At 35.1% G+C, this 65,923-nt stretch overlaps 6 protein-coding genes across 14 annotated transcripts; 2 read left to right on the top strand and 4 right to left on the bottom strand.

The window, feature by feature from the left end:
- The first annotated feature begins 5,613 nt into the window (after positions 1-5,613).
- On the top strand, positions 5,614-15,377 carry LOC110820748 (serine/threonine-protein phosphatase PP-X isozyme 2). Its single transcript, XM_088218658.1, has 8 exons — positions 5,614-5,899; positions 12,817-12,969; positions 13,437-13,499; positions 13,577-13,662; positions 14,143-14,218; positions 14,299-14,567; positions 14,675-14,753; positions 15,123-15,377. Exons 1-8 carry the CDS (start codon positions 5,759-5,761, stop codon positions 15,171-15,173), a joined length of 918 nt encoding a protein of 305 aa, XP_088074784.1. The 5' UTR covers positions 5,614-5,758; the 3' UTR covers positions 15,174-15,377.
- A 1,010-nt stretch (positions 15,378-16,387) lies between these two features.
- On the bottom strand, positions 16,388-22,282 carry LOC110820749 (transcription initiation factor TFIID subunit 6-like). Of its 6 annotated transcripts, none has more exons than XM_088218654.1 (13): positions 22,011-22,282; positions 21,644-21,818; positions 21,186-21,275; positions 20,703-20,804; positions 20,513-20,621; positions 20,127-20,221; positions 19,903-20,040; positions 19,718-19,813; positions 19,162-19,286; positions 18,032-18,164; positions 17,613-17,738; positions 17,424-17,541; positions 16,388-16,901 (listed from the first exon to the last, which is right to left on the bottom strand). In XM_088218654.1, exons 2-13 carry the CDS (start codon positions 21,767-21,769, stop codon positions 16,537-16,539), a joined length of 1,623 nt encoding a protein of 540 aa, XP_088074780.1. In that variant the 5' UTR covers positions 21,770-21,818; positions 22,011-22,282; the 3' UTR covers positions 16,388-16,536. The 6 variants fall into 6 exon arrangements, with proteins under 6 accessions (XP_088074780.1, XP_088074778.1, XP_088074781.1 ...); XM_088218652.1 differs by having other exon boundaries at positions 21,644-21,828; positions 22,030-22,282; XM_088218655.1 differs by having other exon boundaries at positions 22,030-22,282.
- A 937-nt stretch (positions 22,283-23,219) lies between these two features.
- Positions 23,220-26,855, bottom strand: LOC110820796 (syntaxin-52-like). Of its 2 annotated transcripts, XM_088218651.1 has the most exons (7): positions 26,668-26,855; positions 26,171-26,233; positions 25,649-25,870; positions 24,420-24,625; positions 24,230-24,330; positions 24,093-24,137; positions 23,220-23,620 (listed from the first exon to the last, which is right to left on the bottom strand). In XM_088218651.1, exons 3-7 carry the CDS (start codon positions 25,864-25,866, stop codon positions 23,489-23,491), a joined length of 702 nt encoding a protein of 233 aa, XP_088074777.1. In that variant the 5' UTR covers positions 25,867-25,870; positions 26,171-26,233; positions 26,668-26,855; the 3' UTR covers positions 23,220-23,488. The 2 variants fall into 2 exon arrangements, with proteins under 2 accessions (XP_088074777.1, XP_021906077.1); XM_022050385.2 differs by lacking the exon at positions 26,171-26,233.
- A 491-nt stretch (positions 26,856-27,346) lies between these two features.
- On the top strand, positions 27,347-35,694 carry LOC110820670 (glyoxylate/hydroxypyruvate reductase HPR3-like). Of its 3 annotated transcripts, XR_015818656.1 has the most exons (3): positions 27,347-27,831; positions 33,883-34,468; positions 34,910-35,694. XR_015818656.1 is itself a non-coding variant. In XM_088218649.1 (2 exons), exons 1-2 carry the CDS (start codon positions 27,397-27,399, stop codon positions 34,405-34,407), a joined length of 960 nt encoding a protein of 319 aa, XP_088074775.1. In that variant the 5' UTR covers positions 27,347-27,396; the 3' UTR covers positions 34,408-34,580. The 3 variants fall into 3 exon arrangements, 2 of the variants coding, with proteins under 2 accessions (XP_088074775.1, XP_088074776.1); XM_088218649.1 differs by lacking the exon at positions 34,910-35,694 and having other exon boundaries at positions 33,883-34,580; XM_088218650.1 differs by lacking the exons at positions 27,347-27,831; positions 34,910-35,694 and adding an exon at positions 29,137-32,625 and having other exon boundaries at positions 33,883-34,580.
- Positions 35,695-39,728: 4,034 nt separating this feature from the next.
- EXT-LIKE (hydroxyproline-rich glycoprotein family protein) lies at positions 39,729-46,323 on the bottom strand. The gene is made up of 6 exons (XM_022056668.2): positions 46,138-46,323; positions 45,833-45,933; positions 45,053-45,162; positions 44,358-44,433; positions 44,005-44,145; positions 39,729-40,739 (listed from the first exon to the last, which is right to left on the bottom strand). The coding sequence occupies exons 1-6, from the start codon at positions 46,229-46,231 to the stop codon at positions 39,894-39,896; spliced, it is 1,368 nt and encodes a 455-aa protein (XP_021912360.2). The 5' UTR covers positions 46,232-46,323; the 3' UTR covers positions 39,729-39,893.
- A 4,373-nt stretch (positions 46,324-50,696) lies between these two features.
- On the bottom strand, positions 50,697-56,418 carry LOC110826073 (65-kDa microtubule-associated protein 1-like). Its single transcript, XM_088218648.1, has 11 exons — positions 56,261-56,418; positions 55,258-55,343; positions 55,054-55,147; positions 54,763-54,966; positions 54,365-54,613; positions 54,049-54,264; positions 53,282-53,437; positions 52,886-53,197; positions 52,267-52,354; positions 51,333-51,481; positions 50,697-51,202 (listed from the first exon to the last, which is right to left on the bottom strand). The coding sequence occupies exons 3-11, from the start codon at positions 55,123-55,125 to the stop codon at positions 50,897-50,899; spliced, it is 1,752 nt and encodes a 583-aa protein (XP_088074774.1). The 5' UTR covers positions 55,126-55,147; positions 55,258-55,343; positions 56,261-56,418; the 3' UTR covers positions 50,697-50,896.
- Positions 56,419-65,923: the final 9,505 nt, after the last annotated feature.

Below are 65,923 nucleotides of genomic sequence, written 5' to 3'. Positions count from 1 at the left end.
CATCGCACTTCCTGGCTATCAGAATAATAGATCTCCTGGACAAATTAGCTAAAATTTATATTCGAGAGATAGTCAGACTGCATGGAGTTTCGGTGACAATGGTATCAAACAGGGACCTCAGGTTTACCTCTAGATTTTGGACAAGCCTTCAACAAATAATGAAAATGAAATTATCTTTTAGTACAACATTCCACCCTCAGACAGATGGACAATTAGAACGAACTGTTCGAACATTGGAGGATATGCTCAGGGCTTGTGTCCTAGATTTTGGAGGACACTAGGATGATCACATACCCCTAGTAGAGTTTGTCTACAATAACAGTTATCAGACAAGTATTGATATGATTCCGTATGAAAAATTATATGGTCGACCTTACAGGTCACCAATCTATTGGGATGAAGTAGGTGATAAAAAATTAATTGGCCTAGAATATTGTAGATGAGACTATAGTGAAGATTGCCAAAATTAGAAAAAATATTCAAACGACCCATAGTAGACAGAAGAGTCATGTACACACCGAATGAGAGATTTGGAATTTAAGACCGGTGATCGAATTTTTCTTAAGGTCACTCCTTTTAAGGGTATCACCAAGTTTGGAAATAAAGAAAAGTTGAATCCTCGGTTCATCGAACCATTTGAAATTTTAGATAGAGTTGAGATATTCGCCTATATTAGCATTGCCTCCAGAACTATTCAGAGTCTATAATATATTCCATGTGTCAATGTTGCGTAAGTATAGCTCTGACCCCTCACATATTTTGTTTTACAAGCCACTTTCACTTCAGGAGGATTTATCTTATGAAGAGGTACTTGTTAGCATTTTAGACGAAAGAATAGAATGCTTTACAACATAAAAATTCCCTTTATCAATGTTCTATGACAAAATCACTCGTAGGACGAGGCCACCCAAGAGTTGGTATCAAACTTTAGGGCTAGATATCCTTAATTATTTAACTATGAGGCAATAATTTGAGAGACTAAATTTTCTTTAGGGGAGATTTGTAACCCCCGGAGTACAATAATTAAGCTCGTGATGTTGAATTTTAATGGTCTTCTAATAATAAAATAAAAGAGTTTTTAATTTTTATTTATGTTTATTATTTTTATTGAGAATTATGCATTTTGAACGTTTTTTAAATAATTTTCAGAAGTCATGGCCAAATTGTAAATAAAGGGATGATAGGTTTGAAAGAAATATGAAAAAGGGGCAATTTTGCAAATTAAAAAAACGAGCCACTTAGGACCATTGTGTCAGTAGCACGGTGAATCAGGACACGCTGCGTGGCAGACACGCTGACACGAGCTCCACATGAGCAATCTGCGTGCCAGGGCGATCGAGCAGTTCGTGTTCACTTTCACACGCACGAACAACCCAAATCTATTATCCGAATAGGCCCAGATCAGACAGCTTCTGTCACCCCATGCAGACCCAAATAAACGACCCAGATTGACTTTCCAAATAAGCTCGATCAAACGGCCATCAGCACACCATGTTTCCTATAATGGATGATCGAGATTAGAAGGAAAAAGATATTTAAACCTCTCTTCAGACAAATCTTGACCCTAGTCGACACACACTAAATTGGAGAATAAGAAGAGAGGTGGCTAGAAGGAGACCCAACCGTCGGAAGAATGCCGACACCACCGTGCCGAAACGTCGAAAACACTTCGGTAGGCCGAAAATTCTTTTTGTTCTCTTTGTTTCTCCGCCTTTAGCTGTATAACTTATTTTTATTATAGGGGAACCGAGAGCAACCGTGAACCGCGAGGAAGGAATAGTGGAGCTCAGCTGAGCTGTCGCACTAGAGGATTGAAACCACTAGTAAGCTTATGTTCTTCCCCTCCTTTCACTGGGAAACATCTTTTAACCATGATTTAAATAGATTTTTACAGAGAACCGGCTAAAAATGGCTTGATCGAGAGGAAGAACTACCAGATAAAGAGGGCTAGACGATGAAGCACGATAGCGCCGCCGCGCTGGAACCCCAACTTGACCCCCCGATGAGATTTTTTTTATCCTTTTTGCCATTTTTCATGTATTTTCACGCTATTTTGACATACATTTCGGTCTTAGCAGAAAAATCTAAGAAATTCAAGAACCGAGGACCGTAGTGAAAAAGACAGCATTTTGGATATCGACCTAGGGTAAGAATCTCTCACCCATTTTTTCTGTTATGATTAAATTGAAGTGAAACTAATAATAAACGAAAATTTTAGATAATTGACAGTCTTTTAATTAATTAAGTACATGTTGCTAATGGAGCAAATAACCAATCAGTTTATGCATGTTTTGAGTTTTGATTGCATTAATTATTTCTTCAATCGTTTAGTATGCTTATCTATTTACTATTTTGCTTACTTTAATTAATTCACTTTAAATATATGGTTAACGTGATAAGGTTTCTTAATTTATAGTGTCATGTCATTCTATTATGTGTATAATATATTTATATCCGCATAATGCATGATTATTTCACGTATGTACTCTAAAATATGAATTCTGTACTCATGTGTTGTTTGTGATACAGATATATGTGCCTTTTAAAGATAGATAGTAAATAAAAAAAAAAGATATGCGTGAATTAATGGTGTTGAATGAAAAGGGCTTACCAGGTGTCATGAAAAATAATGTACGAACTTGGTGCATATAGTGAATCCTACCATGGACGTTATCTCAGTCGTACAAGGCTGAGAAGTCTCATACCGAACGGAGTTAAAAATTTTTAAAGTACGTTCATATCGGATAGAGTATTGAAGCGGTTGTATTGTGGCGCCTATTATCAGACGGGGTATGAGGACGATCGTTTAATTATAGAGAAAAAGTTTGTATTCATGTATAGTGGGGATCCTTATGGATCCTCAATGACAACGGTACGAAAGGTAAAATGATATGAATGAATATGATAAGGAACCTAATTTTAGGAAATAGCGTAGAGTTAATTGTTATATGTCTTTTAGAGTGCATTTTATAGATTGCTATTTTGATTCTTACCTTAATAAATGACATCTAGAAAGTTACAGGTGAGTTGAGAAAATGTTAACGTTTTCGAAAATATTAACATTTTCAGTGAAACAAATAATGAATGCACTAACATTTGAGTTTCATTGATAATGAACTTCATTTATTGTTTTATATTTTTTTCAACTATTTGATTTTTCGTATTAGTGGTAAGACGTTGATATTATTATTGAGCTAGTGTAGCTCACTCATTTATTATTAACCATTTCAGATCAGAATGACCAATACCGGATGCTGAACAACAAGAAACTAGTTAAAATATTGTCTCTTCCACTTCGTCAGTTTCGAGTATAAATTAATCATATTTATTTTTCTTTTATATATTTTTTTTCATTTAAGTTTCAAGGGCATTCCTGTTATTTTATTAGATATTTTAAGTAACCTATTCAATAAATGTAATCTTAAACTTTATTTGTTTCTACTAAATTATAAATTTCAGTATTGTTTATTTGATTACTAGTGAGTTATACGCTCAGAATCCCTAATAGAGATTTGAGTTTTTACAAATATATATTAATTTTATAAGTAATATAATAAATTCTTATTTATAAATAATTATTAAGATAAAATTCTTATTTAGTTTTTCAAATTTTTTAATGAAAAAAAACATCTTTAAACACTACTTCTTACTGTGTTATAAATAAATAGTAGTAAATTAATTAAAAAATTATAAGAATTCGCATTTGATTTGACCTTTTTATGTGTTTTTTTAAAATAATAATATAAGTTATTTTGATATATCTTGTTTGTTTTTCTTTCAACTAAAATATTCTTATTAAAAAAAATACAAAATTCATGTCCATGTTTTATTCGTATTCATTTTATCATAATTCAAACTTATTAGTATTGTCTTCAAAACAATCATTATTCACTAAAACATTCTATTTATTTTTAATAGTTTATAAATTTCATGAGTTCATTAGTTTTCGTAAGAGTGTTAATATCGTATAAAATATTTGTTTAAGCTATAGCATATGTTTCTTTAAATGAATTGTACTCGAATGTTATTATTTTATAATATTTAATTGAACTGAAATCTAACACAATATAAAAAATCAAACTAAGATACTCAAGTATTTAGTAGATAGAGATTCATTACCGGTTATATATTTATATTCTATATGCTATTGCATACATAAATAAAATAATACTAAAGAATTTAATGTTTACTATTTTAATATTTTAGCATGTACTAAGGATCACAAACTCAATAGTGATTTTCAATTAAGACTCATGCCTACTTTGATTTTCCAAGATGTATGGGATGGGGATGATGTCGTATTTATTCGGACGTTAAAATATATACTCAAACAAAAAAAAAAAAAATTGTATATGTATTTTGAATCCCATTTGATTTATTGACTACTTTTTTATTCTAATATTTTTAAATAAATGTTGTAGTATTAAAAGTATTAACATAAAGTTGATACGAGTTAGCGGTTTGATAATTTTATATAGTACAATATATACTTAAAATTATATATATATGTGAATCTTATTGACTTTTATGATATTTTTACGTGTGATTAGAGAAAAAATTATTTATATTTAAATTTTGTTTAAAAAGTTTAGATTAGATTTTAGAACACATAATTTATTATTAAAAATATGTAAGTAAATTTATTTTAAAAACATTTTTTACTTATCGTAATATTTTTTATGAGTTCTAAATGTGAACTTTAAATATAGTTATTTAGAATGCTACATTTTATTTACATGTTATAGAAGGTAAACAATTTTTTTTTTATAGGAAAGTGTGATACATATAATATATTTATAAAGATTATGAAATATCTCATAATTTGAATAATAATAATAATAATAATAATAAAAATATTAAATTATTTATCAAAATTGATAATGAAAAAGTATGAACGTGTGGTATATTGAGATCCAAGCTTCATAGATTTTAAAATAGTTAATAATGAAATCAAGAAAGATATTGATAAGCAAATCATATATATTTACATTATTTTAAAAAATATATAAATATAGTATAAAATAAATAATATGTTTAACATTTAAGTTTAATAGCAAAAATTTAAGTATTAACGAGAATTTAAACAACAAATGAAATATATCATAATTTAAAATTAATACTTTAAACTCGTAAGGTTTTTAATTTAAAATTTATATTTTTGCATCCACTTACAAAATATCTCTTCAACTTAATTTTAAACATTGCTTTTTAAGCATGTGTCATCATAAATATAATACATATATAAATGTTTAAGTACTATAATATATTTCTTTGTATTTTTATGTTAAGTATTATCTTTTATTTTATATAATTTTATGTTATATATATTTTTTATTAAATTTTTAATAAAATATAAAATAATTCTTAAATTAAATATTTTATTGATTCTAAAAAGCAAAATAATTTATACACAATACAAAGGTAAATAATTAAAATATAATATATCTTTGCATATTACATAGAAGAGTGGGCTGAATTTTCGAAGATTTTGTATGGATCCGGGGTCAAAATATAAAATACAAAAAGTTTAGGATGAAATCAAATTACACCAAAGTAAAGGGGCAGTATAGCAGAACGGAAAACCAGAAAGAACCCCAAATCCAGAAACAAAAAATCAGCAACACTGGACACTCCTACGGCTGCTGCTTAAAAAGGTTGCAGACTCCTGCAGATTCACAGATTTGAGATTTGGAGGAAGAAAAAGAAAATAGATTAAGTTTTGTTTGGCTAGCGAGAAAAAGAGGGGAGACAGCGAGATATGTCTGACCTCGACAGGCAAATAGAGCAGCTGAAAAAATGCGAGCCGTTGAAGGAGTCAGAGGTGAAGGCCCTATGCCTTAAAGCCATGGAGATCCTCGTCGAAGAGAGCAACGTCCAGCGGGTCGACGCCCCTGTTACTGTGAGTCTTTCGTTTTGGTGTTATTCATTTTTTCGTGAATGTAATGAGTTTTTGATTTACTGAAAGTAAAACTTGTACTGTATGTCCTCTTAGGGTTAGTTGTGATTTTATTTTTCCCTTCTTAGCAACTGGTTTGCCATTCGATTTCACATGTGTATGTGTTACGTTGATATAATTTTTTTCCCTTTTGTTTTTTGTGGATGTAAGAATGATAGGACATAGTGAAAGTTCTGAAATGAAGTAAGAAATGATAAGCTGAGATTAATCCTGAATTTTGAGGTGATTGTGGATCAAAATATCTCTTTGAGTTATTATTATGTTGGGGTTTAATTAGCTAACAAGTAGATATATTGAAGATAAATAGACAGTTTGAGCTTAGACACTCACTTGCAGAATTATGGGATTTGAACAGGATTTTCTTGTGGTGGTATTGACTTAAATTTTCTTAGGGGTTGATTATGTGCATTTATCATCTAGAAATAGTATTTTTGGTAAAGTATAAACTTTCTAAATTTTCATACTAACTTCATGCTAGGAGTATTTAGGTCATTGATGATGTCTATTTATAAAAGAATTACAAGAGAGAATCCACCTTGAGGTTGAACTCTTTTAAAAAAAAATTGAAAATTGTTACAAAATTAACAGAAAATAAATATATTCTACCATTCTCTCCATTCGAGCCCAACATATTTAGAATGGGCATATTGAACTAAATTAGAAGCCATGTGAGCCGCACGAATATTGTCACGCCAAAAAGTAGGCTTAGTCTCCAAGGGAATATGTAGTTTGTGAAGTAAATTTTTGGTCCAAGTTAAATAAGCCATAGCATAACTACATGATACTCTACTTCAGCACTAGGACATGAAATAGTGAGTTTTTTTTCGGCACTCCATCAAATCAAGTTGGATCCTGAAAATTGCAGTACCTAGTTGTAGAGAGTCGGGTGTCTGGACTTGACACCAATCAACATGACAGTAGCCAATAAGCATATAAGAAGAGTTCGAGTGTTACTGAAGCCCATGATTGATAATAATTTGAACATATCTTAGATTGCATTTAACTGCTTGAAGACGATCCTCTCGGAGACCATGCATATGTTAACATACTTGATTGATAGCAAAACAAAGATCGCAGTTAGTAAAAGCGAGATACTGTAATGCCCTACCAAGCTGCGACTGAGAGTAGGATCAGAAACATGAGGATTATAATCTTTGAGCAGTTGATACGAAGTTGACATAATTAGGATTTCTTTGCAATTTTCAAGACCACTTCATTGCAATAATTCCTAAGCATATTTGGACTGGTTTAGCAAAAGGACTTCTTCATTGTGATTGACTTTGATACCAGAAATAGTGGAAAGTACCAAGGTAATCTATAGCAAATTTATTTTTGAGCTTTGACAAGAATCTGCAGTTAAATACATGTAATTGATAAACAACTGATATGCTGGCTGAATAGTCTCTTAAAGGGTGTTTCATAGGAAATCGCAAAGGATGACAATTGGTTCAACGAATAAGCAAAATGTGTGCAATGCATCAACCCAAAAATCGGTGGTAGCCTAAATTAACATAGAAAGGACTGTTCCAATTAAAGTTCGACACATACTTTCTGCTTTCCTTTTTTTTTCAGGAGTACATGGGCGAGAAAATCGCTTGTGCAAGCCATGTTGAGATGCAAAATTTGAAAATTTCTTATTTAGAAGTTGACCACCTCCATCATATTGAAAACTCTTGATTTTGATATTGAATTTAATGAGAACGAAGTTATAAAATTGAGAAAGTTTTAGAGACTTGAGATTTTTTGTTTTAAAGGAAAGGCTCAAAAATAATGAGTGAATTCATCCAGAAAGATAACATCATAATGGGAGCACGAAAAAGAAAGGATAGGAGATGTCCAAACATCATTTTGCATTATTGGAAATGAATTTAGTACATTAACATGAGAAGTAAGAAAATGATTGTCTAATATTTTTTTCAGAGTCCAAGCTGAACAAGAAGGACTCTAGATATATATCCTAAAGGGGGTGCTGTTGGTAACGCCTTTATTTTTTCTAATATGGAGGCACTGCAAAGACTAAACTACTGATGCCACAAGTCTTTCCTAGTAGAAGATGCAAAGTATGCAGAGTTGGTAGAAGCTCGGTTGGAGGAGCCCAAGATAGTGAGGTTGCAAGGGGAGTATCTCCTGAGCAATTGCAATGGAAGAGTGGAGTCTATGCGCTAGACTCTTAATAAAACATCAAATGATGTGAACCCAATAGAACAATTATTATCTCGGGAGAATTGTTTAATAGGAACTAAATTTGCTTTCACGAAATACAACAAGAACATTATTTAAAGATAGTGACTTGAAGGAAGTATTGACAGATGTAAGAAGTGAACCATCTCCAACATACTTTTTGAGAATCATAATAATAGGAGGAAGAAAGAAGATTACCGGACTGTGTAGTCATGTGAAACATGGCACTGGTGTTTGGAAGCCAAAAATTATTTAGTTTTTCGTTAAGATTAAAAGCAGTAAAGGATCATTGGATATTTGCCATGGAAGGAGAAAAATGAAAAGCTATAGAATGAGTTAGCAAAAGACAGTTGTTTCCCATGTGATGAAGCTGAAGACTGAATAGCATTGTTGAGAAGGATGGACTATAGATGCAATAGGTGTAGAACCAAGTAACCTTATGTTGGTAGAGGCTGGCAAGGAATACCGAGTAGAGAGTTGGTTTTGAGGGCGTGGATTAGAGCCTCCATGAGAATTGTTTTGGTGGCCTTTGTCCATGTCTTGAACCTTTTTTGGAATTGAGTTTATTAGGGTTTGAGTTTGAGGAAGATTTGGTGGTGCTGTTTTGTGAGGAGGTGGAAAAAGTATAAAATGCAACTTATGAGTCAGTTGTGGTGGTTAGTTCTTGGTGTTTGGTGAGACACATTTCTTGCAAATAAAGAGCAGTCTGTAGTTCAACAAATTATGGGAAAGGTTTGTGTGAACTTAAACTAAGGACTCTGTTTTCATGGTCGATAGGTAAAATTTCTAGGATTTTCAGCACAAGATCCATAACGACTTATGGAGATAAAGGAATCATATGAGGTTTTAAGTTTTTTGAGGTAACCATCTACAGAGAAGTTATTTTTCTGGGTGTTATAGACTTAGATTTCAGATGGAATAGTTGGGCATGTGCTTTATCATGAAAAAATTTCTTATCTTGCCTGGTTGGCGGTTAATGTCCTATTAGGTTTAAGTAGACTACATAGGAGATCGGAAGAAATAGTGCCTGAGTCTAAGAAAGGACTAAACAATTCACTTGTTTCCATAGAAGAGCATCTGAGTTATCCTTACTTGCTTTATTAGTATTAGTTAAAGGAGGAAAGACGTTTGTGCCATCCATGTGGTCAAGCACACCATAATATTGAAAGATATGAATGAATAAAGATTTCCATATAAGAAAGTTATTAAAGTTAAGGATTTCACTGGTATAATTTCTTATGTTGGAAATACCGAAGGAAGGGTTAGAATTTTTTGAGGGAATAGAGGACAAGGAAGCAAAATATACGATAATATTGATGGTGGAGCTTATTTTGGAAGAAACTTTACTACCATGTAAACTTTCGGAATAGCTGATAATGATGAAAGAAACTCGGAGCTTATGCAAACTAAGGAAATCTGCTTCTCCCCAATATTGTTTTGAGACTTGGTTCTAGAATAGAAAGACTCAAGAAGTAGCAAAAATATGACTATTCTTGCATTCTACTACTCTGCTTTGTTGTGGAGTGTGGATGGATAATGGTTCATGAATAATTTCTTTTTGATTAGAAAAAGAGGAAAGTGTGTAATCAATAAAGTCTTTTGCATTGTCAATGCGAAACCTTTTCATGTAGGTTCCAAATTGGATTTTCATCATATCGCAAAATTGGGATATTATGTGGTTGACATTAGATTTGGATTTAAGTAAGAAAAGCCATGTGATTCTAGTGGAATCTTTAGTGAATTGAATGAACCGTTGAGCTCCAATAATATTAGGAATGTGAGATGATCCCCAAATGTCACTATAAATCAATGAAAAAGAAAATATACTTCTTTTATTGCTAATAAAAAATAGTACACGTTTATGTTTGATAAATTCATATAGATTTCCATCAAAGGATTTATAAATTAAAAAGAAAACATAACTTTCAAAATGGAAAAGGATGAGTATCCAAATCATTTGTGGTAGAGCTAAAACTTGGGCGTAGCAGTAATAGTGACAGAAAGAGATATCCTAGGTGCATCCAAGTAGTACAACCCGTTTTTGACTTCAGCATGCCCAAGCATATTCTCTAAGTTCCAGTTCTGATTACAGTGAAGGAAAAAAGTTATTTCGGAGTCTAAATCCTGTGATATTAGTATTTAAAAAAAAAAAAAAAGAAAATCCTGATTGAAAATTTAGTGACTGATGAAACCAATACAAAGTTTATAAGCATGTAACATATTCTCAGAACTAGGATAGAACTAAAGTTAATGTTGCCATTGCCTATAATGATGTTTAGAGACTCATCAACAGTGACAATATTCCTACTACTTGGATATGAAACATATGTGTGAAAGTATTTGGAAGTATTTGTATATGATCGGTGACCTTTGAGTTTACAATCCATAAATTTTCAAACGGTTTATTTCAAGTATTTAAACCATGTGAGAAAGAAAACATACCTGAGTGCGTCGCTAAATCTGTACTTGTTGGTTTCTAAAGGTCCTCAAGTCTACTTTTGAGCTGTTCAATTTCAGCCGTGAATTCACAAGATCAGTGGGTTTCTCCTCTCCCTGTTGATGGGCCACATGAGCTTGTCTGTGAGACTTCCGTGAAGTTTTCTTGTATCCCTTTTTTTTGCTTGAGGTATTGGGCTTTCCATAAAGTTTCCAATATTTGTTCTTTGTGTATCTTGGCTTCTTGCGAAAAGTACACCAAAAATTATCCTTGTTTTCTCCTCTAAAAGCTGAGTTTTCAGTGTGACTCAGTTCTTTTGCCTGTTGGCACGGCTTGGAGCCTTTGAGATCAGAGCCGAGCTGTCATTGGGTTGGGGTTCTGACATGATCTCTCTCTTATTCTCGTTTGCAGTTATAGTAGAAATTACCTCATAGTGATGAAAAATTTTCTTTTCTCAAGATTTGGACCTTGACTTGATCGACCTCCAGATTGAGTCTTGCAATAAATTGGTAATTCACACAAACTGCTTCCGGTGGGCTCTATCCTTGCTGCAGTCCACAATAAGGCAGCAGTACTATTCTAATTCCTGCTACCAAATTTTCAACAAGTTAGAATACTTAGTGACTTACCTGTTTCCCTATTTTGTGGACCATGTCTTGACCATCAAATCATATAATTGGATTTTAACTCTAGAATAGGTATCTCTAAGTGCATCCTGGACCTCTTTTGTTGTAGGCAGAAACATTACTGTGTTGCTTGTTTCGGGTGGTGTAGAATTCCAAAGCCACGTCATTGTCAACGAGTGTTCTTCATCCTAGATAAAATTGGGTCTTCAGGTTTTGATCTGATAGTAAGAAGGTGGTGAGTTTTCCTTTTCCCTTTAAGGATGGTCTGAATAAGTTGTGACCAACTCAAATATTTCTTTGTTTTGAAGTGGTAAACAGCTGGATTGGCTGAAATTCGTCATTACTTTGTGCTGGATTTCCCATGTGAGAATTTGTGCCAGTAATTTGGGTTGTTACCTCCGACATGATTTAGATTTTTAGGGCAATAAAGGCTGAATAATGAAGGGAAACACAGGTGCAGCCGGTGCGCTTGTGGCTGAGCAGGGAAGAGTAGCAATGGCACACAAGGTGGTGCGTGGCTGATCTTGGACAGGGTCTAGTCAGATAGAGTGGTGAGCACAAGGTGGATCTGGCGGGATAGCTGGTGGCTTCAGGGAGCAGTAGCTGGAAGGGGGTGCGCGACTGGATGGCTGGCAGTTGCAGGGAGCAGCAACTAGGTGATTTGCAGCTGCTGTGCAACACTGAAATGGGGCTGAGAGATCTGGGGCCGGCTGTGAAAGCCGGTCTTGGTGCTGGTGGCTCAATTTTGTGGTAGTTAGTGGCTGGGTTGTAGTGGCCGGCAAACGAAGGCTGGCTCCTCAAGGTTTTGTGTCTTATTTTGCAATGAAGGTCAATTAGGGTTTATGAAGGAGATCTTGGGTTTTTTTCTTCCTCGAGTTTTTGATGTCATCTTAAGAAAGGTTGAATTTGTATTTTATGGAATTTTATGGGCTTATACATATAGGTTTTCTAAAATAGAAAAGAAAATAAACAATTAATTATATCCAGTGCATTTTACCTTAATGACCTTTAACCTAATTCTCTTAATTACGTGAGATACATTCTGTGACAATTTATGTGATACCTATCTTTACTCCATGGACTAACATAAAACCTGTAGTGCCTCATGTTAACATCAGGAGGGAAAATTTTGAGCTTGATGAGTTCAGCATATTAATGAAAGCATACTTGAAAGAATCTACATTTAGCATTTCTCTTAGAATTGATTGGTTCATTAGATCTTACCAATGAAGGTCGTACTCTATTTATGGATGGTTATGGCAATTTATTTTTAAAAAATGGATGGTTATGGCAATGCATTGAATCCATGGGAAGAAAAGGAATGAAACTTAATGTCCTGTTACAGAATGATTATTTCCACTGTCTCGTTATACCAAATCTTCATTTGTTACTTGCCTCTTTCTGTTAATTATGTATCTCATGTGAGGTATATTTTGCATATCTGCTCTATATGATGAGAATAAATATAAAACGTTGCTAGGGGTATGGTAAAAGCCCATAGAAGAAATACATTTTATTTTAGATTCTGATGCTGATCTATTTCCATGTCAAGATTATTGATATTTCTTGCTGGTTCCGTGTTTTTGTTTTGCTCCTTTTGGTGGATGTATGCATAGATTTGTGGTGACATCCATGGCCAGTTTTATGACATGAAAGAACTTTTCAAAGTAGGAGGTGATTGCCCAAAGACTAATTACTTGTTCCTTGGAGATTTTGTGGACCGAGGATTTTATTCTGTTGAAACGTTCCTGCTTCTACTAGCCCTCAAGGTAATTGCCATCCATACTTATCTTGAAATATATCTGCTCTGTTATTTCATGTCTATAACTATTTCTGAAGTCCTGGAGAAGATTATATTTCTCCCTAAGAGAGACACTATTGACGAAGTTTTTCTAGTAGTAGTTTACATTTTACTCTTGTATCCCTCTGATAGTTTTTCACTCATTCAAAATCGTACACATCCTGGACTGACATAGCTTTGCTTTGCATTTGGTACTGTTATAATATGTTGCCCCTGAAAATGTCTACCGACATAGTTTATTGACCTTTTGGGTCAGTTCAGCATCTTCTTCTGGGCTGTTTTGCCCTGCTTGATTTCCAGCTGATATTTTATGGGCATCTGTGGTTTAGGAATATGTGATAATATCCATCTGTATTCCAATGTTTATTCATTCATGGGGATCATTATATTGGAGTCCTAAAAACTTCAGCTAATAATCATAATTTGCTCTATCAGGTGAGATATCCAGACCGGATAACACTCATTAGGGGAAACCATGAGAGCCGGCAGATTACACAGGTTCAACTAGTCTCTGCAATTGAGGTGTTTCAATATGTCATCTGTGCAGAATATTTATAAGTTGTTTATCTTAACAGGTATATGGATTCTATGATGAGTGCCTACGTAAATATGGCTCTGTGAATGTCTGGAGATATTGTACAGATATATTCGATTATTTGAGGTGATTTTTATGATTCTTAAAAAAAAACTTTTACTATGCATTTCTTTCTCCATATTTGTTTACCTGATACTTGTATCCCTGAAGGACTTGCTCTTCTATGCCTTTTTTTTTTACATTTATTTTACATACGTTAAATGTCAAATTTTTAGCAGTTCCCTTTTATAACTCTCGTTTATGCAGCTATTGAGCATTCTGCTCTTGAGCCATGTTAGCCGATTTAATAGGTGATAGGTTTTTATTCTGCATTGGTATGTGCTGAAATCAGGAGCACTAAAATTTTCATTCTTTATATTCTGAGTCAGGATCAACAACATTCTCCCATTTAAGTGATTACTAAATTTTTCATTCACCCTCTTCAAGTTGGTCTTCTTAGTTCTTCATCACATTGCCTTAGTTTCTTTCTGAATTAGTTGCTATCAGATCTGCTCAGAATTTATGTTCTGCCACTCACAGCCTTTAAAATTGGTGCTTGGTTTTTAGTCTTTCAGCTCTCATTGAGAACAGAATTTTTAGTGTCCATGGTGGTCTCTCTCCAGCAATATCAACTTTAGATCAGGTCAAAGCACTCATCCTAGCTGTTTGGTGATTTCTTGAAAGTTTTTATGTTGGATGCTACTGACAGGATCCTGTTACCAGATCCGAACCATTGATCGAAAGCAGGAAGTGCCTCACGACGGTGCCATGTGTGACCTCCTATGGTCTGATCCTGAAGATATTGTGGATGGTTGGGGCTTGAGCCCGCGTGGTGCTGGTTTCCTTTTTGGCGGTAGTGTTGTCACTTCTTTCAACCATTCAAACAACATTGACTACATATGTCGCGCCCATCAATTGGTTATGGAAGGGTATAAGTGGATGTTCAATAACCAGATAGTTACTGTCTGGTCGGCCCCGAATTACTGTTATAGGTAAATTAGCAAAACCAAAATTTTATACTCTCTCTCTCTCTCTCTCTCTCTCTCTCTCTCTCTATCCTTCCTGCAGTCCCACAGCTTCATTATTTGATGTGTTTCAGATGCGGCAATGTAGCTGCTATCCTTGAGCTGGATGAGAATCTCAATAAGCAGTTCCGTGTATTTGATGCAGCACCACAGGTATGAACTCATAGCTTATAGGCCATTGCAACTGTGATACTTTAGTGACATGGCAAGAAGAGCCCTTGTCTTTTGCTGCTCTAGCTGTCTGCATTTTAAAAGCAGAGTAGTCTTTATTGTCCATGCCTCCTGTCGGTTAATAACTGTTTCTTAATATAGCGTTTGGTAGAATTGAAGTACAATACATGTGACTTTATACATGACTAATAATATGTACTTAGGTTAAGAAAATTTTGTCTTAAATTTTGTAAGTTACAACTTTGTCTAGCACCAAAATACATAATAGCGGACAGTATTATGGTGACTTGTAAACATGCGCTTACTTTCAGTACATGCTGCAGTTGCACTGAGAAATTGTATTTGATGCAGGATTCAAGAGGAACTCCTGCGAAGAAACCTGCACCCGATTATTTTTTGTAGACGAATTTTCATATTCTTACAGTTTATCACACCCTTCAGGCTGGAACCGATGAACAGGATACACAGAGTCAGCATGGTGAAGATGGTCTGCTGTGATGGTGAAAGGATCAATAGGTAGACTGCTCAAAGATCTACTCCTGGAATGAAAAAAGGAGATCTGTACTTTAACCATGTTTTAATGAATTTGGAGTCTTTGTTTGCCTACCATCATTTACCTTTTGTCCATGTTTGCTTGTAATAGTGACATGTATTGAAGGTGTTGCTATGTGCCATATAGAAAATTAATCTTTTGTCCGCTTAGAGGAGCAGGATGCAGTAAAATGATGATTTTTTTAGGGTAGATTATTAAATTAGTCACCGTGATTTAAAATTTTTCATAATTTAATTTTTAATTACAATTTGATTGTTTTAAAGATTTAGTTCTTTTTTTTTTATTTTATAATAAAAAAATTAAAATAGTTAGATTATACTTAGATATTTTAAAATTTAAAAAATATTTAAACATGTTATAATTATAGAAAATAGAAGAAAATTAAATGTTTTAAATAAATAGACCAAATTAAATACTAAATATCATAAAAATTTATTAAAAATTAAATTGTAATCGGTGTTAAAAGAATTAATTTAATAATTTTTATCTTTTTTATTATATTATTTTGAATATTTGTTTATGGGAAAGCACTGGTGACTCGAGCAAGGAAGGACACTGGTACTACCAGTGATCAGTAAAATACAATGTTAGTTCAAGTCCCAATGATGGCTGCCCAGGAATTTGGCAAAGATGGCTTTAGTATTATGTTTCATACTAAAGGCTTGAATTTTTTCCAACTTTCTTTGTTAGTGGACTTCAAAAGTACAAGGAAGTTACCGAGGTTCCTTTGGATATTGCATCTTCAAGGGATCAAATTTGTTGATAAACAAGTCTTAATATCTTAAATTCAGCTTGAAGGTTAACATTCTTAGGACAACAGTAAGAGCTTCTCTTATTATTATTATTATTGTCATTTATAAATTTTTTAGTTTCAGCACAAATGATTTGTGTTTAACAAAGAAGGAAGGTAATCTGAAAAACATAAATTTAGCCAAAATGATGTCTGATGGATAGATTAAAAAATCCCTTTAGACACCAACTTTGTATTTTTTATTGGAATTCTTGGCTTTTAAAACAATAATAATCTCACTCACTCATTCAAGAAAGATAACAAGGGGCACTCTAAAATCAAGAAGTAACATATATTGAATACATAATTTTACTGTTTGTTGCAAAGCAGAATATACAAAGATAACATAACGATAAAACTAATGGTTAAAAAGCATTAAAAAGGTCTTAATACATCATTTACACTATTTTTGCCCCGCTATGTTACAAGAAGAATGACAATTCAGGCTTGGGAGTGAATATAAACATTCTTTCACCAAAACATTCAAACAAGGAACCCGACAGGTTTCCTACATCAACGTCATCCTTCCATGCCTGAGCTAGAACAGCTGATGCCCTCGAAACCCGAGCACCTGTGTCCCTTCCGCTCATGTTTTCATTGGGTAGTTGCTGAGATACTGAAGATACAGCTACATTAGGAGCACCCCCAGAAGAGGGAAATCCACCTTTTCCCCCATGAATGTCAACCAACATGGAGTTCACTGGCATCACACCCATTGTGCTGTCTGTGGCCATCTTCTTGAGTGGTGGCTGCTGGATTAAGTTATCCATACCTGCTTTGCGTTTATCTTTCATCGGAAACCCGGGTAACAACAAGGGAATGCAGGGAAAATTAAGAGTGTTAGCAACTGCCAAAATGAAATTTAGAACATAACATAAGGATAGTGTAACAATAGGGTAAAAGATCAGTTCACAGCCCGTGGTTTGATCTTATTGCAATTAAGAATCTACACTACTTTTGTCATTTTACCTGAAGTTCTTATATCTCTAGACTATTATCTTATAACTATATTGTTTAACCATAACATATAATCATGTTCAAAATCCAAACATGTGCAAATATACTAAAGTTTTTGTACAATGACAAAAAATCAAACCACAAAGCACTGAATTGTCATAAAAAATTAACAAGAATGGAGCAGCAATAAAAGCCAAACCACAATGATTTTTTATTGTTGAATGTAAAAAGCCAAACCACAATGATTGAACCTATGTCATTAATGACATGCTGCACGAGCAACTAGCATCTATAAACATAAAAGCAGATGTTCATAAGTACTGAGATGCAACAAGTTATAAAGAAAGTATACTTTGCATCATATTTGCAAATTTTTCTTTGCTCTTCATGATAGCACGCGTTGGAGGAGAAAGCAAACCACGTAATGTTTTATGCCGAAGCCGATCATACATGCATAGACCAGCAGCACCCTGGAGGTTATATACTCGTTAGTTCCATAAAGCAGCAAAAATACGTATGTAGTTAGAAAAATAAAGTTCACCATCAAGGCCCCATAAACACGCCAAGCTTCACATCTCTTCGTCTCATTTTTTTGTTTCTCAAGGACCATGTCAGGTTCAAGAAGTTGCAAATATGGCTCAAGATTGGGAAGTATAAGAAGACGAACCTGGCCAGAATCAAAAGCGTGACATTTAGTTAAGAATCACAAAGACCATTTTCTATTCCCATTAAAAAAGAAAAAAAGACACTTTCTGGCACGAGAGGAAGTTATGAAAACACAACAAAACAATCACGAAAATAACTACAGCTCAATGCAGAACATACTTAACGATTGACTACAGTTTTCCTTTATATCATACTTTGTATAAGAGTTTTAGATAGTTATTTACTGATCTATACTGCTATTAAATTCCATGTAACAGTTAATTTGCTGGCAAAAACACTTAGAACTGAATATACCACATTGGGACCAAGAGCAGCCAACCCTTGAATTGCACCATAATGTTGAGGCAGTGTCTTTGTGGGGTCCAAGAATGCATGGAGCAGTGTCCTTGTCACACGTGGTTGTAAATTATGATAAACATGACCATATCTGCAAAATTTTCACAAGAAATACAACCAGAAGAGCACAAGAAAGTTTAGCACATAGGTTATCGGAAATAAGGAGAGAGAAAAAAGAAGCATCATAGACGAGGGCCACAAGGGGGTACTATCTATGTATAAAATCAAACAAAATATCTGTAGGTTCCCCAAGATCTCTGTAAAGAAGATAATGACTTTTAAGCAACATATTTAAAATCTGGAACCAATGATCTCCAGAGCCAGCAAAATTAAATATAACCCCTTCGAAGACTCTCATTTTCGTTCCTCTAGAAAATAATCCAAAAATAGCACGAGGAATAATGGTACTGAATTCAGGCTGCTCTTCTATTTGAATGCCACCTAGATGCAAGCAACTGACCTTGAAATGAATCTGCTTGTCACCCACTTGATCTCCAATAAACTTAGACCCAAACCCTATATCCTTCTTCCCTCCAAGCACCATAAAAGGAGATCGTTCAGCGATTATTTATCACACAAACACATCAGGCACCCATTGGCAATAAAGCAGTCCCTCTTCTGCAGGTTATTGACGCAAAGAATATGGGCCCCCAAAGGCCTCCCAAACAAATAAGGCCACATGGGAGGAAGCTCTGCTTTTCCAAATAAGCTTCCATGGACAACTGGCCAGAATCTGGTGTTGAGCAAAGTAGTAATATTTAACTGAAAAGACACTGATCTTGGCTTTACTTCAAGTGTAACCTACTTATGGAGTATCTAAGAATGGAAGAAGGTCCAACAAGGCCATGATATGATCATCTCAATGTCTACACTAATTATGCACCATGTGTGATTACATTTACATCTGCAAAACTCGTTCTACAACAAATGTATCAATTTTCAAACAGTACAAGGCACCAACCATGTGCTTTGAGAGTGGGAGTGACATATTGAAGGAAATCTCCAAATGCATTTCTGCCTTGGTGATGGTCCAAAAGTTACATTTAAGAGAGAGCTCTACCATAAAATAAAGAAAAATGAAATCTCACCTCTTGCATATTGAAGACACAATGTTAGCTGTGAAGTCTCTAAGGTCCCAATGATTGTCGGATAATCTGTTTCCCAGTCGTTTTGCAACAAGGCAAGTAATAATAGAAGGCATCAATTGATGTAGCTGAAAGAACGGAAACAAGTTAGAAGACAGATGACAAAAAAAAAAAGAACTTTGAATCTGCACATAAAAGCTTACATTCTTCTCCATACAGGTGCGTTAGCAAATGGAAATTCTTGGCATCCCATTTTACAAATTGTTTCTTTAAGCACTTTATGCATTATTAATTTAACTAGGGAAGGATTTTTAGAAACAAACATAGAAAGGAATTATAACTAGAAAACCATGCAAACTTAGCATCTTCCTTCTCCTTTTCAATGAAACTTTATGTGGCATCCTCAATGGTTTTGAATCATAATTGCAAATGTATGGTAGATGACTAATGATCCATCTGACATATTTTCGATTTTAAGGCTGACAGGAAATTGTTACAGTTCAACAAAAAAAGAAGAACTTTTGTTAACACCAATATATTGATGCTTGACTTGACTTACATAAGGTTCTATATGCATGTCTGGATTTTGAAGAAGACTTCTAGCAACACGCATCAAAGCAAAGAGTAGAAAATAATTACTCAAATTCCGAGCAACCTGCAGTAAATGAAGTGAAAGATCAGCTGAAAATTGGAAATGCAAATTTACAATCTAAAAACTGATAACATTTGAAATACAAATACTACCTCATCAGCAATGAAGTATATAAAATAAGGAACCAATGGATGGAGTCCTGAATCAGTTGCCAAACTTGCTAATGCTTGTTTAAAGAGGATGGAATTAGATCTATTCAGAGTTAGCTCTGTGATTTTGTCAAAGTAAAGCTGCAAAATTAACACAGAAAATCCTTCTCTTTGTCCTCAGAATGGAAATAAAAAGGAGAAGAAATACATATAGAATCTGAATATACCTGAAGCTCCCTGGAGAGTACATGCTTAACAGGTAGTTTAACATCAACAGGAAGCCCATCTTCCTTGTAATCAGATCTCTTCCCATCAGAGTTAGCTGCAAGTGCAGCAAACAAAGCATTATATCATCCACCATGAGTAAATCAGTAGTTTGACAGATTTGAGTATCACAAAAAGCCTAAAGGGTAAAAAAAATCAAAGGTCATCAGAATGACACATTTTCTATCACAATCAACAGCCATATGCAAGACCATCTAATTCTAAGTATATTTGAGTCTGACAAAACATTGAATAAGTATGGGCCGGCTTGAGCCCCAGAATTTTCTGCTGTCATTTATGAACCAATTCATCAGAAACCAAAAAAGTTAAATGCCAATTCACATGATACCTTCAACTGGAACATTTTCTGTGATTGAAGGCTGAACACCTTCAATTGCCAGCCAATGGACAGAAACTGATGTATCGATAGGTGCTTTTGGCAATGGCGCCTCAATCACCTGCATATGTTACATCAGGAGGTAAAGCCACTTTAATGACATAAAAAACTAACATGGAACTCTAACATCAGTTTTCCATACATCTTTGAATTCCACATCCGTGTCATTGATGTAGAACAAATCCTTATGCCCAGCAGCTTTCTTGAATCGCAGAGGACCACGAGAGGTAAAACCATATATTGGCTGCAGCACAACAGAAAAACAGCCATAAGCAAAGGATATTGAATGATGAAACCAAAAATAACTAACTTGCTGATTTCCCCAGGTATTTCTGGTTTTATCAGCGGCCTCTACAGACTAACACAAAAATGACCCACAATTCACACATGTGCACAGGTGAAGAGAACAATAGAAACAAAGAGCACCAAGGCGCATGATAACATCATATACGTAGCACAAGATCATCAATAAATGGTTTGACATAGATGCTTAAAAGTAAGAACAAGCAAAAGAAAACATTGAAAGAGACATATCAATCATCTGTTTGTATACTGGAAAATAAGTTATATAGACATCTCTCCAACAATTGGTTAGTAAAGAAGGAATGATATCAAAACCACTCACCTCCACATTTCTCAAATTAAGAGCACTATCTACATCTTCTGCTGTCAAAGTTGTTCTCCTGGAGTGACGCATGCATTTAATAGCTTCCTGCTAATTCAACACCAGTAAAAATTTTAGTCTCCTCTCAGTCCCAACAGCCTTGCAAATGACTATTCTAAGCTAACATCTCCATCCCTAATGCCCTGGTATACTCCCTTCATTTTGTAACCCAAAGTATATAGCACACCAAGTAAAATCCTCGACTCTCACTTCTGCAACCACAAGTCAGTCATTCTATTTCTAAATTTGGCAATTACATTCACATGCATTTAGACCAACAGTAACTTCTCCATGGCAGACACCACAACTAATCATCACTAGATTTTTAGCCATAATAAGCTCCTTCTGCGTACTTACATTCATTTACATACACGCACTCGCCCACACATAAAACAGTAACTTGATAGAAAGTCTTAGACCTGCATAATTTCGCGAACCCGATACTCCACATCAGGGGCGAGAGCTAGCGCAACATCTGGAGAGAAATTGGTGATTCCGATACTCTGCGCAATTACCTCTATTGCCTCTTTAGCCACTATGCTCATTGTTCTCCTTTCTTTATGTTTTCACTTCAACTTGAACTTCATTAATATACTGCAACCAACTATCTCCAAAGAATGAAAACGCCAGCCTAAGTTACTACAAACAATTTGAAGCAAAAATTTTCAATTCTATTCAAACAAAAATCCGAAAGAACACAATTTACTAACATCAAAATTTATAATAAATATGCATAGATATGGTGTAAAATAATATGAAAATTGAGAAATATTGGCGATCGCATGCCTGAAAAAAAGTTTTCAACCTGAATTTAGGGTTAACCGTAAACAACATTCAACCAAGATTCTAAAACAAAAGAACCGCTGGGCCCGGTCACGATCGCATTACTTGGGCTTCTTTTGGGCTGAGATTAGCCGATCATCTGTGTTAATTCGGATAATTAGGCTTCAAAACAAGCCCAAAAAATGAAACCAGAAAGGGGGGAAATTTCAGATTAACAAACTTTTCAGGAGATGATTGTTATGTTCCTCTTTCTGCAAGGGATTATGATTTTGAATGGAATTATGGGTTCTTTGGTTTGGTGTGCATACCTTACTTGATTAGTAATATATATATATATATATTTACATAATATATGTACTTTTGCTCATATATATACATGTCAAATCTATTTACTGATATAACAACTACTAATTGATATAAATGTTAGTTTGAATTCACGTAAATAATTTCCAGTTCATACTTCTCTCTCTTCTTTATGTTTTAACGGATCAAAGTGTTAAATTGAATATACAAGTGATATTATACTTACACACAAACTAATTAAAAATTATCACGTCTTATTAATAATATTATGCTTAACGACATTAACCGCTGATTAAGGAGATATTAAATTAATTTTTTTAAAAAAAAAATAATAATTTAACCGAAAGTATAAGGTTTGGGGAGATTAATAATTGGGCAATTAATTTAATCTACTTCGCAGAAATATAATTTGTAAAAAGGGGTTATAATTAAATTTTGTATATTTTCATAATTAAACATTATTTTTATACAATACCATAATTTTTTTTTTTTTTTTTTTTTTTACTGAAAACACGCACAGCAAAATAAGTTTTAACTGTGGGGCTGATATGTCATTCTCATTGATATTTTTGAAAATAATACACCATATTTTACAAAATTGAGATATCTAATATTTATTTATTTTGTATTATTATAAACAGTTTATCATCCCTCAAAAAGAATATACAGGCTACACCATAGTTGAAAATTCACTACTAATTACAAGCCATGATTTATACCACACCAGTTACTTATTTATTATTAGGTTGTCACAATCTAATGACAAAAATTGTGCAAGTCAAAGGAGTTCGATCCAGATTCAAGTGTCGGAAGACAAGGCGATCGAATCTTCCCCAAAGCCGCAAAAACTCCTCGTTTCTAAAGTTTGAGGACATCTTACACAGTGAAGAAGAAACAGACGAGAGAAAATAATACTTCAAGTACAGTACTTACTGTACCACGACACTTAAAATTACTCATCATAACAATTTACAGGAGTTGTTTAAACACCTCAGAAAATCCTTCACTTCATACAAGACGGTGTGTAAAGAAAACAAGCCAGCCAAATGAGTACTTCCGAACATGGTACCAACAATCGAAAACCATTAACACAGACACAAACACACACATGAAAACAACAAGAGAAGCTTCTCGCTGCCTTTTGTTTGTTCTTGTTGTTCTCATCATTGTTGTTGGAATTACAAATATTTGATCAAAAGCCATATCACAACAATCAGACCCACAATCCCAATAACGGATAAGAGCATGCACATGCAGGAGCAACCACCTTTGGTGCGCTTGTTCAAAATTGCCAGGTTCTTCTGAACTCGCTGTCACAGAAAAAAACCAAAGGATAATTACTGAGCTGCAATGATTGATTTCATTCAGGGCAAAATTTAAGGAACCTATGGCAGTTTATTTGGATAACTGGTAAATAAATAAAGCAAGTCGCCAAGCATTTACAAATTTCTAACATATATTTTTGTTTACCTAATATTATTTTAATATTAGATCATCCTGAGTATACTTCTGGAGCATAATGGTTCATTCTTATATTCCTTCAAAGACAGATGGTTTTTTATTCCAGTCAGGTAATTTCTAGTCCTTTTTATTCACCAAGCATAAGATAACCACAGCATAATGCTTAATTCTTATATTCCTTCAAAGACAGATGGTCTTTTATTCCAGTCAGGTAATTTCTAGTCCATTTTATTCACCAAGTATAAGATAATCACAGCATTCTTCTACGCAGAATGAATACTAGCAAATATGCTTCTCAGTATGAGAGATATTAAGAATTACCCGTAGGCGCGAATCAGTAACATCCACATGTTGGTCTAAGTTATCCTGTAAAGTGGGAGTGGAAGCTTAAAGTTAATAAAAAAAGGAACAATGTGAAAAATAGAAACAAACAAGAGAACCAATATGGAAAACCATACAATAAGCCTTGTGTGCAGGTCAAGTTCCTCATTGACTGCCAACGCAATATGCTTGGTACTTATTACTGTCTCCTCCAGCTTCTCAAGGCCCTCATCTTGCTCTGTTCACAGAATAATGCCCAATGATGGCACAGCTAAAAACAAGAAACAATCATAATAAGAGAAATGTTAAGAAGCTATAACAACTTGCCCCTCATAATATGCCTCTGAAGACCAACAAGGCCTTGGTTGTCCAAGCCAGTTGTTCTGCTCATGACATCTTCTGATTTCTGTTCTGGTCCAAGCAAGCTGTCTCTGTTAGCAAACCCTGACATGTTCAACGTGGAAGCCATTTGATTTGTTTTTGACTTCAAATTAGCAAGCATGTCTTTGCGACGGTTCATCTCTTTCTCTGAACTGAGTAGAAAAATAGGGAGCATTTAACAAACACCATGCAGTAACAGTAACCAGATTCATCATATGTATCAAGCCATCAAATCATATTAAAACAGCATCTTGAACAGGAAAACTAACAACATTTTTCTTTACAGCAAAATCCAGAAATCAAAGATTCCATGATGCAGAAAGATCTTGCACCAAGAACTTACAGGAAACGAACTTTCAATTTATGAAACAAGCTTAAAAAACTTTATCAAACATGATAGAATTCTTAGAATATAGATATTAAGGAGACAAAAACAAGATTTGAAGAGGAATAGGAGAAAATTAAGAGATAAACTTATATATCCCATGCTGCTCTCTGTCAATTCTTCCCTTTTCCCCACACCATGTATCCACATATATAGTTCAATGATGCCAAAGAATGAACAAGAAACTTTGTGATCAATTGTACTCATCACAATTTGCACAGGTTTAGTTTCCTTTCTTCTTAACCAAGTAAATCCAAATGCTTTCAAGGGGAAAAGAAGTACCAGACCCTGATGTGTCCTTCTATAACCAACTGGAGTATTGATATTACATCATTTAAAGTTTTTGTTTGGCATAGGCATCTACTATAGAAAAGCGGAATCTCATGAGGCAAACAATGCAAACAATCAAGATAAGTCTTTAGTACATCTCATGCACGTAAAAAAAAGACACTAACTCATTCATAAATAAAAAAGGAAAAAAATAATGGGTTAAAAAACAAATTGCAGGATCAAAGATGAACCACAATAGACGCAGAATTGCAGCTAGAAGCCATAGAAGCTTTGTTCTTATCAAGCCAGCATCTCATTAAAAATAGAGCTCCTTGGAACACCAACATGCCATAACTCAGCGTGTATAAACTTAAATAAACGGACAACAATAATGAATACAAAGATACCAGAAGCCCTTGAGAATATCACATGCATAATCTTAAAATAACAGGAAAATTGCTTAATCCAGTATCAGATACCCTTTAGTATGCACTATGCAATTCAGTTTAAGGTTCCTTACATGGGCTGCTTTCCTGGAAGCTTAGATAGAAGAGACTGCAGACTGTCTAATCTAGTTCCAAGAATGGTAATCTTCCTCCGTATTGCAGATGCATGCCGCTGACTGCCAGGTTCTGATGCAGGAAAAGAACCCCGTTCTGATATCATGCCATTGATATCATCTGCGAGTTTTACTGCTTCATGGTACTCTTTCATCCATGAATCTGAAGAAGACGCCATTAACCTATAAAATACTTCAAACGTCAAACCCAATCAAACCTGATTGGAAACTCGAAATGGCATTGACATGTAAACTCAAACTGGTTAGATAAAGTCAAAATCAAGTTTCGCTAAAGAACAAAACAGATTGTTTCAGAGCTCAGTTAATGTAAAATTCCCAAGTCTGGAACAATTATTTTTATTATAAGGAAAATAGTCACGTGTCAAGATCAATTAAAACAATTTAAGAAGACTGTTACTATCCATCCAACATCATAAATGATGAGAAAGAAAGAAGCAAGTCTTAAAAGAGAGGAAGCATTACAAAGCCCTGCCAACCCCCGCCCCCAGCCGCCCATAGATACATTCTCCGTTCTCCGCATTCCAGCTTCAGTTGTGAAGTGAAACCAAAACAAAATGTCATGACAGAGACCTCAAAAGACCAAAACAAATTAACCAAAGCAAACCTAAATTCTCACTCGATTGCGAAAAAATTTTAACCTAGGTTACTAAATACCTTCAACTACACAGCTTAGCAAACAGAAATCACGAAAAGATAAAAAAATCTTCCCTCCAAGCAACGATGATTGAATATCCTCGCAGTAAATTCAAGAAATCGCTAGTTTAAACCCCAAAATTTTTTCAAGAATCCCCAAAAGTAACAAAATCAAATAGCAAACCACACAGGACAACAACCAATTACAACAAATTAAAAGATGGGATCAGCGAAAGAGGGATCAACTGAGTATAATCCCTTTGGTCGTCAATTGAGATCAAACTAACATTGAAAATTGAAATTACAAAGAAAAGGAGATCACTTACTCGTAGATTTTGGAAATCCGGATTGCAAACGAGGTTTTTGCAGAAGAAAAATCAGGATTAAATTTAGGGTTGGAGGGTCAAAAAGAAAGTGGATTTAATGGGCAAAAAGACAACGCAACCATCAACACGCATTGCAGGGCAGCTCCTGTCCGGTCGCGTCGTCCTTTCCAATTCAATTAGTTTTGATTACAGCATTATTTATTGTTACCGTGCATTTGTATATGATTCGAATAGGCCTTCTAGAAGGTTCACTTTTGGACTGTGCCTGTCGTTTTGCTGGTAAACGTATGTTGTAAATAAAAATTTATCATAGTAAATGTTTTTAATTAAAATATACACATTACAATTATCTATCAATTTATTTTATTTAATAAATATTATAAAACTATTTTATTTAAATTAAATATAAAAATTATGTGCAGTTGGACATAACTTAATTTGATATAACTATTGTAATAAATACATTAACTAATAAAAAATATACGAGATTAATTAGTAAATAATTAATTTACTATATTTAAATATAAGATATTTAAAAATTAATTATTTAAATATTTTTAAATATAACCAATTAACTAGTATTACGTGTTATTAATTTAATTTCATTACGTGTTATATAAACTATCTATTTAGCTTATATTATTTTTATTTAAATATATATGTACGCACACGCGCGCGCGCATATACATACATAAGTATGTACTGAAAGCAAGTTACGGCGACAAAGCCATGGAAGAGCAAAATCCAGGACCGGAACTGCCGTTAGTCTATGTTAATTGCATATCCTTCTTCTTCATCTTCAAGGATGCTTTGCAGAAGCACTTCCGCTTGCTCGACCCGAACGATTCAACTCAATCCTTACTCATCCCTCATGCGCGCGCTATCGTCTGTATAGGACCTTCGCCCCTGACCTCTGAAACCCTCTCGCTGTTACCTTCCCTGGAACTCGTTGTGTGTTCCACCGCTGGCATTGATCATATTGACTTGGAGGAGTGCAAGCGTCGGTCCGTGGCGATTACCAACACCGGACCCGCGTTTGCCGACGACGGCGCCGATTATGCTATTGGCTTGCTTATCGACGTGCTCCGCCGGTTATCAGCCGGTGACCGGTATGTTCGAGCCGGCTTGTGGTCTAAAAATGGGAATTATCCACTTGGTTACAAGGTTGGTTTCCTTTGGTTTGAATTTCAATTTCTGGATTTCTTCTCCCGGTGAATAGGTAATTAGAGTAATAGATAGGTATCAATTGTGGATTTTAGAATAAAGTTTACCTGTCCCGAACAGAGCCTAAGAATTTTGTAATTGCAATTCTGGTTCATGGATGTTAAATTAGAAGATTGTTGTGATTTGTTATGGATAGAATTACTAGTCTCATAGATTGATAATGGATGATTGTTTGGAACCAGATGTGGCTTTATGCCTGTATCAAAATTTAGCGAACTTCTTCTAGTTGCTAAAACTGAAATTAACTGCTTAGAATCCAGCGACTAATCTCAAGTGCTTTCCTGGAAACTAGTTTGATCCACTTAGATTGGATATTAATTTGCTAATAAAACCTAATTAATCTAATCATGTAGTTCTTTCTTCCTGATATATGGAATAGACACGAGGACAAAATCAGTGTGTGTAAAATTAGGTGGATTCACAATCTGATTTCATTAGTTTTTGCATGGTGAAACTCGCAAATTGAGCGTATGCAAAGTTTTTTAGTTCAATGTTTGCTTACTAATTGGACCAAGTCATTTTCCTAGGTTTCAGCTCTTGATTTTGATAGCCATGATGAATTGAAGAATCCTTAACTCTCATCTCTCCATAGTGCATGGTATCATAATATTTAGTTGATATAAAAGCACAGATTGTCCATTCAAAGTGGATGCAATGGTAAAGGGGATATTGTTCTGGAAGTAGGAAAACTTATTTGAAATATACTGCTCTGGTTATAATTAAGGACAGGACATGCTATAGATTGAAGATTGAGTGACTATGAAGGCTTCGAATTATGATAGAAATTAGGAGCTTTGTGTGTGTTTTTTTGGCTTATAGATAGGATTCAAGTATCCCACAACTCCTATATTATTCTTTCTTGTAATATGCAATGATGTGATTATTACTGATAATCCTAGAAGATCCCAACGTATACCAGTCAAGAATCTGAAATATATGGATTAAAAGAATCAGTCCCAAGCTGTAAACAACTCACAGAAGAACCGGTCGACAGAATCTGCTTTCCACCACTATCCAGTTAGTTGCTTGATTTTCTGTATTTTTGCTTGATTTCCTGTATCTCTTCTTATCTGCACTTGTAGGGTTAGGAACGGTTGTGTCTCTGCTTGGTTATTTAAATTCCAGCAAACTCATGAATAAAGCAGATCATATTCAATTAAGTTACCAGTGGTATTTTCTCACCTTATAAGAAAGCTTGATTTGCGACTGTTTTGACTGGTTAACAATTGATATAAGAGCAGGTCAAATAATTTCCAAACAAAGTGACGACAATGACCTCCAACAAGGAACAGATTGAACAACTTGAAGTGGGTTTGGGAGGCTTACAGGACAGCATGAGTCGCTTCGAAATTGGCATGACCGACAAAATGCGGTTGATCGAAGAGGACCTACAACGACTCACTGACACCATGTTGTCCAATTGCGAAGGGTCTGCCAGCCACACCCTCAGCCGACTTGGAGCAAACCGACCATATAGAGAAGAAGAAAATGAACGGCCCGAAACTGGACCACAGGGGTTTTACTCCAGGTTTGCGAAATTATATTTCCCCACTTATGCCGGTGATGATCCTATTGAGTGGTTTAACAGAGTCTATCAATTTTTTGAGTTTCAAGGCACCGCCGACTACCATAAAGTCGCCTTGGCCTCCTTCCACCTTGAAGGGGAAGCTAACCAATGGTAGCAATGGTTGAAGCGGGCTTACCGGGAGGAGGGCCGAGTGGTGATGTGGGCCGGATTTACCGAAGAGTTGTGGGCTCGGTTTGGGCCTACTGACTGCGAGGATTTTAACGAAGCCTGTCCAAAATCCGGCAATTGGGTTCACTCAGAGACTATCAGAAGCAGTCTGAAAATTTTGGGTAATCGGGTCCAAGGCTGGACCCAAAAAGCCCTTGTCAGAATTTTATTGGTTGGCTCAAGCCCGAGATAGCGGATGGTATCCAAATGTTTAAACCTAGGACCTTGAAGAACGCTATCGGGTTGGCCAGGATGAGAGAAGAGCAATTGGGCTGGCAGCGGCGGACCTTGTGGGTTTGTGTAACCCGAACCCGGCCCCAACAACCGGTCTACCCCAGATTTTACCAGCTGACGGAATTCAGCCAAAACGACTGTCCTGGGATGAGGTCCAGCAACGACGCGCCCAAGGCTTGTGTTTCCATTGTGATGAGCGGTACACAGCCGGCCACCGTTGTCGCAGGCCACAGCTCCTGATTTGGAAGGAAGTACAGAGGACGACGAACAAAGGGAGGAAGTCAAGCCCGAAATTTTCCTCCACGCCCTCATGGGGTGGACTGTGAGCCATACACTGCGAATCGCTGCCACCATCCATAAACAGAGCATGGTGGCCCTCATTGACAGAGGATCTGCTCACAACTTTATAAGCGAGCGGTTGGCAGATGGGCTGTGATTACCCGTGATCCAGACTAAGCCCTTTTCCGTCCGGGTTACCAACGGTCACCCACTGCAATGCCAGGGGAGATTTGAGCATGTTCCCATCAATCTCCGGGGTATTTCTTTTTCCTTAACTTTGTATGCTTTACCAGTAATGGGACTTGATTTGGTGGTAGGCATCCAATGGTTGGAGCAACTGGGCACTGGATTGTGTGATTGGAAACAAAAGAAGATGGAATTTACCTGGGGTGGCCAGGTACGATGCCTGCAAGGGGTCGATGCCCCGATTCTTCAGTCAACCTCCTTAAAAGCCATTACCAAGGTGATCAGGCAGCAACCATTCGGTCTAGCCGTCTGTTTGAACCATCATCCTGATAGCACTGATAAAGTAGAGCCAGAAATTCAACGATTGCTGAATGAATTCAGTGACATTTTTCAAGAACCACATCAACTTCCCCCTGCCAGAGAAGTGGAGCACCAAATTATCCTTAAGGAAGGCACCGAACCCGTGAATGTGAGACCCTACAGGTACATCTATTTTCAAAAATCTGATATTGAAAAACAGGTGCAAGAAATGCTGAGAATGAGGTTGATCAAACCCAGTATCAGTCCCTTCTCATCACCGGTCTTACTTACAAAAAAAAGGATGGAACTTGGCAGTTTTGCATAGACTATCGGGTTCTTAATTCAGTAACCGTCAAAGACAGGTTTCTAATTTCAACCGTTGATGATATGCTTGATGATCTCCATGGGGCCTCTTATTTCACTAAACTGGATTTTACATCAGAGTACCACCAAGTCCGAGTTCATCCTGCAGACGCACACAAAACCGCCTCCTGCACTCACAACAGTCACTACGAATAAATGGTGATGTCGTTCGGCCTATGCAACACTCTGTCCACCTTCCAGGCCATCATGAACTCAATTTTCAGGCCGTATATATGCCAATTCATCCTGGTATTTTTCGATAATATTTTGGTCTATTGCCCCATCTGGTCATTGCATCTGGAACATGTCAAACTGACATTTGGAATCTTAAGGCAACAACAATTTTTTGTTAAACAGAAGAAATACGTTTTCGGTAAACAAGACTTGGAGTACCTTGGGCATATTATCACACCAAAGGGTGTCAAGGTTGATAAGGAAACAATAAGAGTAATGCTGAACTGGCATAGACCGACCAATATTACAGAGCTTCGGGGGTTCTTGGAGTTAATCGGATATTACTGAAAATCTGTGCAAGGGTATGGGATGATAGCACGGCCACTCACAAGCTAGCTAAAAAAGGAAAATTTCTGTTGGAACACAGAAGCAAAGGCTGCCTTTGCAGCTCTCAAACAAGCCATGATGACCACCCCGACTTTAGCACTAACAAATTTTAAGGGACCATTCACAATCAACACAGATGCTTTGGGGGAGGGAATTGGTGCAGTCTTAACACAACAAGGCAAACTGGTCGTCTACATGAACCGGACACTTGGCGTCTCAAAAGAATCTTGGTCCACCTATGCCAAATAAATGCTTGCAATTGTGATAGCATAACAAACCTGGCGTCCCTACTTGTTGGGCAGGAAATTTAATGTACAAACCGACCACTGCAGCCTTAAGCATCTATTGAGTCAACATATCACTACTCCGAAACAAGAAAAATGGGTTTTAAAGTTATTTGGCTACGATTATGCAATCACTTACAGACCAGGCAAGGAAAACGTCGCTGCTGATGCTCTATCAAGACAGGTCAGTGGCCCATCTCTTGACACTTTATTTATATGTAAAAATCAGGTTTGGGAAGATATTAAAACAGAAACACAGCAGCAGCCCCACATGCAAAAACTGAAGAAATCAACATTACAAAATCCAGACAACCCGTACAGCCTGCGGGATGGATTGGTGCTCTACAAAAATCGGGTAGGCTACCACCACCCAAGTCACCACTCATCCAACAGCTGCTGCAGGCCTTTCACGATTCGCCAATTGGTGGACAGTCCAGAGTACTCTGAACATACAAAAGGTTAGCTCAACAATTCCATTGGCCGGCTATGCGCAAAACCGTCCAGGAGCATGTCTCCACCTACGTGACTTGCCAAAAGGTTAAATCAGAAACACTTGCTCCGGCTGGTTTGTTGCAACCCCTTCCAATTCCCTGTCAGGTATGGGATGATATAACAATGGATTTCATAAAGGGTTTGCCGCTATCTCAAGGGAATGACACTATTTTGGTGATCGTTGACCGATTAAGCAAATCTGCCCATTTTCTGGCTTTATCTCATCCATACGCGGCTCGGACAATTGCTGATAAATTCGTAGAGGCCGCCGTCAAGTTTCATGGGATGCCAAGAATCATAGTAAGTGATCGGGACCTGGTTTTCATTAGTCATTTATGGCAAGAATTCTTTAAGATGTCAGGAACCCAATTAAAAATGAGTTCCGCCTATCATCTATAAATGAACGGGCAGTCAGAGGTTGTTAATTGCTGCCTCGAATAATATCTCCTGTGCTTAGCACACCAACGACCGAATAAATGGCATTCCCTTCTGTCTTGGGCTTAATTTTGGTATAACACCACGTTCCATTCCTCCATTATAACACCATTCCAAGCCCTCTATGGACGCTTACCTCCGACCATCCCACATTACCAGCTTGGATTAACACCAGTGGCCGAAGTAGACCAGCAACTAACAACCAGAAATGAGATTCTACAACAGCTTAAAATCAATCTGCAGGCAGCTAATAACCGCATGCAACAAACAGCAAATTCCAAACAGCACCAAGTTGAATTTGCAGAAGGTGACTGGGTATTTCTGAAACTCCAGCCATACCACCAACAGACAGTGTTCAAATGGGCCCTTTAAAAATTGGTCTGCCACTTCTATGGGCCTTACCAGATCGAAAAACGAATCGGGGCAATTGCCTATCGACTCAAATTGCCCAAAGGATCACGCATCCACCTGGTCTTTCATGTCTCCCTCCTCAAGAAGCAACTGAGGGATGCAGTCACTGCCTCTGAAAACTTACCAGCCACCAACCACGAAGGTCTCATCCTCCTCATTCTAGAAGCTATACAGGACACCAGGTGGGTAAAAAAGGGCTCCAAATTCATTGAAGAATGCCTGGTTAAATAGAAGCATCTTCCGCCTGAGGATGCCACTTGGGAAATTGCCACCGATCTGCACGAAAGATTTGTCAACCTTAATGTTGAGGACAAGTTTTTGCAAAAAAGGGGAGGTATTGATAAGCCTAGAAGATCCCAAGGTATACCAGTCAAGAATCCAAAATATATGGATTAAAAGAATCAGTCCCAAGCTGCAAACAACCCACGGAATGACCGGTCAACAGAATTTGTTTCCAACCACTATCCAGTTAATTGCTTGATTTTTTTTGTATTTTTGCTTGATTTCCTATATCTCTTCTTATCTGCACTTGTAGGATTAGGAACGGTTGTGTTTCTGCTTGTGTATTTAAATTCCAGCAAACTCATGAATAAAGCAGATCATATTCAATTAAGTTACTAGTGGTATTTTCTCACCTTAGAAGAAAGCTTGATTTGCAACTGTTCTGACTGGGACCTAACAATTACTTGTATAAAATGGTGATTATTACAGATAACAGGCAGAAGAGTTGGGATAGTGGGGCTTGGCAACATTGGTTATGAAGTTGCTAAAAGGCTTTTGGGATTTGACTGCAGTATTGCCTACTATTCAAGAAGGAAAAGGCCGGATCTTTCATACGAGTACTATACAAATGTTCGTGACCTTGCATCAAGTAGTGATGTTCTCATCCTTTGTTGTGCACTTACGAATGAGACCCACCACATCATTGACAAAGATGTTATGAAGGCATTGGGAAAAGAAGGGGTGATAATTAATATTGGCCGAGGTGCAGTTATCGATGAGAAGGAGCTGGTGAAGCTTTTGATGCAAGGGGAGATTGGTGGTGCAGGTCTTGATGTGTTTGAAAATGAACCAGATGTTCCGAAAGAGCTATTTGGATTGGACAACGTCGTGCTGTCTCCACATCGAGCTGTTCTGACCCCAGAATCTTTCGCAGCAGTTGCAGAACTTGTTATAGAAAACTTGAAGTCATTCTTCTCAAACAAACCTTTGCTGTCACCTGTCCAGCTTGAATGATCCCTCCATGTTCTTCTCATTTTTATTATACTATAAATCCAACCAATAGCCTATGAAGGAGGTCAGTGGCTGAATTCTAGATTATCATTACTTTCAAATTCAATGTGTCAAAAGCGATGTAACAGCACATAGATCAAAATACAATCCATATTAGTTTATATATTTTTGAACAATTTTTTTATATCATACGTACAAATGCAAAATTGGAAATCAACACTTCAAGATAAGAACAAAAGAAGACCAGAGTAAGTTTACGTCTATGAACATATAGCAGATATACATGCACAAATACATGTATCCATATATTAACAGACGTATATGAATTAATTTGTGTATGTATTTATGTATGTATATGTGTATATCTTCAAGTGATAATTACTGGGTCTTGACGATCAGTTTCCTCCTGGGAATGAAATAAGATGATATCAGATTCTTCTGGCAGTCTAAAACTCACCTTCTTCTTTCCTTTCTCATCACTTTTCCTTCTTCCTCTTTTTCTCAGCGAAGAAGAAGAAGAAGAAGAAGAAGAACAGTAACCCTGATCCTCCATTTCTTCTCCATGATCCACCTTCAACAATCTCTCCCTCGACAAGCTCCCTCTTGCAGGGCCAACATTAACGATGGAGCCATGATCACATGCATACTCACCCACAAAAGATGGGTGCACCCTGTTTGAGAAATTTGCCAGACAATGATAATAACCTCCATTGATATTATTATTATTATTATTCTTTGGGAGTACTTGAGGTGCAGGTGAAGCTTGAAGCCACTCTTCAAGAGTCCTCTCCTTGGAACCCGCCATGGCCGTCACCTTTTTTACGACCACAGCTTGGTCATCTTGTTGTTCCTTCTTTATCATCGTCATAGTCAAGCATGAAGTGGGCTTGATGGAATAATTAGTTGCAGAGCTGACATGGTTTCTATGATGATCATGATCTGATGATGACTTTTTCAGCAATCTTTGAGAACTTGATTGGCCGAAACACCAGAAACATAAAACACCCATATGGATTCTGGATACGAAATGGAATGAGTATGATTTTGTTCAATCACAAAAGTGGAATGGATATATATGGTTGTACTTATAGGTTATTGTATATAGAGGATATATACAGGATGCTTTTAGCGGGTTCTCCTAGACAAGATACATTGTCATGAATATTCTGAGGTCTATGTGCAAGCTTAGTTATTATCAGTATCCAATCTGAATCTTTGTATATTAATATATAAATACTTCATATATACATATAATATATATATATATACATACATAAGCAATTATTGGGATTTGCGCTGTAGAGAGAGAGAGAATTCATTTAGTATCATTGTTGTATTGAAATGGATCAATCAAAATAAATATATATAATTTTCATATAGAAAACCATATTATATATATATATATATATATAAACTAAAAGGCTGGACCCCGTTCAATCTTATCAATAGTATTTTACCCTTAAATAACATAAAATACCTAAAAATAAGATTATTAAATTATTCTTTTAACTCTTCTAATACCATAAAGCAGTTTTGCTTGTAATTTCAGACTGAACCTAATATTTCGAGGAAAAATATCATGTTACAAAATTCAACTTTATGGAAGAATATTAATTAGATCTCACATAAGTTATAATTTTTAAATTAATTAATTAATTAAAATTAAAATTAAAATTTTATTTTTGTAGTTAAAAATTTTAAATAAATAACTATTATATTTATTATTGAAATTATTTTTTTGTTTAAAAATTATATAGTGTATAATTTGTAATCAAGTAAAATTAAATTCTATTTTTATATTTTAAAATTTTAAATAGATAATTATTATTTATATTATCAAATTAATTTTTTATATTTTAAATTTTAAGTTAATAATATTAATATTTTATCTTTGTATAGTATATATATTAATAATTAATTTTTTATTTCAAAAACATTAAAAAAAATATCATGTGGTATTTTTCAATATTCCTTTTATATATGGTTTGATGTATGTACATACAAGGAATATGGGGAATTAACACGTGTCAATTTTTATCTTTAGAATAATTTTATATTTACAATGATAATATATATATATAACAATTATCTTTAGAACATAGAAATGATTTTAAAATATATTAAAGACACTAATATGATATCTTTTGCTTTTCTGCGATATCTGGTGTTCTTTCCTCTTAGTTATTAATTTATTTAATGTAATAATATTGTACTCGTTATCTATTTATTTAATGTAATAAGATATAATAGTTATCAAATTAAATATTTTTAAAATAACAATAGAAATTCAGTATTATTTTTATGTCTATATGATTTATTTGTGGTTTGTTATAAACTCATAAATATACATCTCAGTCACATATTTGTTCTACAAAATATAATCTTCTATATTTTTGTTTAAAAATTATTTATTTTCGTATAATTTTATTCATATAAAATATATTTATATTATATTTTATATAATTATAAAAATTATATAACACATGACAAGAATCTAGTTTATAATAAAAATAATAACTCAGTTAACAAGTCTGAGCTCTTGCCTTATCCAACTATATAGAGGGACAAATTCTAATCTTAGTAAATTAGGAAAGTAGGTGGTAAAGCCAAGACCAGCTTTTACAAAGTTGTTCGATGCAAACAAAAACAAAATAGGCAACAATTTTACCTTCAATATTCATCGACTAAAACACCTTGTCGCCTATTTACTCACGAATTATAAAATCTGATCAAAAGAAAAAAAAAAACTAATGAATTAATAATTCAACATATATTACTTTAATTTTTGGGCACAAAGCTAAAGAAAAAGATCAGTAATTCAACTTCAGTGGAAATTTTGAATAGCATTTATAGGCATACTCTAGTTCTAACAAAGTTTGATTGATAATTACAATATTTTCTGTAATATCCGGTTCTAAAATTTAGTCCGGAATTAATTTTAAATTTTAAAAAATATATAAAAATATAATTTTAAAATTAATAAATTTTTATTTAATATAAAATTATGAGAAAAAATAGGTTGATGATGAAATTGAAAATAATTTTAGAAAAAAATAGTGAAAATTTGAATTCAGATGGTATTTTTAAAAGAAAAATCAAAAATTGGGGTCAGAATGTAATTTTAAAAAATTATGTTACGTAGGACCGCCCAGCCAGCAGTCTCGACGAATTGGAGCGCGTAGCGTGGCAAGACACGCTGACTCGGTGTCACGCGAGAGGTCACGCTGGCGATCCGCATGTCCCGCGATCGAATAGTCAGGAAGTGTTCCCACGCGTGCGGACAGTTTGGATTTATTCCCTCCTCAAGCGCAATCGGACAGTGGCGATTGAACACGATGAACGGTCTAGATTCGTTCCATCTTTAAATGTGATCGTACGGTCGAGATCAAATCACGATGAACGATACATATTCATTTTTATTTTAAATGCGATTGGACGGTCGAGATCAAATCGCGATGAACGGTCTAGATTGACGCAAAACAGGTATAAATATTTCACATCACACTGAATTCAAACCCTAGCCACTAGTCTTTCACCGGAGAAGGGAGTTGCCCACCACTCGCCACCACGCCAAAGCCACTTCCGACCGCCAAAAAAGTTAAAAAAAAAAATTATCTACTCGAAATTTGATTCCGAGCACTCCCATGGCCAATTTGGAGCAAAAGGAACGGCAAATGAGTCGAAAATCGCGGGTAAATCCTGGCAGCGCTGCCACAGACAAAATCCGAAACGTCATTCGATGAACCCCTTTCTGATTCTTGTTTCGTGTAATTTTTTCACTACTGTGATCATCGTTCTATTTTCTACAAGTTAACAAAAAAAATGTCTAGTCGCGAAGGTGTCGGCGGAGCTGCCGCATCGAAAATTTCTACAATCGGTAAGTTTCTGTTTTTTGACTTTTTTTCGACTAACCGAGAACCCCTAACGTGTTTTCTTACAGGAATTGGTATAAAACTGACAAAAACAGGCCAAAATCAGCCGAAAATGGCTAGGCTGAGGCAATCACCGCCGCGGGCGGTGGTGCCGTCACTGGAGCATGGTGGTGCCGTCATGTTGAACCCAAATATCGCCAATAGGTGTAATAGAAAGTTCAGTATTTCATACACCGATTCGAGTAAAAATCTCTTACCTTATTCCCCGTTATAGAATTGAAATCTAATTATACATAATATGATATTTTGTCTAATTTAGAAAACTTCAATAATTAATTAAATGTTACTAATGGAGCCAGAACCGGTTGTTTATTACTGTTTGTCTTGTTTTAACTTATTGTTTAATATTACAGTTTTAAATGCATGATAATACACTGAAATTGGTAAGATGATTCAGTTGTGTTTACTTGATGCATGTATTGTTTGTCTTGTATGATTTACAATTAAATTGTGAAATTGAAAATTAAAATGTAAACGAGAAATTAATTGGTTAAATGAATGAGTGAATGGTTATCTTACTGGATATTCTGGGAGATGGTGGACGGACCGGGTACATAGGGAACCTTACGGTGAACGATGTCTCATGCCGACAGGACATGAGAATGGCCCGATTTACCATCATACCGGATGGAGTATTGAGGATGATACTTTTGGCGCTCATACTGGACAGAATATGGGAACAGTCTGATTCATCTTCCTATCGGATAAAGTATTGAGGGATAATACTTTTAGCGCTCATACTTGACGGGATCTAGAGATGGTCGATTAGTTGATAAGTTTTGTTATGGGTTCACGCGTAATGGGATATCCCTATGAACCCCCAATGATACCAGTAAGTAAATAGAAAAAAAGAATTTGTTATTCTGGTCACTTGAATATGAGATTATGATGTTGTTTGTGTTATTGACTATACAGGATGATTTTTGAAAATTTCGTTACGATAAGTATGTAATAAATGATTTTATTTATAATAAATGAATTTACTTAAGTTAAGAGCTCTATTGGTTATTTTTATAATTTTTACCAACTTTCATTTTTGTATCGGTGAGTAGTGTGATATTTTTACTGAACTAGTGTAGTTCACCTTTTTATTAATCATTTCAGATCAAAAAAACCAAAATTCAGATCCCGATCAACAAAAAAATTGTAAATAGTTCAAAACTCGAACTTCTTTCAAAGGTTAATAAATGTCCTCCTAAGATGCTCTAATATTATTGTTTACTTTTTATTTATTTATTTAATTTTTTACTTGTTTTTTTAGAATGGTCATTCTCATAACTCTATTATATATTTTAAATTATTGTGTAATAAATATAAACTCTTATTATATTATTTCACATTCACATTTAATTTATAATTTATTTTTTTTTTTTAAGTTCCAATCCACTACACTTTCAATAACTCAATTCATTCACATCAATAGGTGAATATGGTTAAAAACATCAACGTCTGCACAGACAAATGTTTAACATTAACCTTTACAAACCAAACAACAGAGAAGCTAGAACCCAAAACGTAAAACCAGAATGGCGAATCGATCCAGCTCCAAAGTACAACTCAGTCACTGGCAGATGGATTTGTCAGTAATTCAAGTGATTTCTTTAAGTAGTCCACTGCAACAAAAACGTCATCAAATGCCAGGGCTCCAACTGCAAATCTTGCAGCCTTATGTGCTTCCGCAATTTTCTCAGGAGGCGGTTGGTAATTGCTGTCATATTGGTATTTTTGAGCTGGACTAGATCCAGGATCTGAGACAGTTCCATTCCGACTTCCTGTAGAATATTGGGATGTTGATGAAAAGCTTGTCGATTGAGGAGCTGACTGGGAAGGATAAGAAGTATCAGAGCTTTTATAGTAAGAAGGATAATGTGAGGGAGCGGCAGGGAGACTGCTGTCTGCAGAGCTTGGATAAGTTTGGAAATTAGGGTAATTATAAGTGAGATTTTCATGGGACGAGTAATTATGCTGCGGATGCTGTTGGGAGTCCTGTGGATAGGATTGGTAGTGGTATGACTGAGAATATGTGGAGTTCTCAGGTCTGTTTGCTGGAGGAGGAAGATCGTGTGTAGGGTAACTGGAAGTCATATAGGAAGAACATGATGGTGGAATGCTAACATTATCATGGAACTGAGACGGTGGCAGAATATCTGCAGAATACTCACTGCTAACATTATCATGGAACTGAGACGGTGGCAGAATATCTGCAGAATACTCACTGCTAACATTAGTGTGGAACTGAGATGGTGGCAGAATATCTGTAGAGTGCTGTCTGTTAATGTCATCTTGGAACTGATGTGGAGGCCGAATTTCAGAAGAATGCTGATTAACTTTGTTATGGAACTGAGGTGATGGATCAGGTTCTGTCCTAGGACTAGTAACTGCAGTTCCACCTGGCTGAAGATCCTACAAGGATAAATATTGTTGAACATTTTTTAGAAATATACTTGTATTTTGCTACCACAGTTTCATTTTTCAGGTTAAAATAGTAAACTCAAAGAACAATCTCCTACTATGTGTAAGGTTACCTTAATAATTGTTTTGCCGGTATAGACATGCATAATGGGCTACTACTATAATATGTTAAATCGAAATGCAATCAAAAGTCCACCTAATAACAAAAAAAAACTTTACTTATTCTAAATACAGAGAGAAGAAATAATTAATGGTTCCATCAAAGATAAGAAATAGCCACAAAATGTGACAAGAACATTATAAACAACACATTTTTTCTTTGAAAGTGTAAACAGTAGAATCTAGAAACAAACTAGCATGAACATAAAAATTGCTAGATCAGCTGTGTCGTGGAAAAAAAACAGAGAAAAACAAGGACTGCAATAATAATACTTGAAAATATTTTCTAGAAATGATCAAAAGTAGTTTTTTATTCTTTTCAAACTGAGGCATTCTGACTATCAATTTCTAAAAGTTGTTTTCCAATTACCACAAACGTTATTAAGTGTAATAGCCTAGATATAGGAGGGAGGATGGATGGTTGAGATTAGATGGGGATTCAACGGTTTAGATTTGAGGTTAGGCTGAGTATAAAAAGAGGGGTGGGGGCTCTGGCTGAGAAGAAGAGGAAAAAAAAAATGAGAAACAGAGAGTGAGTGAGAGAGAGAGGGAAAACAAAGGGGAAGGGAAGGAAAGGAAGAGCGCTAGGAAGAGAAGGAACCGAGTAAGACGAGAGACGAGCGTGGAAGTTTGCTGGAAGGAGTGAGGCTGCAGTGGAATTTGTGAGACAGAGTATGGAGGAGAGAGGTAAGAAGAATATGGAATTTCAAACTTAATTAGGGCAATACTCTAGGAAATCTTGTGTTGCAGGTTAGCTAAGGTGCACCGAGTCAGGGAGAAGGAAGTAGGTGAGGTGTTTTAGAGGAAGAGGTGTGATGGAAGGTTGAAGCCTGAGGAATGGAGAGAGAGCATGTCGTCTGAGCCGTGGAGGAGTCTACGATTCTGGTAGGCATATGTGCGAGGGAGAGAAGTGGAGAGGATTCAGGATTAGTGTTGTGTAGGCTATAACGGAGCATTTGAAAGGGAAATCGGTGTGTAACCGAGGGGTGAGGGGAATGCGAGGCATGTATACACTAGATGTATAGGTGTATGTATAGGTGTGCCGATATGACTCGCAGTGGGTGTATGCACAGGTGTGTGGGTGTGTGAGGCCATTTGGCCGATGGTTATAGGTTCTAGTGTGCCGGTATGGCAGTTGATAGCTCGCAGTGTGTGTATGTGTAGGTGTGTGGGTGTGTGGCCATTTAGCTGGTGGTTACAGGTTCTAGTGTGCCGGTACAGCAATTGGTGGCTCGCGGTGTGTGTATGTGTAGGTGCGTGGGTGTGTGAGGCCATTTGGCCGATGCTTGCAGGTACTGGTGTGCTGGTGTGATGAGTACTGGCACGCGGTGTGTATGGCCACACGGTGGTTGACAGGGCACTCACCTAATCAGGTGTTTGCGAGGCCATTGGCCGATATTGGCGGAGTTCAGTGTGACCATTCAGTGGTCGTTTGATGCTAGGATAACGGTGTGTATATGATGTTGTGGTGTGCTGGTGCATGGGGCCGCTTAATGGCCGATATTTGTGGTTGTGGTTGTTGGGGTGAGGCCCCGGGATGCAGCCATGGTGTACGTGTGTGGTCCCCGTGGGCCGGTATTGGCATATTGGAATGTGAGAGACTGGTTGGTTGTGTTGGGAGGGTGTACGAGTGATGTATTGACTGGTGACTTGGTATTGAATTGGTATGTTACTAGGGCCAAAAATGTAGAGTGTTTTCACGTTCTGTGGTTGGTGGGTTGAGGGGGCTAACGGTAGAGGGTTAGTGCGGAGGTAGAAGGAAGTCGGGCCGGTCATTTGTTGGCATAGTAGGAGGAAAATAGAGTGATAGAGGTAGTAGCTAATGATCGGAATTAAGTGTGGGCGTGAGGAAGGTATTGAGTGGGAAGAGAGGGTAGTTAGTAAGGAAGAGATGAATAGTGTTTGAAACGAACTAGATATATGATAGTGGGGAGTGGGTTTAGCTGATTGTCATTCTTTAGTTTTTAGTTTTAAATTTTATCTTACTGGATTATATATACTCATTACTTTTATTTTCAAATGCTTTGAGGCAGGAATCGGAACCGGAGTGCTTAGCAACAGAGCACCAAACCTAAAGAAAACAGGATATTATCATTGATATTGAGACATAATAGTATAACTAACTATATTAAAATAGTGGCAGAACTTTCACGTGTTTGGTTATGTTTGTAGAATTTCTTTGAACATAGAGTTGTATCTGTTGTAACGAGACTCGCTTACCTTATGGTTAATGACTAAGAGAATTGGTTGAATATTCTAAATACATTGTTTTGGACAGAATAGTGGATATTATATCTTAATGTAATTAGAACAGTGCAGGGGCTGTCACATTAAGTGTAGACAAAAAAACAAATGCAGGAAATGAAAATTTAAAAATATTTTCATATTTAAAAAAAAAGCCTAAAATTTTGTTCTTAAGCCATCTTTGGAAGAAATGAACTTTATTTGAAGAATTTACTAAAATATTCACGTTTAATGTAATTACGAGATGGTAAAAATTCCAACAAACCTTCTTGAGAATTTCAAGTATAATTGACAAAATGCATTCAAAATCTAGAAAAATAAACAGAATATGGAATGCCATTTTAGTTCCACTTTAAATTTCGTAAGAGTCATCTTCATTTTCTTCTAGTAAAAACTTCATCATATCTTAATTGAACTTAGTACATATTTTCAATTTATCAGAAAAATACGTATTTTCAGATAAAAATTCAGCAAAAGTTGTTCATATTTTCTAAACAGTGCCTTATCTTATCTCACCCTCAAGAACATTTTAGGGCAGAATATAAAAGCTATTGGCTCGAAGACCACTGAAAAGGTAACTCTAGTATATGCACATATGCACCAGGTTATGACCCAAAAAGCAATTCTTCTAATATATATCTTAAGGTTCTTTGAAAAATCTGCATATTGGTTCTGTTTTTATATGTCCTTTTGTGAGTGTATCCCTCTTCAATTAGTGGCCATGCACATATATATTTTCAATTAATTTCTGATTATTATTTTTTCCCAATTAATTTCTAAGTATTTTCCTTCCCAATAAAAGGAGAAGAGGGTCATGGAGTGCAACTGTAAGTATACTGAGTTAGTAACGTACATGAGCCATGCTAGGTGTACTCGCTAAAGCCGATAGATCATCATCACCAGAAGGAGGGCCAGGATTGGGCTTCCTCCCTTCTTTCAAGGCTTTCCTTATATCTGCAGCCTTCCACACTGCATACTTCTGTTTCTGCTCCAGCTGTAAAGAAATGTATGAAGAGTGAGTATTACTTAAATAAGAGAGTAGAAGACAACATATCACCTTGTAAAATAATCAGCAAGAATTGCTTAATCATTAATAAATCACAAGCATCAATGCTTAAATCATTCAATACTAGACGCTCAAAACATAACTACGCTTGAAGTGCAAAATTGGAAAGCAGCAGCACAAAAATACTATTAGGAACTTACATCAGGAGCGAGAGGACCAAACTGGTTTAGAACCTCAAAGAAAATGCTTGCAGCATAAAATGTTTTTGCAGTATTCCTGTCACAAGCACAACAAGCTTAATTCCCATATCAACTTGATTCAGGCACTAAAGACAAAAGGCTTCAATATTGAAAAGCACAGGATTTCATATGAGACATATAAAAGCATTTTAACCCCATCATGTATATGTAGACCTTCATTTATTTATGTGTCTGCATGCACTTAAGTTGGGCATAGCCCAATGAAAACCTGAAACAAGTCCAGTCAACTTTCCCAGTACCTAGGTAGTGATTCACCGTCAATGTTTTGAGTCCAAGATATCAAATAAACCATAACCATAACCATTACCATACCAGAAAACTATAAGTTATAAACATATCGACGAACTTGCCTGCAACCTAGGTTACTCCATCCGCCAACAGCTTTGCATGTCATTTTGTCTATATATTCAACTAGTTCTTGAAGAGATGAATAAAGTTCAAATTTTAAACATGTTAATTGTTCATTTCGGTCAACATGTAGAGCAAGGATAGCACAAAAGACAGCTCAAAACACAAGGACTGACACAAGTATGCATGCTATTAGTGCCACATATCAAGCAGGGAATTGCAATAATGCATGAGTATCAAGTGCCATCTATTGTGATAGTCAAAAATTAAAAAGAGAATCTTCATACAAATCTGCTCTTCCAGCACGATCTTGTTTGTCTGCTTTTGCAAAAACATTTAAGGCAAAACCCTCCAGATGCAAATTGTCATCAGGTGACAACTTCAGTGATTTCTTATCCTGCAAGAAACCAAAAAGAGTAAGCACAGACAATAGAAATTTGGAGCAATATACAAAAATCAACTAATTACACAGAATATCAACAAGGCAAAACATGTCTCTGACAGAAAATTAACATGTTTGCTATAACACCTCACTTGTTTCCTCCAGAGAATGAAACAGATATAAATAACCTATTCTTAGGTTTCAATATTTCTTCCAAAAAATACTATAATATAGCATCTTTCAGGATCTTTAGGACTTAAGAAACTTAAATCTATACATTTTCAGTACCAAAATGAGGCTTACCAGTGTAGATAGCTCAATCTTTCAAAATCTCCATGCTAAAACTATCAATGAACTTGTATGACCAAGGTAAACCATAAAATACAATGTAAGGGCATTACAGGCAGCCAAAACATGCATACAGTTCAAGCTGCAAAGCGGATCCCAACAATTGTTTTAGCACTTTGAGATTAGGCAATCAGACATGATCCAATGCCTCAGTACTAGTGCAATGTGAAAGGGTAACTAAGCTAAACAGCTTTGCAAACCAATGAGTTAATTAAACAATTTACTTGGTCAGCTTAGCCAACAAAAAATTTAACAATACTAACAACAGTTTAGCTTTCAAACGTCGAAATTTAATAATAATAACAATAATAATAATAACAACAACAGTAATATAGACCTTTTCAAGCTGATTAATGAGAGACATAAGGAGAGAATTGGTGGTCTTGGTCCTCTCGCTCTGAGGAATCTTCAAGCCCCGTTCCATCGCAAATAATCGACCTAATTGTCATCATTCAATCATGACAAAACATCAGGAAAAAAACGCCGTATGGAAGCCAGAAATACGATATAGAGATCGACAGAGATTATCTTCTAAAAGTGTGGTTTTCAAGCATATTCAGCAGGGTTTAGGGTTCTAATTTTTTCTTTAAAGAAATAGATACATAGACAGATATATACATAGAGAGATAGATAGATAGATACAGTAATAAGCTACGAGAGGTTCGTGCTTTTGCAACTCATCGGCTCGTTGCAGGTACGGCAAAAGAAGCTTTGCAGGCTCGTTCTCGCTCGCCATGGATTATGCTTGAGCTCTCCTGATTTTTCGTCGCAAGAGAAAAGAAGAATGAGAGTTGAACAGATTTCTCGGGCAAATGTGTAGAAGGGAACTAAACGACGTCGTTTACCAAAGCGTAATCTTAGACTCTAAGATTTTAAAAATAAAAAAAAAATTCAGGTACATTCCTCATAACGTGTTTTAAGTTCTTAACGATTGGGATAAATTTACTTTTTTGCCCTTGCTTTTTACGAATTTTATTATTCGTATTAAATTAGTTTTTATTTTTTTAAATTAAAGTAATTAATTCTTTATATTTTATATTGTATTAAGTTAGTATTTCACATAACAACTTAAAAAACTAATGACATAACGCAATATACATATTTTAAATTAAATTTTGAGTGGCCAAATTTATATAAATAATAAGATACAAGAAAATTTTATGATACCCAAATTTTTATGCAAATTCACAAGGTAACTACTGTGGGTAATAAAATTTTTTAAAAAATGGTAACCCACTAAATTTTAATATATTTTAAAATTCTAATAAAAAAATTAAAATTGTTATGTAATACTTAGATATTTTAAAAAATATAAAAAAATATATTTAATTAATTAATTTAATTAATAAATTAATAATATTATTATACATATTTAAAGGATTCTTCTCCAAACTACTATTAGAGCTTATATAAATTTAAAGATTTTAGTTTAGTTGATATGAACTACAAGCACAGAATTACTTAGAATTAAGGACTCATCTAGTATGTTACGAGAAAAAAAATTCTTTTTTATAAAACTTATTTTTCATTGTTATAATTAAAAATGAAATTTTTTATATAAAATATTTGTAAAGACCCAGAATTTAAAATGAAATAAAATCACAATTAAATGCGAAAGCGAAATAATAGAGTTAGGATTTACATTTCTTACACAATAGTTTAGAATACCCAATAAGGATACGAGAATGTCATTTCTAAAAAAAATAAACGAAAATTAAAGAAATAAACGAAAAGTAAACAACTGAGTATCTTATGACAACCTTCACTAGCTTTTGAAGGGAGTCCGGACAGTGAACTATTCACAACCCTCTTGTGGATCGGGATCTGGATCTTGATTCTCTTAATCTGAAATACTTAATGAAAGAGTGAAGTACACTATTCCAGTAAGTATATCACACTAATCACCGATACAGAAATCGAAAGTTGGTAAAAATCATAAAAACAATCAATTGAGCTCTTAATTTAAGTAAATTCATTTATCATAAGCAAAATCATTTATTATATATTTACCGTTACGAGATTTTTAAAACTGGCCTATAGAAACAATAACTCGAACAATATTATAATCTCATATTCAAGTGAGTAAGAACCACAACTTCCCCTTTTATTTGCTTACTGGTATTTTTGGGGATCTATAGGGATATCTCATTACGCGTGAACCAATATTTAAACTTTGTCAATCAATCAGTCGTCTTCATACCCCGTTCGGTATGAGCATCAAAATATCATCCATCAATATCACATCTGGTATGAGGGTGAATCGGGTCATCCCCATACTCCGTCTAGTACGATCACTAAAAATATCATCTTTCGATACATCGTCCGGTATGAGGTAATGTTTACGGTAGAATTTTTTATGTATCCGATCCGCCTACCATCTCGCAGAATATCCAGTAAAACAATCATTCATTAATTCACTTAATAAAATAATTTTTCATTTTTATTTTAATTTCTAGTTTCACAAATTAACCGTAAATCACACAAGACAAATAATACATGCATCAATGAAGTATAACTAAATCATTTAACTATTTCAGTATATTATCATGCATTTAAAGCTGTAAAATCAAACAATTAGTTAAACAGAACAAATAATAAATAACTAACAGGTTCCGGCTCCATTAGTTATCTGTAATTATTCTCGAAGTTTTTCAAATTAACCAAAATACCATATTATCGATCATTAAACTTTAATTCCATAACAGAGAGTAAGGTGATGGATTTTTATCCGAATTGATGTCCGCAATACTGAACTTTTTACTGCACTTATTAGCGGTCCCTGATTTTTCTAAATTTTCCTGCGGATATTGAAACATATTTCACGTACCTAAAAATACTTTAAAAATTTAAAATTGGTGTTAAAATCCTTTTTCGGCCAATTTCAGGATTCCAGCACGACGACACTGCTGTGCTCCGGCAATGGCACAGCCATCCGCGGCGGCAATTTGTCTCGGTTTGGCCGTTTTCGGCTGGTTTTGGTCAATTTTATACACATTTCTGCGAGAAAACACGTTAGGGAGCTTCAGTTGGCCGAAAAAAAATCAAAAAATGGAAACCTACCGGCAGTGAGATTTTTCAATACGGCGGCTCCGCCGGCTCACCTTCATGATTAGACGTTTTTCTTATGTCAACATATAGAAAACATAATGATAAATACAACGGTAAAAAAATCGTACAAAACGGAAAACGAAAAAAGGCTCATCGGAGGCGGTTGCGGGTTTTGCCTGCAACGGCTCCACCGGGCTTTGCCCGCAGCTTTTTACTCACCCGCCATTTGTTTTGCTCCGATATGGCCACAAGTGTGCTCAAAATTGAATTCTGAGTAGGTAAGAGAATTTTTACCTTTTTTAGTGGTCGGAGGTAGCTCCGGTGCGGCGACAGGTGGCCGTCGTCTCCCTTCTCCGGCAGCTGGTTCTTCTTCTCCAGGGGGCTGGCGGGTAGGATTCGAGTTCTGTGTGATGTGAAATATTTATACCAATTTTGCGTTATTCTGGATCGTCAATCGTGTTTAATCTCGATCATTCGATCGCGCCTAAGGAGGAAACGAATCTGAACCGTTCATCGCATCTGATCGTGACTATTCAATCGCGCCTGATGATGGAACGAATCCGGACCGTCCACGCACGCGGGAAGGCTTCTGGTCGTCCGATCGCGGAGCACGTGGATCGCCAGCATGACCTCCCCCGTGACACCGAGGCAGCATGCCTTGCCAAGCGGTGCACTCTGGTTTGTCGAGACTGCTGACTGAGCGGTCCTACGTGGCAAAATTTTTTAAAATTGCATTTCGACTTTTAATTTTTAATTTTTCTTTCAAAAACACCATGCGAACCCAAATTTTTACATCTTTTTCTCAAAATTGTTTTCAATTTCATTCCTAATCTAATTTTTTTTTCATAATTCACATTAAATTAAAATTTATTAATTTCAAAAAATAAATTTTTATACATTTTAGAATGTTAAAATTAATTCCGGATATTACAATATTATTGAGATATTATATAAAATATTAGTGCTTAATGAGAACGCATATAAAATTATATAAAAATATATTTACAGCATTTTTTTATTTTTTAAAAGGTTTAAATATATTGATATATTGCATAGTATTTCAGTTGAAATTTTTTGGAAAAAAAAAGTTTCCAAAATGCACAACCAAACACAAATTCTATAGAAACAAAATTAATTACTTTATTATCACACTTTACATTCCGCATTTATATTGTCACTTTAAAAAATAATATTAATTGGTATAAAATTATAAATTAATGTCATATGATTAAATATTTATTGAATGAATAGTATATTGTATAATATTAGTTTAAATGTATTATTTATTTAATAAAATATATAAATTTTTTTAAAAAAATTCCAATAAATAAAGATGGAAAAAGAAAAATGGGCAACGGATTATAAAAAAGCCCAAACCAAAAGCACAAAAACATAGGCCGTGGAATGGAGAAGACGTTGCTGGAGTGTCTGGAGCCTCGATCCAACCGGCACTTCGGTTCGCTTGCCAGCAGCAGGACAATTCCAGAGCTCCTACATAACATAACCCTTTAGTCAGAGCAATAGACCCTTTTTTTTTCTTCTTTTGACAACCCTACCATCTTCTCTGACAAGACTCAACTCCAACTATATATATATATCTATATAGCACTATCACATAATATATTGAAGCACCCTCTGCTTGCGATTTATTGTAAGGTAAATTCTGAGTTTTTATCTTTTATTATAATTTTAATTATTTACTTTTTAAAAAAATAATAATAAATAATGAATTTTATTTATAAAAAATGTTTCTTTAATTAAAGATAAACGAATAGATATGTATAAAAATTCTTATATATGATAAACTTTTTGAACTGGAATATTCATGAGAAAATTTTTAAAAATTGCCGCTCTAGAGAAAATTATTGAGTTGTGAACCTGACTCAAAAATCTCCTCATTTGTGAGTTGCCAGTAGGGTGATCCTGGAAATTTAAAGGACTTATCTTCTACTTAGAATGCTTAGATCAGATCATGCTTTAGCCAGTGTTCTTCCATTAGTCTGTTATTAAGCTTCATCTTCTGTTCTCCATGTTTCCCAGTTACAAGACTGGCAGAAAAAGCTCACGAGCACTTTTGGTGACAGGATCTTTATTGCCAATACTAAATGGGTCAACCACGCATGCAACAGTAGAAGTGACTTTGAGCAAATAAATGAGCACAAAATGGAACACTTTCGAAATGCCAATACAACATGCACAACTAGAAAACAAAAAAACAAAAAAACAAAAAAAAACTGTCTACTCTCAGGTTGCTTGATTTTCATAGAATATATATCCCTACAGTAGCACCTAGTAGTAACAGTAATCTCACAACAGTGTAAACCTACATATTATCTCTCTCTTATTATCACAATCATGGCGAAGCAGGAACTGGGTCGGTACCGGAAACATGTGAGCCAGCATCCTCTTTCGATATGGCGACATAGTTGACAGGAGCAACAGGCCTGTTATTGTCCCCCCTCTTCCCATCTTTTGTTGAGGACCTGCTGCCGTTCTGAGAAGCATTTAGAGAAAGACGTCTGTTAGGAGTTCCGTTAGCACCTCCATTTGCACGAGGACCCACTACCTTCTTATTACCAACTGGTCGAGCAGGGCTGGGCCTTGAACCGAAAATGGTTTCTTGTTCTGTGCTCACTTGCTCATGGAACTTCTTTTGATCCTAATAATTTCAAAGTTATAAATCCATTTAGTGCAAGAATAAAACAGTTCAGATGGAGACAATAAATATAAAAATTACGTGAGTTTAACTGTGCTTGAACAAAGTTAATAATCATACAACTAAGTCTTACCCTTAATCTCCGTTTTTCTTCTTCTCTTTCTTGCCTGAGCATGGCGTATTCTTCTAGCATAGCAAGAAGAACCACCCCATCATAAGCAAAAGATACACCACGCTCTTCTTCCCAAGCCCGAGTTTTGGCTACCAAGGTGTCAACCATAGCTAAACAACAATAAAAACTAATTAACATGAAGGCTTTATAAACCATTAATAACATAAATGTCATGCAAAGCCTAACATGTTGGCATGAACAAACTTTTTTCTTCTACTAAGAACCTATGCAAGTTCACGTCTACTAATGGCAACTGCGTATTGTCTAAGATGTTTCAGATAACAGTAATTGGACTGCATTTGGTTTTTCTTATCGGGAAAAATGACCACACAGAACTTGATGGCCAGGCATTTTACTGAGACTGAATTCCTTTTAAGATACCAATTATTTAACAAACAAACCACCAACATGGTGATGTGATGATTAAAATTCATGCGCTTTATTTGAAGGTTACAAATTTAAACCTCACTAAAAACGTATAACTCAAAACTTATACATGTATTATGGGACGATATTAGCCAGCCTATAATACTCGATTCAGTGGAACTAAGATTTAACTTATTAATGTGTTCGTAGGAATGTGATGATGAAGTTGGGTTTCATCTTTATGAGTCATGGCGTATCTATACAAAAGAAACATTCTGTGAAATTAGGTTTCCTTGGTTGGGGTAGCTGCAACAAGCTAAAAAATTCAACCTAATTTAATAAACAAACTTATTTACCTTCTATAGCTTTGATAAATAAGTTTTGGTGGTATTAAATTCTTATTGATCCAAGAGAACCGACCCACCTCTCCTGTCATAATAATCTCCTAACTTACGATATCTCATCATTGCACAAACTGTAATAGATTATGCCCAAAACAATTTTGGTAGTTCCTTGATTGTAAATATACCTGGAATTTTGTTCACCAGAATTCGAGCTTTCTCTGCACGCTTGAGATTTAAATGTGCACCTCTGCTGGCATTATACCTGTTCTCATCCTGTTTCAACAAGACAATCTCAATCAGGCTGAAACTGAGAAAGTCTGGAATGATATATAAAAGCATCTTAGATAAAAGAACAAACAATTATGTCTTTCAAATAATGCAATTCGTTACAAGTTGACAACATGTGTTGACATAATAGTTTATAAACAAGGAATAATTTGTTTTCAGTCAAACGTTTAGCTGTGGCAGGAACATGAGGATCAGTACAAAAAGTGATGACCCGAAATGATAAAGTCTGTAAATTGTTGTATGCTTGAAACAAATGAACTTCATTTGATGTTCCTAAAATTTGGACTTGGGGTCAAAATTCTCAAAAATACAAGAATAGGACCGCTTTTGCCTGGAAGATGTTAACTCACCGCATTACTAGCCAAAGTTCTTAACACTGTATAGCAAGGGAGGTAGAAGTTGCAACCACTATGAGCAGCCATTATTAATCACACTCAAAAGGAACTTACATCAAATTTCAGAAACACAAGATGGAAGGAGAAATGAGCAAAAAGAACATTGAGGGAGATAACATACCCGATTATAGTCTTCAAGCCAACTCTCTTCCTCACAGGCTGACATCCATTTCTCAACCCTGTCCAAAATTTCTTTTCTGCTGAGAGCTTCATCCTTAGCTTTAGCTATCTGGTTGTCCATGTCAGCCAGTAACTCAGAAGGTTCAATATTCCCAGAATCAATCAGTTCCATAATCTTTTCCCGAGCAGCCTCTGGATCTATTTCTATATGTGCACGAGCATGTATCTCTTCAAGTTCAGCTTGCTTTTTGAAAGCGATTTCCTTCATTCTGCTGGCTTTGAGCTGATCAAGCCTCTCAACTTCTACTTCAGCCTAAATGAGTAATCACATTACAGTGGGTAAATAGTGGTTGTGTATGGTAAAGACTTACCGTATGACGAGAAGAAATTCATATACCTGCTCAATCAAATCAAGAGCAAGTGCACCAGGAACTGTCACTTCATCAACTGAAGCTGAAATATTGCAGGTAACATGGTCAAATAATCTCCTTTCTTCTTCAGGAGTATCCATCAGATTCCACAAATCAATTAGTTGTGTTGATAACTCTTGAAGCTGTGAAGAAATTGACATGAGAACATTGAGAGTACTGTTGTAATTTGTTACAATAAGAAACATGCATAGATATTTACAAAAAATATTGAAGTTAAGAAATAAATAGAAATAACTTTAAAGCTTACATTCAAAATCCCATATTCCATTAAATGGACAATAATTTTTAACTCAAACACAAAAGAAATAGCAGCTAGAGATTAATAGAAATAAATATAGTCCTCCGTGAAGTACAGGAATTGTGACACAGCAACAAAACCACCATATAAGTAAGAAGGCAATGTTGTCTCCCCTTGATGAAATCGAAGTTGTTCTTCTCTCAAAGAAAGAAGAAAGGAAGATGATCATACTCAATCTATCCTTTCATAGTTATTGATTTCTGGTGCGTCTGCAGAATTCCCCAAATATCACCAAAACTCAAAAAGCACAATATCACATGTACACTGTTTGAAGCAATATATTTATATATGCGTATAGATTAGACACAATCCATGGTTTGCTGTGATGTTTGAATTTCAGTTTACCAAACCAGTGTAAAAGTTGTTGGGACAATTGATAAGCACCACATAATGGAAACAGAGGACAATAACTAAGAACTATCAACACAGAGCTACCTTATGAAGTCGAAGTTTTTTATCCTCTTTTAGAGTTAAGACAGTCTTGGCCAGACTGGAAAGTGTATCATTGCTGATGCTTTTTGATTGGACACCAATAGACTCATTTAAGCTGGGATGAACTTCAGTTACAGTGCTGAAAAAGTCCAATCCAAGGACAGCACAGAGATCATGCACCGTACTCACAAATTCAAGGACCTTGTGCAGCCTATCACTCTGCCAGTTCAAAGAAGTTAGTGGCATTAAAGCATATAAGAATAGATGCAACAAAAAATGTCCAAGTTACCAAAATACTATCCAATTTAGATGGCTTTACCTTCTCTTTCTGAAGTTCTTGGAGTTGTGCTTGGTATTCATCTAATTTCTTCAGAGATAGGTCAGACTCATCAACCGAAGGAGCCTCGCTGAGGTTCAAGTTCCCAGTGATCTCCCCACATATTTTTTGAATCTGTGATTGCACATCAGAAAACTCCTTAACTCTTTCTTCCTTCAGTTTCCATAGCTGCTCAAGAGCTGGTGCTATAGCTGCTAATTGTTCCTTGATTGTTCCCGAGGTCTTCTCTGGCTGCAATTTGAAACAAAACCAATGATTATGAACCTGCATCAATTAATCTTGCTAGAAGCTCGCAACTGCTGCAGAATGCATTACAATGGTATTGATGCCCACTTCTCAATTCATCCCAGCCCATGTATGATTGAGATAAGATTTCTTACAATTCCAACAAAACTTTTTTCTCCAAGAGCCGATGCAAGAGTTGAAAGCTCAAGTTTGGCATCTGACAAGGCTTGGAGTAGTTGTGCCCTTGACTTTGCAGCCTGCTCAACCTTCCTCTTGTATACATCCAGACACTCCTGCTCTATCTGTAGAAGCAGCTTGTCCCGCTCCTCATCACTTTCACCAACTTCATCCCAAATTTCCTATGGAAAATCTTGGATTAGCTTATCAAGATATGCCCACACAATTCCGATCAAAGTTTTAAAGATCAGTTACAAAAACATAATTACCTGCAATTTCTGCAATAACGTACCACAAGTGGTTTCCCCAAGAAGAGGATTTTGAGAATCTGTCACTGCCATTCAGTTAACACCAACAGGTAGTCTGCAACAAGGAGAGCATTTAAGATGACATTCTATGTTTTCCATGAAAGGCTAGGATGCACATTTTGAAACCAAACACAAGCCATGAACAAAAGTGTTGAATCAACATACCTTATTGAACAGCTACAAGCAGCACTTTACCAAACAAGTAAAACATAAACTCCTGAAGACATCAAAAGATAGCCTATCACCAAGAACTGGAAGAAAAAGAAGGCGTAGCAAGAATTAGATAAGTGTATCTTAGATTAAATAAGTAAAAACTAAGTAAGAAAACTAATAAACACAGTTGGGACTACTTAACCGAAGTACTAATCCCCAAGGGACCCAAACTTACATGAGCTTGGTTACTAAGAAAGTGATGGAAAAAGTTAAACAAAAAAAGAGCACATGATTTTTAGTTGGTAGTTAACCGAACTTAGCTAATAAAACTACTCATTTTTTCTATTGTCTATCTTCCAGAACGAACACAGATTCTCACAGTCATGGTCTGTTCTATTTCTTCCACATTTCTTGGCAAACAAACAGTATAATTTGCTCAAGTTCTACTCAAACTCGCAACTATCTCTTAACTATTTTCTTTCTCAGATTCTTTCCATAAAAAACTCTTTAGCTCAATTAAATAACTGTCATCAAAATAGAATCAAGAACTGTACTCTTCATCACTCTCCTCAAACCACGAGACAAAACAATACCTCTAGTTTCTCCCGCATTTTCTCAGTAACCAAACAAACCCCCTGCTTTATTCTAATTCAGTCAAACAACTGACTCTAACAGCCGATCATATAAATCCAAACGAATTAACCCAGAAGCAAGAATGCACAGGATCTCTACTTCCTATGTTCAAAATTAAGCTTCTGTTAGCCACCAAAATCCACGAGAAATACACCAAAAATTATTTCCATATAAATCGTGTATTCACTACATCAACTGTGCCAACAACTTAACAAAGTGCACCCAGATCTCTCCCCATCCTAGACGGAGACGATGGTGACCTAGAAACTGAAATCAAACAGCATTGCCATCGGAATCAAACAACCAAAAAGAAGAAAAAAACTAAACTAATGAAGAAAATGGGCGAGAAAATGAAACAAAGGAAACAGAAAGAAACACTTACCCAGATCTTCTTGGGGCTAAGATTTTTATGGGTTTCTGGGTTTTTTCAGATCTACACCTCCGATTTTGGTAACTGGAGAGAGAAGAAAGAAGAAGAAGAAGAAGAGCTAAGCAGAGGTGCAGAGAAAGAGACAGGGACAGACAAGCGAGTAAAATGGAGAGTGGGGCCCTTATATAATCTTAGTTGTCCTTAGAACTATCTGATAAATAAATGCCCGTGAATTTTGCGCTTATTTACTGAAATGACACTGACAGGGTACTGTGGCTTTTACTTTTTTGTCCCTTTTAGTTTGACTCTGTGCTTATCTGATTTGACTGGTATTTTCCTATTTTTTCTTTTTACTATAATTTTATGTGAGAAAAAAAGAAAAGGGTGGGACCCTAAAAATAAAGACATTAGTTAATTGAATTAAAGTAATTACTCAAGTAATTTGCACCCAAAAAAGGGTAATTTACTTGGTAGGCCAATCATAGATTGGAAGTCCATAAATTGGCAATATTTATTAAAATTCCATTTAATTTTTCAATTAAGACAAAATTTGGGGTTGGTACTAAAAATTTAACTAGCAATTAAGACAAAATTAAGGCAAATTACAAAAATGTAACTCAAATTTATACTACTCTCTATAAATTATAGGTATTGTAACACCCCAAAATGAAATTGTACTGTAATTTAAAATTAATAAATATAATTTTTTGATTTTATAAATTTTAATTTAGAGTAAAAGTTGAAGGAGAATGAAATTGAAAATAATTTTGAGGAAATTAGTGAAAATTTGGGTTCTAATAATATTTTTAAAAGAAAAATCGAAAATTGAACAGTTCAGATCCGTTCTCGCGTGCACGAACAACCCAGATGCGTTCCCTTCCCAAACGCGATCGGATGGTCAGATTTAAACGCGATCGAACAGTTCATATTAGATCGCGATGGACGGTCCAAATTAAATCGCGATGAATGGTACAGATTCACTTCCTATTTAATCGCGATCGGATGGTCCAGATCAAATGCGATGGACGGTCCAGATCAAATGCGATGGACAGTCCAGATCAAAAGCAAACGGATATAAATAATCCTCATCCACACCAAACCTTAACCCTAGCCGCCAGACCCCCTTGCCGGATAAGAAGAACCAGCCACTGGGAAGGAGACCGCCGCCACCCACCGTTGCACCGGAGCCCTTTCCGACCGCCAAAAAAAAATTAAAAAAAAAAAATTTTTGCTCGAAATTCAATTATAAACACACTTAAGGTCAAATTGGAGCAAAATAACTAGCCAATTGACTGAAAAACACAGGCAAAACCTGGCGACACTACCGCAAGGAATTTCACAAAACGCCTTCGATGAGGCCTTTTCTGATTCCTATTATGTGTAATTTTTCTACCGTTGTGATCACCGTGTTCTTCTCTACAGGTTGACCGGAGCAAAACACCCAACCGCAGCGTGAGTCGGAGGAGTCGCCGTACTGGAGCGCTCCACCGCCGGTAAGTTTTGATTTTTTGTATTTTTTCGGCCAACCGATGCCCCTTAACCAGTTTTCTCGCAGAAATTGATGCAAAGTCGGCCGAATTCAGCCAAAAACAACCAACCTGAGGCGAACTGTCGCCGTGCCAGAATTTCAAAATTTGCCAAGTGGGCCATGGGACTGATTTTGGGTTTGGTTGGGATATTTGTAGATATTATTAGCGCGTTTTAATTTTCGAAAAAAAAATTCAGATAATCTAGGAATCGTTCGTAGGTGCAGTCGAACAACTTAGCTTTTCGGATATCAAATCGAGTAAGAATCTCTCACTCTATTCCTTATCATAGAATTGAAGTCTAAATAAATAATAATCCGATATTTTGTGCGAATTTAGAAAATATACATAATTAATTGCGGATTGCTAATGGAGACAGAACCATAAATTATCTACTATTATTTGTTGATTATTTTTACAGTTTATATGCATGATGATATCTTATTAATTTATTTTATGGCTTTGAATGCATATATGGTTTATTCTATATGTTTACGATTGAATTGGAAAAAATGAAAGTTTAACGGTAAAGATTGTGTGATTAAGTGAATTGATGAAACGACAGATTTACTAGATATTATGGGAGATAGTGCACGGACTAGGTACATAGAAAACTCTACCATGAACGTTATCTCATGCCGGACTGGGTATCGGACTTGATAATTTGGCAATCATACCGAACGGGGTATGGAAACGATCTGCTTCACCCTCATACCGGATGAAGTATTGAGATTTTGTAATTTGACGCTCATACCGGATAGGGTATGGGGATGACCCATAATGGATAATGTTAAAGGAAAAGATTCATGTGTATCATAGATATCCCTATGAACCCCCATGGATACCAACAGGCTGGTAAAAAGAGTGACAGTTATTGTTTGATTTATTGATGATGGATATAGGATTATAATATGTGATATGTTGCTGATTTTATATGAAATCATGATCTGTATAATATTATTGTCTGTATAGGTTGTTTTTATAAATTTCACTACGGTAAATGATTTTATGATTGATAAATGAAATTGTTAAATTTAGTGTTCCATTAGTGATTTTTGATTTTCTACCAACCTTTATTTATGTGTCAGTGATATAGTATGATGTCTTTATTGAACTAGTGTAGCTCATTCTTTATTTAACCATTTCACATCAAGATGACCAAGTTCTAGAGCCCGAACCGTAAGAGTATTGCGAATAGAAGTTAGTTTTTTTAATTTTTCGTTTATTTTTTTATTTTTTGTATTTTTTTTAAAGACTGAACTACGTAACTCTGTTTGGTTCTTTAAGTTATTGTGTAGGGAATGTAAACCTTAAATATTTATTACGTTTTCGCATTTAATTTATAATTTATTCCCTTTAGATATTTTCAAGGTCGTTACAGGTATACTTTGAAAATATATAAAAGTGTTATTTAGATTATTTTTGATATTTTAATATTTATATTATTAAATTAATCATTAAAATTATTTAGTAAAAAATTAAAATAACAACTAATTTATGGGTCATATAATACTTCTCATTTTGTACGAGGATAAATATTAAAAATTCGACTTCTATATAATAAAAAAATAAATATATATGGCGTTATATTAAAAAAAATATGTAATTAAAATAATAATAAATAAAATATGTCATTCTTTGAATCACATAATATGTAGCATTTTTCATTTTGCTTCCTTAACTCTTAAAGTGAAATTCAATTCATTATAATAATTACATTTCATACTAATTAATCACAAGCAATACTAAAAATTATTAATAATCATGTTAATTAACAACTGTTAATCATTAATAATATTATTATTTTTTTAAATATAAATCTATTTTACATAATTTCAAGCTTCTGTTGGAGGGCAATTTAGTAATTAAGCGAGTAGAGAAAGGGCATAGAAGAGAAAACAAATGAAGGGGGGGGGGGAATATCGAAATTAAAGGGCGATTGTCATTGTTGGGTATAATAATCATACGTATCCCAATATGTCTCAATCTTAATGCATCATCGCCATGCAAACCCATCCATGTTTAATTTAAATTATAAAAGTTGAATCACGTGACATACAAATTTTACTTATTTTTAATTTTCGAAATATATTTTGTTTCATTTTTTTAATGAATATTAATAAATTATAATTAGGATATTACTCAAAATGTTACGTAATTATACGAAATTAAAATTTGATAAAAGAAAAAATATAATTATTTATTTGTTTAGTAAAAAATTATTCTAAATAATAAATTATTCGGAACATTTTAATATTATTAAAAATATTGTCGTCTTTTATTCACTTAAAAAATAAAAATAAAAAAATTAACACGTATAATTTTTTTTTTCTCATTTAATAGTTTAATTGAATTTTTAGCTTTTTTATATAAGAATACATATATAATTTAAAATATATATATTTCAATTATAAGTGAGTTTTATTTTTAATTTAAGTTATATATTTTTGTAATTCGTTCTTTATATGTGATCATTAAATTAATACATAACTATAAATAAATAAATAAATATATATGTATATATATACCGGTATTCATAATTATACAAGTTCGCATTTAAGCAATGTCTACCCACAATTCAATTATGTATAAACATAAAGAAAATCATTAATTGTGGTGGTTAAGCTAAGCCCATGAGTTTAATTATTTCTTTCCTATTTTTCAGTTTGTATATTTTGTTATCAATCATTTTTTTTATAAAAATATTATATTAAAATTTTTACACATTATTTTAACTAAGAAAATTTAACTATAATATAATATTTATTTTATAAAAAAACATAATATACTTTTTAAATTTTAATTCAATTTAATCAATGTAATTTTATTTGCACAATAAATATAATATATTTTTTAAAATTTAACTCAATTTAATGACCATAATTTAATTAATCTAGTAGTAATTTTAATTTTTAATTTTCTTAAATTAAATATTATAAATTACTAACTGTTAATTTATAATACATTTATAAAGTAATAATTTATGTATTTTTGATAAAATTTAAGTGTTAAATTTTAATCAATCGTGTGGTCTTCTATATGAGTTTATTGTGCATAAATGGCTGTTCTCGGCCATTTTCGGCCGAATTCGGCCACACTCGCATTGGTCCTTGTCAGAAAACAACCCTAGGGCCCTCGGGGGGCCAAAAAATCACAGAAAAGCGGAGCTTACCGGCGGCGGCGCTCTCGGGTACGGCGGCTCTCCGGCGAGGTTCGTGTTTTGGTGATTCGGCTTCGGTCAACCTGTAGAGAAAAGAATGGTGATCACGGTGATATAAAAATTGCATCGAACGGAGGCCGGGAAGGACCCCGTCGGAGGCAAAAACTGAGAGGGGGCGCGGCGGCGCCGCTGGGTTTCGGCTGCGTATTCCGGCCGTTTGGCCGGGATTTCGGCCTCAATTTGGCCATAGGAGGAATCAGCGGGGAAAAACGAGTCGGGGGTATGAAATTTACCTCGATCGGCGGTCGGAAATTTCCCCGGTGCGGCGGCGGGTGGCGGCGGTCGGCCTCTGGTTCGTCTTCTCCGGCGAGCGGCGGGCGGCTAGGGTTTGTGGTCTGGTGTGGGGGTTCTATTTATAACCCCTTGCCTTTTGATCACAGCCGTTCATTTCGTTTTAATCTGGACCGTTCGTTTTTGATTGAATCTGGGTCGTCTGTGCGATTGAATCTGGACCTTCCGATCGCGCGATTGATCTGGGCCGTCGGATCGCACCCACGCGGATCGCCAACATGGCTCCTTTCAGAGTGACGCGATCTTGCCACGTGGCAGGCCCCGGTTGGCCGGGACTGCTGACCGGGCCTGCTGACGTGGCCCCCCCCCCCCCCCCCTCTTTTTTTTTTTCCCTCCTTTCCGGGTGCTACAGTGATGGTTTCTATATAATATGTATAATATTTTTTTCTATTGTGTTATCCAGTCACAAAAAATTAAAAAAAAAAACGTGAGAACTTTAAAAGATTACGCGTTAATTTAAAAATTATATCATAAAATGCGTATATTTATCTCACTATCGATTAAGTTAAAACTTCGTTTTAAATGCAAACTGTCTGATTTAATGTGACTATATTTTGGTTATGTAATTCAACTTTCATAAATAGTTTATTTTCAATTCTTATATTAAGTTGATGATATTTGAAATATGGTACAAAACTTATAAGTAGCAGATATATGTATTATTGGTCTTGAATGATATTAACGTGGTTTGCATTCTTAGCTTCAAGCATACGCTTTGCTATTTACATGACCACAAGAAGAGAAGTCCATTTTACGGAGAAATATGATTTCATAAATAGTCATAGGTGTTTGACTTTTGGTAAAATTTGTTTGACTTTTTATTCGTTAAAAAAAATGTGTTTTCTTTTTCCGATAATTGTTGGTCCGACTTGAGAGAGCCTTCCGCTTATTTTTAAAATAGTTTTAACTTAATTGTTTTTGAATTTTTTTTTTTAAAAAAAGAATTTTTGCATCATAAATACAAATATTATATACAAATAAAAAAATAAAATTTAATTTATAATTTTTAAAATCAGCAATTATTTTTAACAGGTAACTTTTATATTATTTTAAAATCATAATTTAATAGAAAGAAAGTATAATAATAATAATAATAATAATAGCATTATAATTGTGGGTGTAACCAGAGACGTGTGCCATGATTGCAGCAACAAAGAAGGAGGTAATGTAAATTAAAGGCAAGCATCAATACCTTCCTTTCTCCATTAGGCCAATCATGGAGTAAAGAAAAAGAATGCCAATTTACTCACATGCAAAAAAAAAAAAAAAAAGGTTAAGATTTATTTATTTATTTTAATTAATTGAATTCACATTTATGACTACAAAATTATTGACTCAGATTATAATATATATATATTTAATTATGCATAAGCATTTGATTAGGGTTGGATTGAATTTCACCAAAAACTTACAAAACTTTTGTATTTACGAATTAAATATTATAATACAACGATAATTTTACACAATTTAATCGAGTAATCATTTAATTATGTTTCATTTCTTTATTTAGAAATTAATATAAAAATTAATTTATTCATATGAGATAGAACTTAAACTTAATTAATAAAAAAATAAAAATAATAATACATCATCTAGATCCGTTCTTTATGAAGTTGGAGTGCGACAAACTAATATTCTCGATTTTGACTAATTAGATGTTTTCAATATTTTGACTAAAAATTTATATTTATTCGAAACTATAGAGTTTACCCTTCATAACTTTGCTTAGAACTTTTAAATCGTTCATAATTAAGGGAGGTATCTTCCTTTATTCTAGTGCTATGGTACAATAAATTACTTATACTTACATTTGGTTAATTAATAACCACGATATATATTATTAGTGACGGGTACCAAACGTGAGAAATGGACCAATTGAAAGAGGCCTATGAGGACATGTGGATTATACAGCAAAATGTACGTGGCCTGTTTGGGTGTATTGAACGAGCCAAACCTCCTTCACATGCATTTTGTTCTCATTGCTTATAATTAAACTTTTCCATTTTTCTACCCACTTAAAAACTAAATCCAAACATGGCCTCATGGCCCGTGAGCATATAGTTATTTTCTCAGGCCATTTTTTTTTTCTTTAAATGGCCTATCATTGAATATACAATTTATTTATCTTTAAAAAGTAAGAACCCTTTTTCTTAACATGCAAGAAGTGTTAGAATATAAAATAATTAGATAAATGAAGGGTCTTTTTTTTTAATGGGTTGAACTCTACATTTAATTATATTTTTATCAGCTAGTAGTTTTGACAATAAGTTTTTGTAAAGTCCCAAAACATTAAGAAAATGAATATATATTGTAATGACGGAAGCAAATAAGAATTTATGGTTTACATTGTTTACACAATGAATCGGAATGCCCAATAAAGTTACCGAAATGTTTATTTAAGAAAGTTTCAATAATATAATAAATAAATAAAAGAAAACACAACTAAAAATCATAGAGAATTAATTTCTACTGGGCAGACAACTCTGATGAGATGCGGGAGATAATTTTTAATAGCAACATTCTTGTTGTTCAAGATCTGAATCTTAATATTTCTGATATGAAATGGTTAAATAAGATGGATGAACTACACTAACCTAGTAAAAATATCACACTTAACAGCGGTATGAAAAATCAAATGTTGGTAAAAATTATGAAATAACAAATGGAGCCATTATTTCTTTTGTAATAAAATCATTTAACATAAAAAAATCGTTATTTCCATACTTACCCTTATGAGTTTTCAAAACCGACTTATGAAGATAATAAGCAGGATAACATTTTATTTCATATTTAAATGAACAATAACAATAAACTTACCTCTTTACTCGCTTATCGGTACCTCAGGGGGTCTATATGGATACCCCTTATGCATGGACCCAATATCCAATTTATCAATTAATCGGTCATCCCCATATCCCGTTCGGTAATAGGTGCTAAATAATACCACCGTTTCAATACCCGGTCCGATATGAGGGTGAAGTATACCTCTCAACTCCTTTCGGTATGGGATTTCTCAGCCCCGTTCGACTGAGATAATGTTCACAGTAGGATTTTTTCTATGCACCGGGTCCGTAAATCCTTTTTCAGGGTACCCGATAAACCTTTCATACATATATTCCACATTATCAACCAATCACTCATTACATACCAACATCCCAGATTTACAAATCAACAGTAATTCATGCAAATAGACAATACATAAATCTAGAAAACGTGATCAGGACATTTATTTTGGTCAATCAACGAAATGAGAAAAACAGTTAAGCAATCAATAACGAGAGGATAATAAATCTATAAATAAAAGTGCACACGATAAACAAACAAATACATCTTACTAATAGATAAACGGTATAGGTAAAATAAACAATTTATATTAACCGATTACTGGCTCCACTGGTGACCTGTATTCAATTAATTAGAGATTTTTAAAATTTACAAAATACATCATTATTAATTATTAAAATTTAATTTATCGTAACGGGAGAAAAGGACGAGAGATTCTTACTCCGGATCGGTGTTGGAAACACCATCTTTTTTACTGCTCCTCCTGGCTGTTCTCGACTTTCTTGGATTTTTCATGCGAAAATCAAAAACACGTCACTTATCTCAAAGTACCCCAAAAAGACCAAAATGAGCATTTTTGAAATTTTTTTGGCCGGTTTAGGATTCCGGCACGGCAGCGTCGCCGTAAGGCACCCACGTCAGCACTTCCTCTCAGTCTGGCATTTTTCGACCAATTTTGGCTGATTTTGCATGGAAACTTGCAAAAAATAGGGTTAGGGAGTCACCGTCGCCCGGAGAAGGGAAAAATCGAGACCCTACTGGTGGAAAAATTTTCTGGTGCAGTGGCTCTGCCGTTCCTCTCTTGCGGTCGAGGCTTTTCTTCAGCTAACCTGGAATAGAAAGAAAAGAGGAACACGAGGGTTCATTGAATGAGTTTTCGGGTCGCAGTCACGACCGCGGTGGTTTGGCTGAGTTCCACTCGCATTTTTTGGCTCACCCTTTGGTCTTTTTGCTCTGATATGAGTGTGGAGATGCTCGAAATTCAATTTCGAACAGAATTGGAAATTTTTTTTACCTTTTCAGCATTGGCAGTGACTTGGGTGCGGCGGCGATGGTGATCGGTCTCTTTCTCAGTGACTGGTTCACTTTCCTGATGCCCCTCTTCTTCTTCTCCAATCTCTTCTCTGGTGGCTAGTGTTAGGGTTCCCTTTGAAGAGGAGCTTAAATACTCATCTTCATTAAATATATCCATTCGAAGAGATGTGACCCTTCCTCAGCTGTTGGATTGCTCTTATTTAGGAAATAGATCTAAGCTGTTTGATTGAAGATGCGTGAGCCATCTGATCATGCTTATCCAAGAAATCAATTCGGACCGTTCGTGCGCACGGGAGTAAGCACGAGCCGTTGGATTGCACAGGCACACGGATCGCCAGTATAGCTCCTGCGTGGAATCCGTGCCAACGTGTCCACTACACGACGCATTCTGACTCGCTGTTATGCTGACGTGGCCCGCATTTCTCTTTTTTACAATTTAATCCCATATTTTCAACTTTTCTTGCAAATACACCTCCATTTATTCACAGTTTTACTTTGTTTTTTAAAATTAATTTTAATTTAATCTAAAATCCATATTTT

The sequence above is a fragment of the Carica papaya genome, chromosome 4, assembly GCF_054855325.1.
Source record: "Carica papaya isolate Zhongbai chromosome 4, ASM5485532v1, whole genome shotgun sequence".
Taxonomy (NCBI): Eukaryota; Viridiplantae; Streptophyta; class Magnoliopsida; order Brassicales; family Caricaceae; genus Carica; species Carica papaya.
Note: the sequence above shows the minus strand (reverse complement) of the source record. Positions and strands in the feature narration are given on the sequence as shown.

Excerpts from the sequence above, each read along its gene's own strand:
- LOC110820748 (XM_088218658.1), top strand. The coding sequence starts at position 5,759 with ATGTCTGACCTCGACAGGCAAATAGAGCAGCTGAAAAAATGCGAGCCG. Across the intron at positions 12,970-13,436 it reads TGCTTCTACTAGCCCTCAAG|GTGAGATATCCAGACCGGAT; the intron begins GTAATTGCCATC and ends TTGCTCTATCAG. Across the intron at positions 13,500-13,576 it reads AGAGCCGGCAGATTACACAG|GTATATGGATTCTATGATGA; the intron begins GTTCAACTAGTC and ends TTATCTTAACAG.
- LOC110820749 (XM_088218654.1), bottom strand. The coding sequence starts at position 21,769 with ATGAGCATAGTGGCTAAAGAGGCAATAGAGGTAATTGCGCAGAGTATC. Across the intron at positions 20,041-20,126 it reads TACTCTCCAGGGAGCTTCAG|CTTTACTTTGACAAAATCAC; the intron begins GTATATTCAGAT and ends TTAATTTTGCAG. Across the intron at positions 19,287-19,717 it reads ACATGCATATAGAACCTTAT|CTACATCAATTGATGCCTTC; the intron begins GTAAGTCAAGTC and ends CCGTTCTTTCAG.
- LOC110820796 (XM_088218651.1), bottom strand. The coding sequence starts at position 25,866 with ATGGCGTCTTCTTCAGATTCATGGATGAAAGAGTACCATGAAGCAGTA. Across the intron at positions 24,626-25,648 it reads CTTCCAGGAAAGCAGCCCAT|TTCAGAGAAAGAGATGAACC; the intron begins GTAAGGAACCTT and ends TTTTCTACTCAG. Across the intron at positions 23,621-24,092 it reads TTACTGATTCGCGCCTACGG|CGAGTTCAGAAGAACCTGGC; the intron begins GTAATTCTTAAT and ends TTTCTGTGACAG.
- LOC110820670 (XM_088218649.1), top strand. The coding sequence starts at position 27,397 with ATGGAAGAGCAAAATCCAGGACCGGAACTGCCGTTAGTCTATGTTAAT. Across the intron at positions 27,832-33,882 it reads ATTATCCACTTGGTTACAAG|ATAACAGGCAGAAGAGTTGG; the intron begins GTTGGTTTCCTT and ends TGATTATTACAG.
- EXT-LIKE (XM_022056668.2), bottom strand. The coding sequence starts at position 46,231 with ATGGCGAGCGAGAACGAGCCTGCAAAGCTTCTTTTGCCGTACCTGCAA. Across the intron at positions 45,934-46,137 it reads ACCTCTCGTAGCTTATTACT|GTCGATTATTTGCGATGGAA; the intron begins GTATCTATCTAT and ends GATGACAATTAG. Across the intron at positions 44,146-44,357 it reads TTGGTCCTCTCGCTCCTGAT|CTGGAGCAGAAACAGAAGTA; the intron begins GTAAGTTCCTAA and ends ATTTCTTTACAG.
- LOC110826073 (XM_088218648.1), bottom strand. The coding sequence starts at position 55,125 with ATGGCAGTGACAGATTCTCAAAATCCTCTTCTTGGGGAAACCACTTGT. Across the intron at positions 54,614-54,762 it reads AAAAAAGTTTTGTTGGAATT|CCAGAGAAGACCTCGGGAAC; the intron begins GTAAGAAATCTT and ends TTCAAATTGCAG. Across the intron at positions 53,198-53,281 it reads CTCTTGATTTGATTGAGCAG|GCTGAAGTAGAAGTTGAGAG; the intron begins GTATATGAATTT and ends TTACTCATTTAG.